At 51.5% G+C, this 71,102-nt stretch overlaps 1 protein-coding gene across 1 annotated transcript; it reads right to left on the bottom strand.

Annotated features, from left to right (window-relative positions):
• Positions 1–16,211: 16,211 nt before the first annotated feature.
• Positions 16,212–60,139, bottom strand: Cd82 (CD82 molecule). The gene is made up of 10 exons (XM_057780866.1): positions 60,018–60,139; positions 39,898–39,973; positions 34,123–34,205; positions 30,557–30,629; positions 26,781–26,905; positions 26,596–26,670; positions 19,035–19,148; positions 17,833–18,027; positions 17,550–17,633; positions 16,212–17,272 (listed from the first exon to the last, which is right to left on the bottom strand). Exons 3-10 carry the CDS (start codon positions 34,183–34,185, stop codon positions 17,195–17,197), a joined length of 807 nt encoding a protein of 268 aa, XP_057636849.1. The 5' UTR covers positions 34,186–34,205; positions 39,898–39,973; positions 60,018–60,139; the 3' UTR covers positions 16,212–17,194.
• Positions 60,140–71,102: the final 10,963 nt, after the last annotated feature.

The following is a 71,102-nucleotide window of genomic DNA, read 5'->3' as shown; positions in this document are numbered from 1 at the left end:
GAAAATGTACGTGGCTTGCAGAGGTGGTAAATGGACTTCCACCATGTTGAACTGTGTAGAGCAAGCAGGCAGGGCCAAACATACTCTAGTAATGCCCCAATTCAAGTTTTTAAGACTCAGTTAGCATTTTAAGAAGTGCTCCTGGACAGTAAAGAATTAGAGATACATAATAGGACAGATTCAGAAACGAAAGACCTCTAAATGAGTCACAGTGTTGGATAAATGTATAGAGACTTGGGAGAGAGAGGGAAAGAATATAGACAGTTATAAAAAGAAGTAAATAGTTCAAAAAAATGAAACAAAGTCTTTAAAGAGACAGAGTACAGACAGTCATAGATTAAAGGAGTAAAGAAAAACAAGCCACATAAAGATGAAATACACACAAAGAGTCTGGATTATGTATATTATTGTGTTTTCTTTGAATTTTTTGACTGCAGAGAGACATTTGATTCTGGGGACCACTAACCAACATATATGTTTTAAAGGTGTTTTGACTTCAAAATATGGGTCTAAGGATATGTTGCTTTGGAAAAGAGGTTCTTCTTTGTTTCCACAGAGGGTGAGAACCTATGGATTAACTCCAGGCTAATGTGGTTTGATGGACCAATACCTCCTGAAAGGTTGCTTTGAACACCACCCCAAAAATTACTTTACCCAACTGCTGACTGAGATGAACCTAGCACACAGGATACACCATGAAAGACCTGATTAATAGCACCCCCAATCAGCAGGAAGTAGTTTAGAGAACTATGCCCACATTCCCAAATATTATTTATAAATGTTTCTTTATATTTAAAGGGGGATATGCTATAGATATTTGTATGAGTATGGATCTTAGTTTATTGATACAAATTTAAGTTCAATTTTGTTATACTGTGTATATATATATGCTCTTGATTAGGATATTGTGTGTGTACAGCTTATTTAAAACTGTAATGTGTAATTATGAAATATAGGTAAATAGAGAGTCATCTACAATAGTCAAGCTTGTAGTCATGTTAGATTTTCTAGATGTCCAGAGATGTATTTCAGATGGAGAGGGATTCTTCAAATCTTTCAAAGACTACAGGATATGGCATTTAAAATATTTTAAGAACTTAAGACTTTTCATGACAGTGAGACACATCAGCTCCTGACAGCACCAATTACTTCAAGAGGATGATGGGCATCAAAGAGGTTCCTTATGGAGTTGGTTAGCCAGTTGTGCAAGAAACTGCTTGCCTGGACTGCTTGATGAACTGGAGACACTCTGCAGCACACAGAAGAAAGCGACTGACAAACTGCCAATATAGGCAGAACTGTCTTTGAAATTTCCTGCTTCATGGAAAAGCCTGCTGTAAACTTTAGGCCTGTGCGCTGAAGATGGATGCCCCAATGTTACAGAAGAACTTTGGATGACTGTCCTGGCAGAAAGATGTCTCTGTCAATTCTAGAGTTTTGGAAGTTGCTTACAATGTACTTCCTGTTTACTTAGGTAATATATCCTTCTGGAGTCTATGATGGAATTGAAGAATTGATAGCTATAGTTTTACTTAGTTATGATAAAAGATAAAGTAGATATAAATATTGTAACTGTAATTTTTGCTTGATACCTATTTTGTGATATGTAATTTTACTATGTTAAAATTAAAACCTTCCTTTTCATTTAAACAGAAAAGGGGAGGTGGTGTGGGATTCCCCTCTGTATGCTATAAATATCATTGGTTAATAAAGGAACTGCTTTAGGCTTATAGCAGAGCTCTAGGAGAAACGAAATTGAACGCTGGGAGAAAGGAGGCAGAGTCGGGGAGAAGTCATGGAGCCACTGCCAGAGATAGACATGCTGAAACTTTGCTGGTAGGCCATGACCTTGTGGCGATACACAGATTAATAGAAATGTGTTAAATTAATATGTAAGAGTTAGCCAACAAGAAGCTAGAGCTAATGGGCCAAGCAGTGATTTAATTAATACAGTTTCTGTGTGATTATTTTGGTACTAAGTGGCAGGGAACTAACTAGTGGCTTCCTTACTATACTGTGCCAAAGCACATGGCCCAGTGGCCGCATCCATGGAAAAGGCACTCGTCACAGGCCTGGCTTGTACTTCCTTCTGTGTGCTCATCCCCCTCTTTCCCATGATGCTGTGCTTAAGGTGGGTGTGCATCCTCATTTCCCTTTAGTGTGGTTTGTCAACTGCCCTTACAAGAAAGGTAGAGCCCTGTGAGACACCCCAAGCCTTCATGTGTATGTGCCCCCACAGACCCCCACCTTGGGGAGCTGGGAGCCCTCATCTTCTAGTTTTGGTCCTCTCACTGAGGACAGAGGGTGTCTATGTCATGCCTTGCTGTGTAGAGCTCCGGTTAGCACACCTGAGAGAAGCGACTGCTGCTAGGGCAGCCTAATGACTGTCCACAGATAGTGGGCAGAGTACAGCAGCAGGGCTCACTCTTGTTCTGGCCTCCTGCTGGAATGGGGCTGACTTCCCGGGCAGCCAGCCCTCTATGTTCTGAATTCTGTTCTCAGACTCCAGGTGCCAGGGGTTCCATTTCCAGACTGATCCTGCATAAACCCCCACTCAGCGATTGTCTTGGTTGAGAGGAAGGAGAAGAGACTATGATGGGAGTTGGGGCAGTAGTTGTTGGCCATACTAAGGGTGCAGGGATGATGTGGGGAGTTTTCATGTGATGTCTTGGGACTCCCCCTCAAGCTATACCCCACAATAGGGGATTGCCTTGATGGTCTCTGGAAGCCAATGCTAACTCAACATAGTAAGCACATTGCTAAATGGTCCCTCCCCTCAGATAAACATGAGAGCAGTGAGAAGGCAGGAGTGAGCATCTTATGGGCAGTAGAGGTCAACAGAGGGTCACTGTGCCAGTGGGAGCAGAGGCTTGGCACCCAGACCAAGGACGGGCCTAGTACTGCTGCCTGTTCTATGAGTTAAGGAGGTAAAGTCACCCATCCCCGGCTACCCAACTGGCATCCTGCTTTGCATTTGGACTGGATGTGATGGTTGGAGCCTAGCAACTCCCCTGAAGGAGGCAGCCAGTGGTCTGCACATGCTGAGCTGGGAGTGGGGACCTTCTGTCAATGTCCCAGAGGAGCTATGCTCCCTCCTCCACATAGGATGTGTCATCCTCACAGGGTCAGCCAAGGGTGAAGGGTAAGCTGTGAGGACGGGTGGGAACAGAGAAGGTGACGTCACCATAGCTCTTAGTAATGCTTTGGCAGAGCCTGGGTTCCCACCTTGGGAGGGGGAGGAAGGAGGAGGGGCAGTTAGTAAGCTGCAGCCGGAAGGCTGCCAAGTCCAAGTCCTCAGACACAGCTGGGCTTTCAGCCAGGCCTACTTCAGACCCTAGGGGCCTCCTGAGTGGAGGAGGGCAGGGGGCTCCAGAGAGGACAGTTCCCCTTGGTGTCCTGGGAGGGGATGCTGGAAAAAGGTGACCAGATCAGACTACATGCAGAGTGATCGCAGACTGCCTGGCTGACAAGGCTGGTGGCCAGCCGTCTCTCAACTAATACCCGACCGACCGTCTGTTGGTTCATTCCCTCAAGGCCTCAAAGACTGTTTAACTGATTTACGTGATTGACACTTGGAGATGCCAGGAAGGATGGGCTGAAATCTTGTTCTGTCTGAGATCTTGGGCTACACCTGACCCTCAAGCCACCTCCCCAAAAAATCCAGGGTCAAGTGGAAGGCAGGAAGATCATATATCTGGCCCCGGTCCAGGTGCCAAAGCCAGTGCCCTAAGGAGTGCACATTCTAGCTGGAAAGACAGACTCACACACCATCGCGGAGTTGGTTTGTGTTAGGGAAACTGGACCCGTGAGCAGCCGGGGAAAGCAAACTGCCTCCCAGTGCCATGTTATGACCCCATCCCAGGGGTTTTCGCCCACACTCAGCAGTCCCAGATGTTTTCTGAGCACCGCAGGGTGACAGAATGTGGCAGTTCTCCATTGTGAGCACAGGCTAGTGACAGAAAGGTCTGACTGGTCCCAGGGAATGGGCATGACACCAGTTTTTGCTGCCCCGGGCTCTTTGGGCATCCACCTGGAAATTTACATGTCTTGGCTACTCTTCCTTAGGTCACCATTTGCAGTTTTGGATGCTTCTGGAATAGCAGGGAAGGTGGAAGCCAGAAGGAAGGTGTCTTCATTAGGGTCTCTATTACTGTGAAGAGACATCTTGACTATGGACACTCTTATAACATAAAACATTTAATTGGGGGCTGGCTTACAGTTTCAGAGGTTCAGTCTATTATCATGGAGGTGGGAAGCATGGAGGAGTCAGGCAGACATGGTACTGAAGAAGGAGCTGAGAGTTCTACAACTGGATCCACAGGCAGCAGGAAGAGAGAGTGAGCCACTGGGCCTGGCTTGAGCTTCTGAAACCTCAAAGTACACCCCAGTTACACTTCTTCCAACAAGGTCACACCTACTAATTGTGCCACTCCCCATGGGCCTATGCGGGCCGTCTTCATTCATGCCACCACTGGGAGGTATAGGAGAAGGCTAACTTGGGTCCGCAGATCCTGGAAATACTGAGCTATCCTTGCCCTTCTGAGGGCCATGTGAGACTCCAGCAGCTTCTCCCCAACCCTTGGACTTTCCATTGCCACCTTGCACACATTCTGTTATAGCACCTCCAGTATACTCCCAGGGGTACGGGAGGAAGGGAGGAGGAACTGAAGGAGGAAGAGGAGAAGGAGGAAGAAGAGGAAAAGGAAGAGAGAAATCTGTGGTTGGGGAAACAACCTGGCAGATATCTTTGGGCCACAGGAAAAGAAAAACACCTGTGTCTTGTACTCTAACAAGTCCCTGGGGTCCTAGTTCATTCTTCCCTTCAGAGCCACTTCCTGTCCCCAACACATGCCATCATCTCCTATGCCCCATGGGGAACACTGATCAAACCCAACAGAGGACCGGGCACTCTTATGACTTCCTCTTCATGAGTCTAGACACTAGCCACTTCCTGGAGCACCCCAGTTTTGCCCACATAGACATCTTTCTGACCATGCTCCCTGTCCTCTTCATACGCTCCCACAGCTCACTACCCAGCCTCTCCGTCCAGACTTCGTTGGGGCTCCTGTTCTATGATTGTCTCTCATCTGCCAGCAGCTATGCTCCTCCTTCAGGGTCACCAAGGAGTCCTAACGACACTCCTTCTGGAACTTGGAAGCACACTCAGACCTTTGCTCTTTCACCCACGACCTTGCTTTCCTTGGTGGTCACCATCCATCCCCTTTATGGTGACTGCTCAGGTTTGGTGGTGAGACATCCGTATGTCCCAGGCAGAAGCACAGCTTGCTGCCCTACTTCATCCATCTCCTCGGCAGCAACTGGGACGTGTGTCCCAGGTCAGCACGTTCTGGACTTGGAAACAAGCTCCCCGCCCTGACTCAAGCCCCTCAGCCATCACGGTGACCCTACAAAGATACTAACTCTGCTCTCACCATGCCCACCCATACCTCGGTGCTCTCGCTCTCTTCCTCTAGCCTCTAGCTTCTATTCCTCCTGCTTTGGGCGCACTTCTAGGACTGGTTCCCAGAATTCTCTTCACCTCCAGGGTCTCCTGATACTGTTCCTTACCGTGGGACCCTTGTCGTTCAGAACCGCTGCGGTCTCCTTCCTGTTTGTTCACCGGTTAGGAGTGAATGGTCCAGCCCAGAGCCCTGAGGCTCTCAGTGAGTCCTCCAGATCTGGAGTGGGGGGCTGGCTATGTGCAGACACACTGGAGTGGGGGGCTGTGCAGATACACTGGAGTGGGGGGCTGGCTATGTGCAGACACACTGGAGTGGGGGGCTGTGCAGATACACTGGAGTGGGGGGCGGTGCAGATACACTAGAGTTGGGGGCTGTGCAGACACACTGGAGTGGGCGACTGGCTGTGTGCAGACACACTTGAGTAGAGGGCTGGCTATGTGCAGACATACTGGAGTGGGGGCTGGCTATGTGCAGACACACTGGAACTCCTCTATTTGTTTAGCATCTACCATGTTTGGGGGACTCTGCCAAGCACTCTTCACACAAAAGAAGAATTGACATTCCTGCACAGATTCGAGAGCCATGTGACACACATGTAAGCCCAGGCTCATGAGCACACACACACATGTACACATTCACGCATGCACGTACACACACACACACACACACTCGAGACTATAGTGTGAACGAAGACTCTGGAGTTTTCCTAGACGCTGCCCTTCCTGCGTGCCAGGTTTACAAAGGTATCTAACCCCCCAACACTCCCCCCATTTTCACACTTCCACACAGGTGGGCCGTCTTCCTTTTTAGGGTCTCAGAGGACCGTCATTGAATTCTATCCCCAAGGCCTGGTCTGTAACTCCATTATGTGACTTAGGCACTATCTTGCTAGTGCTCAGGGGCTGGTAACAGGCGGCCATGGCTCTGCTTTTGTTTTTGTTTTAGTTTTGTTTGTTTATTTTGTTTTTGAGACAGGGTTTCTCTGTAGCTTTGGAGCCTGTCCTGGAACTAGCTCTGTAGACCAGGCTGGCCTTGCACTCACAGAGATCTGATGGCTCTGCTCTAAGTCCTCTATATTTCCTAACCCCTCATTCAGGCAGGAGGGCATGCTGGCACCAAGTCTCAGAAGTAGACAGAACCCAGGGCCTTCTGTGTGCCGGCCACCTGTCCTACCACTGAGCTGCACTTTAGCCTTTTAAACACGTAAAGAGTACAAATAGTTTTTTTTTGTTTTTTTTTATTTTACATCCCAACCAAGGTTTCTTCTTCCTCCCCTCTTCCCAGTCCCCCCACACTTCCTTATCCCCACTGCATCCATTCTTTCTCCCCTCCTTCCAGTCACACACACACACACACACACACACACACACACACTTACTTACCCCCACTGCGTCCATTCTTTCTCCACTGTTTCTCTTCAGAGTCTTACCAAGTTTTTCAGGTGAATCTTGAATTGATAATCCCCCTGCCTTAGCCTCTGAGTAGAGTAGCTGAGATTACAGGTCAGAGCCACCACATCCCATGTCTTAAATCATCTGTGTGTCTATACTGACAGAAGCTTGTTAAAGTCTGAATTCCATGACCCCCTCAGCCGAGGACCCGGCTTGAAGGGTGGCTAGGCCAGGAAGTACAGGACTGCTTCAAAGGAATGCCCTGCTGCCTCAGCTCTTTCTCAAGCACCCTGTTTCACTCCGGAAATGAGAATGGGTGCATTTCTTCTTTCCATCTGTCCGTCCATCCCTCCCTCCTTCCCTCCCTCCTTCCCTCCCTCCCTCTCTCAATGTGTATTAAATGTTTCAGTACATGGCAGTCCCTGTGCTGCGAGCCGGGGGCGGGGCATGACACAAACCAGAAAGCCCTTTTAGCCTCCAGGGAATCTAGATTCCGGCAGAGGGTACAACCTCCAGGGAAAGACTGGTGGCAGGCACGACTGGCTGGCTCTGCTCTGAGCAGCCTGTCTGGGCCTTTCTCACCCAGCAAGTAGCCCTGCAGGGCAGGGCCAGGATTAGGCCCAGTTTTGAGAGGAGACTCCAACAAGAAGAGCAGGCCTTGGACTTGAACCCACAGTCCACTTGGCAGACAGACTGGAGGCCAGGCCAGGCTGCTTGTTCATGTCTAGACAAGGAGCTCCTGAAGACTGATCCTTAGGGAGAGAACCAGGGGAGGCTGTTGTGGAGTGAGGGCCTGATGCCTTAACCCAGGACAGCAGAAGTAAGTAAGGAGATCTGACAAGCAGGCACTGGCTGGCTGGGTGGTGTCTGTCTGTCCATTTACAAAGGTGGCCTGTTAGGGAAGGGAGGCAGGCAGGCATAGGCTTAGATCCTGAAGTGGCTGAGTCCAAAGTCTGCAGCTACTTACTGAGCAGCCAGGGGGCATACGATAGTGTGTGCAGGATCCTAGGCACGTGGTGGTGGCTCAGGTTCAGGAGTTTAAAGATGAGATAGCCAGCTCACATCTCTAACCGCAGCACTTGGAAGGCAGAAGGAAGGTTGCTGCAAATATGGGACCAGCTTAGATGGATAACAAAGTGCCGTGCCCACCTGGGCTACCATCTCAGAAATGAAAGGGGAACTGAAGGTCCGAAGGACAGTGGCTTAGCTAAGGGCTCCCCATGACTTCAGGGCCCAGTGTCCAGGGAAAGCAACAGCATGTGACTGGGACTTGCCTCGAGCTTCCAGCCTCCTCTATGGACCTCTTCTGCTCTGGTATCATGCCCCAGGGTCACAGGGCTAGGCTCTTATTGGCAAAGCAACTGAGTCTGCTGCTGTATCCTGCGGCTCTGCAACTTGTGGAGGTGGAAGTAGGAGGATCACCACCAATGTGAGACCAGCCTGGGTTACAAGGCAAGCTTTAGGACAGCCAGGCTACATAGTGAGACCCTGACTCAACTCTCCTCCTCTACCCAATAAACAAACAAACAAACAAACAAAAGATAAAGACCATTCTAGCAATGAGCTTTTAGCAACTAGGAAGTGGTAAGGAAGCAAAAGGCCCCAACGTCTGGGATGGATGTAACCCACGCTTTTCACAGTGCAGAAGCACATGGCATTAGAGGCCCTGGCTGGTCACAGGAGTGCTGGGAGGGGCGGCTCAGAGTCACTGGGGAGCAGGAGATTGAGAGTATTCCAAATGACATCAGCTTCCGTGTCCAGAATGCATCCACTTCCACACCGCTGCTCCACTCTGACATTAAGGCTTGTCCGGAAGGACACAGACAATGAGTCTGTAAGGATGGGCGCCTTGGCTCCACTCTGCCTCGGACTGTCCCTCAGTCTTGCCCTGGACCACTGCCCCCTGCCTCAAGCCTGCTTTCTTGACATTAACTGAGAGTATCTGCCTGGAAGGATGGGATGAGGTCCTATCGGTCAAGCAAGTTGTCATTGTTATCTGAAGTCGCCATCAAATTGGTTATTAACCAAGGTAGAATAACTGACCTTCGAGTTCCAGGCACTAAAGAACCATTGTCTATGTAGTTCAGCTACAGGCTCTGCTGACTTTCTCTCGTACCTGTGGCTGGCTACAGGTGGTTGTGGGTGAGCAGATACCTGAACCAACTCATGGGTACCCCTGCCTCTCATCTTCCATCACGATGACCTGGGCTTCATATGGCAGTGTCGTGGGGGAAGAGGGGTTCTGTGTGTGTGTGTGTGTGTGCCTCTGCCTCTCTCTCTCTCTGTATGTGTGTGTCTGCCTCTGCCTCTGTGTGTGTGTGTGTCTGCCTCTGCCTCTGTGTGTGTGTGTATGTGTGTGTGTGCTCATGTGTGCTCACAACCACTTGAAACTCTAGCTAAGAGTTGGCACACTGTTTCTTCCTCATATCCTGCTGGCCAAATCAAGTCTCAAGTCCAGCCAAGTCCCAGAGGAGCTGACCACAGGCATCATGCTGACCGAAAATGCAGAACTGGATAAAGTTAACTACTTTTGCCAACAGTTGAACACAGTACAGAGACATGGGGTGAAACAAGGTCTCTGGCCCCCAGGGCAGGAGCCCCTCAGCTACCCCCTTGGCCCCTGCTCTCCATCCCCAGCAGAACCCTTTTAGTGTCTTACTCAATAGGAGATGAAAAGAAGAAAGTATCACAGGACAGACATGAGCATCCCCCAGTGCAGTGATGGGAACCCCATGCTTCATTAGTCAATTCTTTGCTCAAATCCTCAGAAGCAGGATGTCTACACACCTGGATGACCCTCGACCCTAGCTGCTGGCTAAGCCAACCACTAACCCATCCTGGAATAAGCAGTTCCACCCATCTGAGCTGCAGACAGTTCCCTTGACCTCTTGAGAAAGGTCTTCCTGCCAGGTGCACAGATGGGAAGCCCAAATCAGGAGCCAGCTGGGAAATGGGAGCAGTGCTCTGGGGAAAGGAGGGGGAAGTGTCTCATTTGCATCCACATTTTGATTGGTTCCTGTGCTCACCTGACCTGCTTCCCATCTTGATAGAGTGATAGCCTGAGATGTCCCAGGTCATTGGCTGTCAGGTAGCAGCAACTAATCTTCCATTTGTCCTGTGCACTAACTGTGATGGAAAGACAGAGGTTTAATTCCCAATGCTGCCTTCTCTGTCCCTGACACGGGCATTTCCTAGTTTGTGTTTGTATTCATTTTTGGTGTCCCTGGTCCCACGAGACTGTCAGTTCCACAGCTGCATGGACACTGTTCTTCCGGGTGAGCCCTGGTTCCTTCCAGGCTGGACACAAGTAGGCACCTGGCAAAAGTTACTACCTGACCACGGATGGAGAGCAGACCCCTTGAGGGTGCCTCTTCAGAAAACGCCTTTTCTAAATGAGATCTTCAATTCCTGCTGACCTTGAAGCCTAATGAAAAGGACATTGGCCCCGAGTCACAGGCCCCAGGAGTTAGTTCAGCTGTGGCAGTGGGCACACTGCTATCGAATATTGAATTATGGCTCCTCCAGCCCCCACCTTCTGTCCACCCTGCCCACGGGTCTCAGACTTTAGCTGATCTTGCTTCTCCCAGTGTCTTGCAGAAAGGTCTACCCTGCTCCCAGACAGAAGCTGTAAAGGCATCTGAAGTAGCATGGGGAGGACGGCTCTGTTCCATCAGGCTCCTCCGCCTCTTGGACCAGTGGTTACTCTCCTGAAGGTTCTTGGCCCCGTCTTTTCCTCACAGACCTTGTTCAGTCACCAGTCACGGGAAGATCACTCGCAGGAGATGGTGTGTGCTGACTGGGGTTCTTGGGGAGCTGCACCAGGGAGGCCTGGGAAGCATGTGTGAGACCTCCTGTGTCCCCAGGCATGCTTGGTTACACTGGTTTTTTATAAGACCAAAGCAAAATGAAGCTGCTTATCCTGTCAGCCCTGGGAATGTGACTCTTTTGACGCAATTAGCTTGCTTTGGGCAGGGGTCTGGGAGGATAGTGTGAGTAGTGCTCCCCCTCCCTGCATTCTTCCATTTCCTTCCCCAGGATGGCCTGGAGGGTCCCGTGGTGCACTTGGCTTGGCCTGTGCTCACAGTAGTTAGCAGTTGCATGCTGAGGTGTATCTTTTGTTCCTGTGTGTGGGTGTGACTATCACAGGCTTGTGGCATGTGCATATGCTCGTGTCCAGGTATGCGTGTAAGAATCTTTATGTGGGTCAGTTCAGAGCCATGCGGGCTGGGGGCGGGGCTCTGAGCTTCTGTGTTCTTGCATTTTGTGGACTGTTGGGGATGGAGCCCAGTGCCTCACACTTGCTAGACAGTTCTGCCACTTTACAGTCTCAGCCTCATTTACAGAGCTATTGCTTTAATATTTTAATCTTCTGTGTGTCTTGCCTGCATGTATGTCTCTGCATCATATCTGTGCAATGCCACAGAGGTGCCAAGAAGACACTGGATCCCTGGAGAGTAGAATTACACAGTTGTGTGGTATCATGTGGGTGCTGGAGACAAAACCTGGGCCCTCTAGAAGAGCAGCTGGTGCTTTTTTAACATAATATCTTTATTGATTATTTAGGAATTTCGCATCATGCACCCCAATCACACCCACTCCTCAGACCTCCCAGGTCTTCACCCCAACCCTGTGACCTCCCGCTTCAAAAAAGAAGAAAAACAAAAACAAACAAGCAAACAAACAAAAAACCATAAGTCCATTTTGTGCTGCCCATATACTCACTGGAGCACGGTCCAACTCCCAGTGGCCGACCCCTCACCCACCAGAAGACATCAGCATCCTCATCACAATTTTTAAGAGCTCTCTTCAACGGCTTTCTGTCTAGACTGTTGCTCGCTGGGGTGGGGTAGGGGTTGTCACAGAAGCCTTCTATGTCCCTCTTTCTCAACTATCGATGTCACTGCTTCCTTGCCTTTATAGTCATCAGGAGCATGGGTTACAGACGTCCACATGGTCCCTGCTGTCAGCACATGCCGTGGACCTCAGCATGGTCTCCTGCAGCAGCATAGACCACGGACATCAGCCTAGCCCTCTGCTGCAGTTGTAGTAAGACCACAGACCGCAGCACGGACCACAGACACCATCATGGTCACAGGACATGGGCATCATCATGGTTTCATGGACGTCCGAGTGAGCACCCAGTGTTCTTAACCACTGAACCATCTCTCCAGTTACTTCGGTCTTTTGTTTAATTTTTCAACATAAAATTTATTATTAGTGCGTGGGGGCAGGCCTACATACAAGGCAGCGTGAGGAGCTGATTCTTTCTTTCTGCTTTTGTGTGAGTTCCCAGGGGTCAAACAATAGATTGCATCTTTGTTTAGCGATATCTTTTACATGCTGAGCCATCTTGCTAGCTGTGCGGCTATGTTCTTAAGAGACTGCAAATGCCATTAGTGTCCAGTAAGCACTCATGGAATGAATGGATTTACCTTAGTCCGCAGGGAAACACCAAAGAAGAGGCAGACACTCCTCCTAGCCAGGAGATGACTGGTGACTGGGTGACAGGGTCTGTCCCAAACACACCTTCTGTCATCACGCTGTGGAAGTGACTGAAGGACCTCCAAACTGGGGTCAGACTGGGCACTGATGGGGATCTGGGGTGTTCTGTTTTGGCCGGTCCTCTCACTGCAGCCCACAGCTTGGTAGCAAGAGAGGGGGCTGAGACTCCCACTAGCTGGGAAGAGACTGAGCCCTTGGGGGTCTCAAGGGTCTGGCACACAGGCGGGGCATGTGTGCATGCACACACTCTGCCCTGACAATTAGAACAACTGCTCCCCAGCGGTCATGGCAGATGACTAAAATAGCTCTACACTGGTCATTGAAATGCCCCAGCCTTCCTGCTTCCCTCAGCCTCTGCATCTCCTTCCAACCCACACACGAGAGCCAGTCCCAGACTAGGACTCCCCTGCCCACCAGCCAGCATCACTCCTGCCATCGCCCCGGTACTCTGCCACTGCCTTCCCCAGGGGATGGAAGGCACAGTCCTGTCTGACCCAGGCGCTGCTGGGCACTGCCAAGGGACCCTTCCTCTTCCAGCATGCCCATGTGCCAGTCTTCTGCCCAGCATGTCCCTAGCCTGGACCATGACAGGAGAGATGGCAGCCCGGAGGTGGTGCCATTGTCCATGGGAGGCCTAAAAGGATCTCAGGAGCTCAGCAGCCCAGGGAGAGGATTTGGAGAGCCAGCACCCTAAGGATCTGGGATGGGGCACATTAGGGTTTAGGGGGCCAAGACCAGGTCCCCACTGACAGAGCTTAGTAGGCCTGAAAGAAGGAGAAGGAAGAACTGGGGCAGGTAGGGCTGCAATGAGAGGCCACAGTGACCAGATGGCACACAGGAGAGCTTGTGAGCCTGACAACATGGCACAGCCTGGGGTTTTCCCAGGCTCGGTGGGAACCCAGATTTCCTCCCAGTAGGCAGAGCTGTGGGGCTGGGGAGGATGGGCAAACCTGGTACCTGCCTGGGGACTGCTCAATCATTGATGCGCAGCCTCTTCCTAGTTCCAGACTCCCTATGGAGTCATTCCCCGGAGTGCAGACAGCAGAATGTATGGACGACATACCATCCTAGGCATCCGGTCACCAGGCCATCTCCTCGACTTCCTCCTCCTTCCCTGGACAGGGGCAGAGGCCCAGGTGGCCTTTAAAGAAGTGAGACTTCCAGTTCTGACTTTGAAGCCCCTAAGCATGAGGCTTTAGGCAGAGTGGGCAGATCAGAGCTGTTAAACTCAGATGTACCCCCACAGTGTGATCGTGCCATGTTCCTGAGTGTTTTCTGTGTGGAACCTACCATAATCTACGCTTGCTCTCAATACGCTGACAGCTACTACTCCTGTGTGTTTGGGGAGGGGGGTCTCAGCTCCATAGACAGTCTCAGTACCTCACTTAGCTTCCTCTAGTCTCAAGGTCGAGAGGCTGGAAATAAGAGACCCTCCCTTTGTACTGTCTCCAACCCCAGGGGACTAAAGGATCCCTGGCAAAGACCTTGACTGGAACTCTCTGCTCCCCAGAGGCAGACCCCAGGGCAGAAACTCTGCCCACCTGGCAGCCACCCTCCAGCCACTCCCACAACCCTAGCACCCCTGCATTCCACCTTCAGACTGATCAGGTCTGCTCAGTCTGGGATACTGGGGTTGCCGGGTGCCAGGCACCTTGCTGAGGGTCTCACACCACTGTGCTAAATCCAACACTTCAGGAGTCAAAAAGAAGATACCGAGAACCCTGCCCAGGCTCCTGTAGCCTCCCCCCCCACGCCCTACCCCCCCACCCCCCACCCCCCGAGTTCAGTTAGCCACTCTCCTCACAGCAACAGTGGCTCTTCCTCACAGGGAAGGTCCGGCTACCCCAATCTCCCTGCGGCCTAATGATGAGGCCTCTAAATGAGGAAACTCTTTTCAGGTCCCATAGGGACTGAGGCCAGCTTGACCCTCACTTCTCCATATCTGATGCAGGTCCCTGATCAGCTCAGGACTAAACCAATTTAGCTGCAACTGCCATCTTGCTTAGCAAGCGCTCATAGAACAGGCTGTGAGCAGGAGAGAGACCCCAGCAACCTCGTGACTAGCCTTCCCTCACCTGTTGTAAAGAACAATGCTAGGTGTCTTTGCCATAGCTCCACCGTGCAGCAAAGTCATCAAAAGCCACCCTTCCCCCAGCTACGGCAGGACAGTGACTGTTTTCACCTCAGGCTCTTTAGTCTCTGAAAAGCAGGGTTCAGGCACCTGCCATTTCAACACTAACTGCCGGGTAAACTCGGAGACCCCACTGCATCAGCCACTGGTCTTTCCAGGTCACTGTGGGCAAAAAAAGCACAGCTTCTGTGCCTGCTGCTTGTGGGGAGCACACAGCTGGACACACAGCAGGCTCCTTTTAGTTTTTTGGCCCAATGACAGGAAAGCTGTCAAGGGTTTAGGAAAGGCACGGAGCAGCCTTGAGTTATAGAGTGCAGGCAGTCACACCGTCCCCAGCGCTAAGAACGGGGCCAGGCAGCGGTAGCTGTGATGCTGACAGAGCTTCCCCCTTTTGCTTTCCACCAGGAAGCTCAGAAGTAGAACAATCCATGATTTGTCATAACCCCAAGAGCTCAACAGATTGACTGATCATGCTGAGCTGAGGAATCTAAGGCCCCAGTGAGTGACGTAGTCCATTAAGTATGTCCAGAGAGCACCTAGACTGAGGAAACGGATCTGATTGACTGGTGATGTCTGCTGAGGATGTAGAGTGGTCTAGGTATGTTGTATGCATTTGCTACCTATGTATGGGCCACTAGGTTTTTATTTCTCCCCAGTCCACACATCCTAGATTTAAAAAAAAAAAAAAAGATATATTTTACTTGTAACATTTTATGGCCTATTGTTGTTGTTTTGTTTTGTTTATTTGTTTGCTTTTGAGACAGGGTCTCATTATCCTGTCTTGGAACTAGAGATTCTCCTGCCTCTGCCTCCTTAGTGCCACTGTGCTCAGCATTATGTTTTAATTTGTCACTTTGTGGTGCATGAAGGGTATCAATGGGAAAAGCTGAGCCAGCATTATTCAGAAACCCTAGCCCTGGAACATGGTAAGCGCTCACCCAGGTCTCAGAGAGGGCCCCACACTGCCCTGCTAAACCCTGCCTTCAACAACAACAACAACAACAACAACAACAACAACAACAACAACGAGTCCTAGAGGTTGAAGTCCCCAGGGAACTCAGCATCCTGAGACTCTAGCCTGGTATAGAGACCTGGTATAGAGAAAAACTGTGGGTCTGACCGTGAGGATACACAGATGGACTCTGACCGCAGAAAGTCTCTGACCAGGCTCTCCAGCAGAGCCCTGCCCACTCCTTCCTCTTTGGCTCACCAGTGGCTCAGTCTCCCAATCCCAGTTAATCTAAACCAAGTCAACTCAACTCAGGAGTCACTTCCTGGATTGCAAGCATGCAGATTCCTTGTCCCCTCCAGCTCTGCACCTCACAGGAATTTGAGCCCTGGAGTCTGCATTGTCCTAAGTGTTCCCACTGGCTGAGAGAATCCCAGATTTGGGGCAGGCCAGGTGCCAGCAGTTAACAAGAGTCTTTGGGTCCCTGGGCTCTTAAAATGGGACAGCAGCGCCCCCTGGTGGATCCTTCTGTAGCATCTCCCTGCATAGCACCTCTCTAGGAGGACCGGGTCCCTCCCCTGGAGCCTGCCCTTCCGGGTCCTCCCGGGCCCACAGCTGAGTGGAAAAAGTGCCCACTGGCCATCCCTCCCACCTCCCATCTGCTCCTGTGTGTGTGCTTCCTTGTCACGCCATCTGGCTCAGAGTTTTTCCAGGCTGAATATGCCAAGGCTGTGAGGCCCTGGGTCGCACATCCTACTTGCTTTATTGTTATGAAAAGTTTTTATCTGTGAGTCTTAATGGAAACCTGGTGCTCCAGAAAGAGGTCAGCTGTACTGTGGCTTCCTGGCTCTATACAGTCCCACTGCCAAGCACGTGGACCCAGGTCTCTGAGGAGGAAGACCAGTGAAGATGAACACAGGAACCCCATATCATGCTTTTGGGGTCATCCCCATGTCTCCCTCCAGCCACCACCATGTCCTCTCCATCCCCTAATTTAGGATGCCACCGCTTTAGGCTGTATTGTTACAAATCCTCATTTAATAGTTGATTTCAGAGCTGAGCACAAGGAGGCCCCTTCCCAACCCTGCAAGGCAAGCCTCAACCACCCTCAGCCCAGGGGACAGGGAACAGCTGCCGAGAAACACCAGTCCAGCTCCTCTTTTTCTGGTCCACAGAGAACTCAGGTCCTGAGCCAGACCTGAGGTACCCATGTCCCTAAGCAGTTGGGTCCCTTATCAATGAAGAGCTCACTAGAGGCTGCCTGGGGCAGTCCCCCCAGCCCCTGCTGCTGGAGTGGGGGCTGTAAGGTGTGGGGAAGAATTGCCTACTCTCTCTGTCTCCCACAGAAACATGAAAAACCCATAAAGAAATTATCAAGGTAGTGGGGGGAGTCACTAACCTTTCCTGTGGCCTGACCCTTGGACATCCATGGGGGCTACAACCACCCTCCCTGGTATTTAATCCAATATGACTTAAGGATGGGGACCCAGCCATCCTATACAGTAACACTGGGAGTCATTTCAAGCTGTTAAGAGACCCCAGGCAGTAAGAGGAAGAGTCACAGAACATCCGGGACCCCATACTGGAAGCAGAGAGGCAGGGAGTAGGGCCCATGCCCAAGTCCCCGACACAGCCCTTGCTCAGGAGGGGCCAGAGGCCTTAGTGCTGGATGGAGCATAGGCCACAGGGGAAAGAGCCAGTGAGGCCCCATGGGAGGCTGAGGGTGGAGAGACACAGGACAGAGGGAACGCCAACAGCCTCAGTACTTGGGGACCTTGCTGTAGTCTTCGGAATGAATGTGCCGGCACAGACAGATGGACAACAGCAGCCCCAGAAGCTGGAAAGGACAAACGGAAGTCAGCATGGCCAGCCCAGGTTCCAGGACCCTAGCCCCCAGCTCAACACTCCAGTAACAAGCACCTGAGACAGGCAGGCTGCTGAAGGGGGCCCAGAGACGGGCAGTGCCCTGTCTGGTGTCACTCAGCTAGATGGGCTGAGGTCACCACACCTCTAGAAGTCCGGGCACCACTCACCCCCACAGGATATCAGTGCAAGTGGGGGGGAGGCAGATAATGTGAAACAAAGCCCAGGGGAAGGCTTGGGGAGGGACAGACCTCAATGATGGCAACACCGACACACACGCCCAGGAGGATGGCAAGGTTCTCCTGCAGCCACGTCTGCACCTTCTCCATGCACCCCTGTGGGAAGATTGCATGTCAGCCAGCATGTTCCGCAGCAGGAGGCCTTCCAGGGCTCCCTGACTTATGAGCAGACCCCTCATATGCACGTAGATGATGGTGTGAGCAAAGAGGGAGGCGACTGTGGAGGGAAAGAAGCCCGAGTGCCGGCCTGGGCACGGCTAATGTCTGGAGCACCCACAGCCCCACACCGACGCACCTCCTCGTGCACAGGCCAGTCGTCCGGGTTGTTTCTGTCCAGGGTGCTGTTGCTGCAGAACCCCTTCTTCACAATGTGCTGGTTGTCCTCTTCCTGCACTTTCTCACAGGAGCAGGGGTACAGGAGCTCTGTCGAGTTCTGTATTTCCCAGTTTTCTGTCCAGTTGTAGAAGCTGGCCCAGCCACAGCACTCCACCTGTGCAGAGTGGGGACAGGCTGCTCGATCCAGCACTCGATCCACCCATCCCAAGCAGCCCACCTCCAGGGGAGACTCAGACTGGACACCTCTTCATCCCCTGACCCTGGGGAAGTGTAGCCTGTGGGCTGAACTTAGGTGCTATGCATCAGGGGGGACTTCAGGAGGCTTTTGAGAAGTAGCACAAACTACAAATACAGCAGCGAGCCCAACAGGGAGCAGTCAGTAAATGCATATGGAGGAGGTGAGTTCAAGGTCAAGACCAGTCTGCACAAGCTTATGGGGTGTAGGCCTGGCAGGTGGCAAAGGTTGAGCATGGAGTCTGGGGTCGGGTGCTGGGTTCAAACCCCAGTTCTTCCACTTCAAGTTGAGCCGAGGTTTCCACAAATGAAGAATAGGAGCTAAGGTCTGTATGGGGTGAGGCAGGTTATGTGCACAGATGGGTCCAGAGAGCTCAGAGACAGTCAATGCCAGAGCTGCCTCTCAGTGCTCACTCAGGACTAGCAGCTGAGATCTGGCGCTGACTCCCTGACTGTCAGAGAAGAAGGAGACAGGACCGATTCTTCTGTCCTGTCACAAAATGCTCTCGTTCAGAGGGCAGAAGGCCTTTCTGGGATGTAAGCTCAAGCTGCTATCTGTGGGTCCCTTTGGGGATCAAATGGGAGGGACCAGTATCTATTCTGACATCCTTTGGGCCATCTAGTGCACCCAAGCTCAGATCTGTGGTAGCCAGAAGGGGGGGGCCCAAGCATGCACAGAGGAGCTGAATTCTAGGTTGTCTCCCCAGCTGTCAGTTCTGACAGAAAGGCCTCGCTTAGTCTGTGGCACCGGGAAAGGACCACCTTTCCAGGGTCAACAAACAAGAGTCAGCCCGTGAGCCCAGGAGCTGTCTCCAAGGCTGTGCTTGGGGGCCAGGGGCACTTGTGTTCCGTCCCCACACATACTCGCTGTACAGACATCACACTGCAGGTGTGCACCACCCACGTGTCACCACCAGCCCTCCTTACCTGCGCCTGCACATAGTCCCAAGCCTCCTGCAGGCTCTCCTCTCGGCTGCTGCTGGCATTGACCTTGTAGTTCCGAATAATGTCCATCACCATGTTGCCCACCTCCTGTTTCAGCTGTAGAGGGATGTAAGGGTCAGGGGTGGCCTTGAACCTGAGCCTCGCAGCTGCTAACACACACCACCTCCTTCCCCATAGCAATCCCAGGTCACACTCAAGGCTCCAGATCATGTCGACCACCTTCCTGCTAATTCCTAGTGCCTGTTTGGTCAATGCTGACCTTATCTACATGTGGTCTATCCCTTAACCGTTCATCTTTCCTGTCCACACTGAAAAGTCTCCTGTGGCTTCGCACACCTTTCAGGGCACATGCCAATGTCTTCTTAGTGACTTGCAGGGTCCCACACCATTTGCCCAGGTCTTCCCAGTCCTGGTTTCCTCTCTTTCCTGCTGTGCTCCATCAAACAAGGCCTCTTGCTCTTTGTGTGTGCTGTTCCCTCTGCCCAGAATGCTGCTCCCCTGTATATGAACATGGCTAGCTTCCCTGTCAAACTTCATCTCCTCAGAAGGTCTTGGGCCTGCTCTCCGGAATGCAGTGTTTCCTCTGCCCCTCTGTTACCCTCCCCTGCCCTCCTTGTCCTGTACGATTATGTGTCGGCACTACAGGTTCATCTATTCTTTCCTCAACTGTGGGGGCGTGGGCTGGCTAGAGCCCCCAATAGCTGGAGCGAAGTTAGATGTCTTCACAGAGACTGAGCACGAGGCCTATTTCCTAGAGAAAGCAAAAATAAGAGGCTGAGCATGTCCCATTTCTTGCTTTTGTGGAGTGGGCTGCAGTTTCTCCAGAAAGTACTGGTAGTGCCAGGAAGACAGCTGAGGGAGCCCAACCAGAAGCCCTCTTCAGCCTCAGCCATTCAACCTCCTCTAGAGTCAGTAGCACCACACGAGGCTGAGGGCCTCACATCTGTGAGAAGGGCGGGCTTCAGAGCTGCCTGGCCCTTCGTGGTTGTTCTCCCTTCCCTAGGGCTTCACAGCCCATATTCTGACTAGTCCTCGCCCAGCCGAGGAATGCCCTGGTATCTGGTGTGGGGAAGCCCAGGGGTGTGAGGCAGACGAGGGCTTCAGGAGACACCGGCCATGGACTCCCAGCTCCTCACCAACATCCAGCAGTGCATGAGAGACCTTTCGGGTCTCACTTCGCTCTGAGGCTAGCTGCAGTGCAAAAGTTCTGTCCCAGAGAGAAGTGAGATCCGCAAAGGTGGAGACATGGCCTCAAGAAGCACTTGAGCAGTTCCTGCTGGCTTCCCTTACACAGCATGAACAAGCTGGCCACCGTTACCTACTTACCTATGCAGGGCCAAGAAAGATCACACTTGGAAGTGAGGAAGGTCACACTTGCCCCTCTTCCTGATGTCAGCATTTAATATATTCTTCCCCAAAGGGAGCCTTTAGTACTGAACCCAGGATGCCCACCTCCTTCAGCAACACCAGCAATCTGGGCTGCTCGCTACTTCCCTCCTCAACCCAGGGGACCAGTGCAGTGGTCTTGCATCCCTCCCTCGCAGCAAGCTCCTAGCAAAAGCTTCAAAGAGCCTCACAGGCTGGGGATGAGGCTCAGCTGGTACAGAACTTGCCTAGGTCAACCTGGGGTCAGTCTTCACCATTGCATAAACTGGGCATGCTGGCACACATCCGTAATCCCAGCTCTCCAGACTTCAGCAGGCAGGTCAAGGTCAAGGTCATCATGGCTAGGCCACCCTGAGATCAGCCTAGACCACATGAGACCCTGACTCAAAAGACAAACAAGCAAACAAACCACAGAAAGAGAAAGAGAAAGCAGAGATACAGCATCATAGAATTCTACAATTTGCAAATCTTTTCAACCCACAGCTCATCAGTGGCTGACTTACAGAACACAGTTACTGAGCTATTCCCTGACCCTTCCACCAGGCCTGTGGCCCAGGAACCATCCCTGTTCCCTCACCACAGGCCCAGAGAGGTATGTGAACTTAGCCAGGTCACATGATCACAGGCAAGAACTGAAGTTTGGATGTGGGCTTGTTCTCTCCCTGGACCCAGATTTCCAGCCACTCACAATGCTTCCTCAGCATTCAACCACATGCTGGTCAGAAAAACTTTAGCTGCGTCCAGAGACTCTCCTGTGGTTTGGGTGCCCCACAGCTGGGCTGTCTGCCTGCAGGTCTTGAGTCTGGTTGGCCTGACCACCTGGACCTCACTTCTAGCCTCTGGTAAGGAGATAATCCCCAGGCCTTGAAAGCCCGCCTCCCAACCACGTCCGCATCCTCTGCTTGCAGTAGGTCTCCCTTTTATGGCCACAGGGCTCTGTACTTTCCCAGAATGGTTGCGTGATGGCTGGACTTCCCTATCTCCTCCACAACTGTCACAGATAGCCGAAGGTGAGAGAGGCCCTGGGGGACTCCCACCACGTCGGTGATTTCCGTGGAAGTCGCCCAACATCCTGTAGTCCAGGATGTGGCTGACACGGCTGGGTCTGGAGACCTAGGGTGTCACCTGGGGCTGTACAGACATGTGTGGTGTGCACCTCTTGTGCCAGTGGAGTGGATTGAGAGGCTTCCTCAGGGACAAGCCACCTCAGGAGGAGGACCAACAGAGGAGTGAGCCAGTAACAGTGACAGACTGAGTGCTGTCACAGCTTTGGAGCCGAGATTCATGTCCTCTTGGTCAGTCCCTGGGATGGTATAAACCCCCCAGGTGTCACCATCCTCTCCCACTTGTCAAATTGTTCTTCCTGATGAGATCCCAAGACTCCTGGGTCACACAGCCAGCCTGCAGCAGACTCTGTAACCCAGATCTAGGCAGCTCCCATGATCATAGGGGCTTCCACCTGGAAACCCCGCCCATCTCACCCCACTCCCCCCCCACTCCCCACACACCAAGGCTGTGCTGTTATCTTTCAGGGTAGAGTGCTGCCACCATCTGGATGGCGGAGTACCTTCAAGCACAGCACAGCACAGCACCCCACTTAAGATTCCTTCCCGTGCCTTCCTGCCCTCTGCTTAAATGTTTTCTGTCACGGAGAGTGCAGTGCCCTACAAAAGCATGCCACAGGTTGGGATTCTCTCAGCAAGCAGCTCATCATACTTTATGAGTCTCCCACTGTCTCACTGGCATCGGTCCCCTCAAGTTCTAGTTTTAACTGCACAGGACCAAGTAAGTCCTTTCCTGGGCCAACCATCACTGGTGCCCTCTGTCCTTCTCTCCAGGTTCTGTGGGACACTGTAGAGTCTCTTCTAATGTGTCGAAGCAGCCCAGCTTCCCAGGGTCTTACTGAATAAGTTGCCTGGTGTCCCTCTAGGAATGAGGCCAGTCTCTTGGTCCATGAGACAGGATATGTCACCTCTAATGACCACTTGAGTGCAATCCGCAGTCTCTAGGAGCGTGTTATGCCCCCCCCCCCATCACCATAAGCTGACAGAGAACCTGGGTTCCTGTGCAGAGTGAGACTCCAGGGATCAGGGTTCACTTGAGAGACTCCACCCATGTCTCTGTGACCCTGGGCAACCAGCAGCCAGCTGCCTTCTCCCTTCACAGCTGGGAAGAAAAGGTCACCTGTTCTGTGACTGGAACACAGAGAAGGTTTTGTCTTTGTAGACCTGGCCTAACACCTCTGCCACACAGGTGTGAGCACACTCGTGACTTTAGGCTTCTTGGAGCTGGGAGGAGTTCAGCTCACCTAACACCCTCTCTGGAACAATCTGGCCTCACCCTACCCCCACATGAACCTTTTCTCCTACAGTTCCAGCTCCAGGCTCTGCACTCCAACCCAGCCTGGGGTCTTGACACCTCTGTACATGTTAATGGAAAGCTATTGTGTGGCTGTCATTCTGCAGCCAAACCAGCCTGTCGCAGGGAAACATGAAGAATTCCTTTCTTCCCTGGCCTTCTCACTCTCTACTGCCCTAGGGAGGATCAGCAGAATCCCGGACTTAGACATTTCCCAAGGCACACAGCAACCAGCATCAGAACTTTCCAAGAAGCAAGCCCCCTGAATGCCAGCCCCGGGCCCTGCTGGGTGATTACATAGCAGCCAACAGCCAGTGGATGATGACCACACCCTAAGTTTCTGTGACTGCACCCTAAGTCTTGCTCAGCCAGCCTGGCCTACCCTATCGTTGCCCACAGTGGGTGTAGCTGTTATCTTGAGCCCTTACCAGGCCCAGCAGTCTCCACGTCAGTGATGCCATGACACCTGGCCAGCCAAGAACCCTGGGCTGCACACCTTCTACCTTGCCACTGTCCACACAGCACTGGGAGATCTTGAAGCATCCAAATCTTACAGAGGTGCTGGGGAGGCTGGAGGTGTGACTTGGTGGCTAAGTGCTTTGTGCGCATGCACAAAGCCCTGGGTCTCATCCCCACACTGAATAACACTGGGGGAGGGGGGATGAGAGGTGGGAGGGAATGGGGAGGAGCATGTGACTGTACTCCTAGCACTTGGAAGGGCAGAGAGAAGTATCGCAAGTTCAACGCTATCCTTGGAGACAAAGTAGTTCTGAAGCTAGCCTGAAGGATATGAAACCCAGTCTTAGAACAACCAGACAGGGTTGGTGACATGTCACAGCCCAGAAGGATCTGGGACGTTAGCACAATTGAACCCACTGACTTCCCCAGGGACACTAGCTATAGTGCACAGGGGCCTGGTGTCCTGCTCACGAACCACACTGCCACTGAGTGTCTGCAGCTGCTGTCTCAGAGGACATTCCTGACGGAGACACACCCAAGGGAGAGTGCTCCACAGAAGAGGAAGCTGAGGCAGAATGAGGCTGGGGGACTCCCCACCCAGAGTCTCAGAACCAGGTTCTGATGCACCCTTGAGGAAAGGCCAGTCCATCTTCTAGAAGGCTTCTTCCTGTGCTCTGAGAAACGCTGCCCCACCTCCCCAGCTGTGCCATCTTCAGGAATAAACACCACTAAGGGATGTTTAGTCTCCTTCTGAGATTTACAATGTGCCGAGAGTGGAAATTATATTCCTTCCAACTCAGGGGTGCAGGGGCAGAACCTCATCCAGCTCAGGGGATCCCCACTGCGTGCATGAAGGAGTGGGGTGTGGAGCCTGAGGTGGCATAGGAAGAGTTGTGGGGCACACAACATTGGAAAGAGCCAAGGCCCAAGTCTTCAGCCAGCCCTGGGCCAGGACTGGAGGCACCTGGAGGTGGTTCCTGGACTTCTACCACAGAAGCTGGTCAGCAGGCAGAAGGACCCTGGGGAAGTCACTGTGAGGCTGCTAAGTGGGTGACTATGGCCATATTCATCTTGGCTCCTGTGAACCTCTGTAAAACTGAAGCTTGGCCCCTGACATGGGGTTGATGTCCCCTCAGAGGGTGCTGCTGGCATCACCATGAGATGGTGGCTCTCCTAGGGGTGAGGGTGGAGGTGGCTCAGGCTCCCTGCAGAGGCTACCAGCTTCCTACTTAATTGCATTGCAGTGTACCCTGGCTGGGCCCCCAAAAAGCCACACAAGGCAGGAATGAGTACCTGACTCTACACGGAGTTTCCCTTCTCTAACCACAGGCTTCCTGTCTGACATCCAAGCGAGCTACCTTCCATCTAGTAACCCTACCATTTCCTCTTTTGCCTTGGCCACCTGGAGGCCCAGAACTCAGGTTAGCCCTCCGCTGTCCAGATTCAGAAACAGCATCTCTGTTCTTGGCACATGCTCTCTTCTCTCTCATTTTGTTGTTTTGTTTTGTTTTTTTTTGAGACAGGGTTTCTCTGTGTAACAGCCCTAGCTGTCCTGGAACTAGCTCTTGTAGACCAGGCTGGCCTCGAACTCACAGAGATCCACCTGCTTCTGTCTCCTGTGTGCTGGGATTAAAGGTATGTGCCACCACTGCCCGGTTTCTCTCTCATTTTAATTGCCCATGCTGGGAACCCTATATGCAGCTCACCTGGTAAACAGGCTGGGGACAGATTATAAACCAAAGCTAACTGAGATAAGGAACCACTGTGGTGACTATTGTATCAGCATGATCACTGAAACCAGAATGCCTGGATTTCCACCCTGCCTCTGCTGCTCACTAGTTGTGTGACCATGGGTAAGTTGCTAAACCTCTCTGTGCTTCAGCTCCTGTATCTGAAAATGATCCCCTCTCTGATCTTCTGCACACTTTTAAGAAATGACCAAATAACAAACTCGTGTGTGTGTGTGTGTGTGTGTGTGTGTGTGTGTACAGCACCAGTCTCCTTCTCAGTTCTGCAAAGCTGAACGCTGGACCAATGTTCTCAGCTTCCAAGAGGGACCTACAGCCACACAGGAAACCCTCGTCCGGACTGCACGGCAGGGTGAGAGGCAGGTCTCAGGGCTCAGCTGGGCCCCAGTGGGGCCTCTGGAGGGAGTCAGAGAGCCTGGGCCTCCCTGATTTCCTCACTGGTAGGACCCTGCGTCTCACATGACCTGGCTGGTGACTTGTGACAGCATGGGTGTGTAAGAAGGTCAGCATTGAGCTTGGGTTGTGGCCACATAAGTGCTGGGGTCCTGGTGACTAGCCAGTGTTTTCCTCTGCATCCACTTCTCTAGACACGGTGGTGCACGTGTTTAATACCAGCATTCGGGAGACAGAGGCAGATGAATCTCTGAGTTCTGGGTCAGGCTGGTTTGTACAGTAAGGCCCTGTCTCAATAAAAAACATTCGTTTCTCTGTCTGTCAACATGGAAGCTTCTGGATGGTTCTAGCAGGTGCCCAGACCTGAGCACTGGGCAGTCATGATTCCCAACAGCCAGGCTGAAAGCTTCATGCTAAGTTTCCCAGGTGCCTTTGCGACCCAGTGCAGGGAGGCTATCTGAGAAAAGCCATGGCCTTGGCTGGCATTGCCCTCTCTTTTTCCTGTCACAGCAGGGAAAATGCTGTGCCTGGTGCTGTGGCAGCCACCTTGTGACCAGGAGGTTTCATGCTTGAGAACATCCATCCCAGCCAGTCAGTCTCTGAGCTTCTAAATGAGAGTTCTGGAGACATTAGTAGCAAATGTCCTTTGGGCTTAAGCTATAGTAAGTCTGATTTTCCATCCTGAGAGCCAAACATTTCTCTGCTTACGAAGTACTAACATTAACAGATTCCTCCCTGACCTCATCTGCAGCAGACAGATGGAAGTGCTTTAGTGACAAAAAGCTTGCATGTGCGAGCAGCTCCCCCAGCCCCGCCGGGTGCTGGTGGGTTCCTGGGATTGGCACATCACCAGTCCTTGCTGACTGAGGGTAAGGCAGGCATAGAGAGGGAAGTGGCTAGTCTAAGGCAACACAGTAATCTGAGATTCCATCCCAGGCTCTTACCCCAGCCACTGTTCCACATTCAATTATAAGTACGGCCAAGGGGTCTCCTAGGGGCAGAGGCCCTGCTAAGGCCAGCCCTAGAGTTCTGCCTGGCTGCTCTCACAGCCTTGGTCCCCTAGAGGGAGACAGTGTCCTTGTGCAGAGGGCTGTCTATGACCTCCTGGGCTGTGACAACTGAGTGGCTTCCTATCCACCCCATACCCAAGGTCCCTGCCTCAGTGGACCTCACCCACTGGCAGGGGAATGGCTGCTCACCTTGTCAGCATTGAAGTAGAAGAGAACCCCTACAGTCACCTGTGCGATGAGGATCAGTAGAAGGAACACGAAGTACTGGGGACAAAGAGGTACAGAGTTAACTATGGACCCAGGGGCGTCGTCCCATCCCAGGAAGAACTCCCGACCTGGGCATCTGGGCCCCACAGGCTCAGGGGCCTACTCACCAGCCCCAGCAGGCAGCGGACCTCTTTGACAGCACCAATACAGCCCAGGAGCCCCATGAGCATGGTAACGGCGCCCACACCGATGGAGATATAGGCCCCGACCTGCAGCGAGCTGGAAGAAGTTTCTGAAGGAGAAGGGCATCCGCCCAGTCAGCCATGAGGCACAGGGCAAAGGCAGCCCGAGCCCAGGGCTACTGCCTGATTCTCAGGAGCTGGGGTGGGGGCAGCCATGTTCCCACCCTCTCCTAGTCCTGTGTACTCCACTCATCCAACCCAAGGTTACTTTTCCTCCTATTGCTGTCTACACCTCACGCCTGATTTTCCCTGGACCCGGAGGCTCAGAAAGCAGAAAGGGAGAGTTTGGGTTGCATTTCCTGGGAGGCCCCGCGTGGCAAGCTGACATTTGGAGGCAGACAACATGAAGGTCCTGTTGAAGGCCCTGAAGACCTGCAGGTGTCCCTACTGTCAGGACCATGGTGCAGGGAGAGGTTGGTACGGGGTCCAGTATGCTTTTAGGTAGAAAGCCAAAGGAGGTACAGAGGGGAGGGCAGGGAGTTCGGCATATCTACGAAAGCTGGGCCTGTATGGGAAATGGGGACCCACCAGGGAATGACACTGGGGAGCTGGGCAGACCTCATGAGGGAAAGTGGGGCCTTTGGTCAGAGGATAGAGGGGAACTCTGCATTTTGTTTGTTTATTGTTATTGTTTGGATTTTTTTGTTTTGTTTTTGAGATAGAATCTCTACAGCCCTGTCTGTCCTGGAACTCACCATGTAGATCAGGCTGGCCTCCAACTCACAAAGATCAGCCTGCCTCTGCTGAGATTAAAGGGGTGCCACCATGCCTAGCACAACAGGGGAATTCTTTTTTGTTTTGTTTTTCTGTTTGAGACGAGGTCTTGCTACGGCCTAGGCTTAAACCCTTGATTATTCTGCCTCTGAGCACTGGCATGCCTCTGAGACCCAGATTCATACAGGGCCTCGGGGCTGAGATTTGCTGGAGAGAAGGAATCCTTCACATGGTGCCCTAGGGGTGAGGCACAGTCAGGGCCAGTTCAGGCCCTCCAGCAGGAGACATAGACCTACTTTATCATTCTTACTATTTGCTCATCAAGGTGCTGCCTGCAGAGTGGAATAGAGTGGGCACTGTCCTCAGAAGCAGACATAGCTTGGGGTGGGTAGCAGAAGGCCCCATGAACCTAGGTAATGTTCCAGGACACAGGAAAGCCCAGGCCCGCCCTCCTTGCTGCCACGGTCCTGGGGCTGGCTTCTTTGCAGTTCCACTCAGAGCCTCCAAGAAGCTTGGGGACGTCTCCTGGGATGCGTGGGAACTCCTGGAGTAGAGCTCCTCACATTGGCCTCACATTCTTGGGTCACAGAGATGGGGAGAGGCCATCAGCTCCCCAGTCTGGCTTCCAGAAAACAGATTGGTTGGAACAAAAAGTGTGCAAGGCACCAGACCATGCAGAGCAAGGCCCTTGGACTAAAGCCCTGTGCACATGCCAATACTGTCTGGGGAGGTAGACTCAGGAAAGCTGAGGTACAGGGAACCAGCCCTGTGATACCCAAGACCTGTTGTCTCCACTCAGTCTGTCTGACTGAATCTGAGCAGCCTGAGTTGGCAACTGACAAATGCCCTTGCCCTGTGCACAGCGAGAGAATGTGTCTGACTCAGCCATCAGGGACTAGGGAGACAGAGAGCAGGCCATACAAACTGAAAGGGCTGGGCAGCCATTCAGGTGACCAGTCTCTGCCAGCATGCCACGATTGGTGGCAAACCACTTCCTCCTTCCTCCTCTGGGAAATGGGACTTTGGGCAGTGTCTCATGGTCATAGGGATTAAACTGCTTACACAACCACTCAAAGCCGTCCTCAAGGCTCCACATGGAAATGAGGGAGCCTTTCTGCTATGCTTGTTTGAGACAGGGTCTCACATAGCTCAGGATGGCCTCGAACTTTCCCTGTAGCAGATGATAGTCTTCAGCTTCTGATCTTCCTGCCTCCAACCCCCAGGTGTTGAGATAACAGGCGTGTTATCTCCACGCCCCACTTTAGAAATGAGATTCTAAGGTCTATGACCTCACGAGGTCCATTGCTGCCATTCCTGTTTTATAGGTGAGGCAGTGCAGAGGGGCAAAGTAACCTGCCAAGGACCACACAGCAGACCTGTGAGGACTGAACCCCATCCACTGGCCCAGATCCAGGGTTTCCTATTAACCATGGCCACCTGCTTTCTCTCCTGAAGATGCCACCTTGAAGGACACAGCAATTACATGGTGCAAGGGCTGGGGCAGGTTACCCCTCCTCCTGTTCTTAGGATTTTTTTCCTCTGTAAAAGGGGACGGTGTGGGGGGGAATGGAGCCCAGCAGTAGGGACTCACAGCAGGGGGCGGGGGCTAGGTAAAGGACAGCTATGTCATACAGCAAGTTAGGAGCCCTACATCCCCTTTTTGATTCTCCCTCGTAAGCAGGGCCTCTACGAGCCTCTGTTTCCCCAAGTGTCTGGGCTCCTAGATCAGCGTTTCTTTTCTTTGTATTTTGACCTTGATTTTTGTTTTGGTTTTTTGAAATAAGGCTTTTCCCTATAGCCCACATTGATCTAGAGAGCACAACAGTCGCCTGCCCCAGCCTCACAGATCAGCGTGTCTGGGCCTAGCTGCCTTTGAGCCCCTAAAGATTGTAACACAGAACAGCAGTAGGTGGGTGTGTGATGGGTGCAACCTGGGACTGGAATTTACAGAGCTATGGAGAGTTAGAAGCTTGATCACAAAGGGCAGAATGCAGGCAGGAATGAGATGGCCTGCAGACTTTGCACCCTGGCACAATGCCTACTGGGTGTGGGTTAAACACATTAAGCCAGGCTGATTCTAAGGACAGCTTATCCCTGTGGGTGGGCATTGGGGGTGAGGGTGGGCACAGAAACCCCACCCAACCCTAACCGGGACACTGACAGCTCATGACAGGATCACTCCTGCTTTCCACCTCCTGGAGGAAGGCCTGACCCTGGGAACCCTCCTGTCTATGTCCCAGCCAGGTTCTGTCTTGTTTAAATCAAACAGCTGTCAGATTGGCCAAAGTTCAATTCAGCTACTTGGGACAGCTGCTGGAAGTGAAGAGAGCCAGGGCCTGCCACTCACCGGGAAATGGCTGGCACAGAGAGCTCCTGGCAGACTCCACCCCTCCCCACCCGGAACTGGGACAGGCCAACACAGCCAGTCATGAGGGAGGAGACAAGGAGGTCAGGCATTATATCCTCTGAAGAACAGGAGGGACCTTGCATGGAGGCTCACCCCACGCTGGGCTGCATTCAGGATCAGAACTCGGGGTTGGGTCTCACAAATCAGCACCGGGAGTTGTGTGAACTTCAGTGTCCTAACGCCTCTTTTCCTTCATTCATTCGGTGGGAACAGAACAGCACTACTGGGATTAGGACCCTGTGTGCACCCGGCTGCCTGCCACTCCTGGCTCTCCCTGTGGTCCTCTCAGGAGGGGACCAACTGCAGCCCACATTTCACTGTGCAGTCAAACACAGGGACAGAGGATGTGGGAGGCTTTCCTGCTGGTGACGAGAATGAGTCCCTCCACCCCCAGCCCAGTCACCCAGGGATCTGCAGACAATGGGGGCTCTGTCTGTGAGCGGGAATTTGTCCTGGAACCCTGGCAAGGGTCCCCTGTGCAGTAGTCAGTAACAGGAGCTGGCCATGTCCCCAAGGGCAGCTGTGCATGTATGTCCCTCCCTTCAAGGGCAGGCTGTCTGTGCGGTAGGGGGTGTCTTACGCAGGACAGAAATGAAGCTGTTCTTGTCTGCGAGGATCCACACCCCAAAGCCCAGGATCACGGCACCCAGGAGCTGCAAGGAGAGGGGCAGTCAACGGAAGTCCGGAAAGGCAGGTCAGAAAGCTGCCCCTGAGGCCCCAGCAAGGGAGGGAAGGGGAGGAGGATGCACAGGTGTTTCCTCCATCCTGAGATTGTCCAGGGTATCCCTTCTGCCATACACATACAAACACACACACACACACACACACACACACACAGACACTCTCTGCCCCCACTGATGCCCTTCTTCCCAGGAACTGAAGTTTCCAGAAGAAAATGCCACATGCAGTGAAAGTGCCTCCAAGGGAGAAGAACAGCAGCTGTGACCGCTGGAATGTGGCAGGCTGTCTTTGGTCCTCTGAACAGCCATGTCTGGCACGCCTTGTGTGTGATCTCACATCCTTGTGACTTTTATGGAAATCTCTTCGGAACACGTAAACACTAACTTCTACCAACCCGAGCACTAAGAATGGCATCAGGTAGCATCAGAAGCCACAACAGAGATCCTCCCACCCCGGTTTGCTGTCACTCATCTACCAGATGTTTCTACCAATGTCTTTGAAAAGTTCTTGGAGCTCACTTCCGGTCAGCTGGCCCTGCCTACTCCCCAGGCTGCCAATCAGCACCCTCGATGTTCTATTACGGGAGACCTGATACCAAACCTGACTGGATGAAAGGCTGAGCTGGGGCACCATGGCCTTCCTGTGAGTCTGCCTCAGACAACTTAGAGAAGCTGTTTCAGAGCGTAAAGGAAGAAACGGGTTGGAACGAAGCTTGGCCATCTGCCGTAGTCAGCAACTTGACAGTCCAGAATCAACTGAAAGGAAAGCTCCATTGGAGGGTTGGCTAGGTCAAACGGGCCTGTGGGCATGTGTGGGGCTCAGTCATTAACTGATGCGGAGAGCTCTGCCCACTGTGGGCAGCACCATCCTCCAGACAGTGTATGAGAAAGCTCGCTGAGCATGATCTTGTGAGTGAGCAAGCAGGCAGCAAGCAGCACTCTTCTATGGTTTATATTTTAGGGATTTTTGGGGGGCGGGGGGTTCAAGACAGTGTTTCTGCATTTAGTGGTGCTATCTTGGAACTCCCTCTGTAGACCAGGCTGGTCTTGCACTCATAGAGATCCGTCTGCCTCTACCTCCCAAGTGCTGGGATTAAAGGTGCGCACCACCACTGTCTGGCCTGTTTTAGACTCTTGTCTTGAGTGTGTGCTCTGAATTGCCTCAATGATGGTCTGTGGCCTAGAAGTGTAAGGTGGAATAACCCTCTCCATCGACAATGCTTTTGCTCCTACTGTTTATCATAAAGCAAACAAGCACCCCATCCTAATATAGCACGCTCCACATAGTGACCACAGCTGCTAGTCTAGATCGCCAGTCCATAGGGTTGTAAACATTCTAGAAAACTATGAACATATATCAAGTCAGAGTTTGGTTTTTGTATCATTAAATCAAAGAAATAAAAAATATTGAATTCTTTTTTAAAATGAGCTTTAGTTTATGACTTCCTTTGATCTCTTACTAGAAAAACCTCCTGAGGGGTTGGGAAGATAATTCAGTGAGCTTGCTCTGTGAGGACCTGAGTTCAAATCCCCATAAGCACCCACCTAAGTATCTGTGCATGCTGAACATGCTGTGCATGCATGCTGCAACCCAGCTCGAGGAGGCAGCAGTAGGCAGATCGTGATAGCAAGGCAGTCAGAAACTAAGCTTTTGATTCAGTTAGGGACCCTCTGTCCCCAGCGCATGTGACCACAGCATGTCTCGCCTTTCTTGCCTTTGGGCCTGGTCCTTTGTGGTTAGTACCTAGAACTCTACCAACCAAGCAGCAACCCCAACTTCACCCCCATGCTTTAAATCAGCTCTATATGACCTATGACACTTGACACTTGTGGTAAATGCTACACACACAGTGGCCATATTGCAATGTCCAGGACCAGTGAGCGGGAGTGGTCTGCAATGCTCAGTAAGGATATAGCATTTTGGAGATATTTTTGAACTGTCCTGGGTAGAAGTCACAAATTCATAATCTGTGGCCCTGCACTGGAGGAGTGACGGGGAAGGAATGGATAGGCACTGTCCCTCCTCCCTCCCCTGTCCGGCTAGATGAGCACCTAGGCCCATACACAGCCAGTTAGCACCTACCAAGCCAGCTCTCTGGCCTCTGGTCCCATGTGTCAGCCTAGAGCAGCTCAGAGGAGAGACCCAGTTAAGCCATCCAGCCTTCTCTCCTTCTCTACTAGCTCATTGACCTTTTCATTGTATCTCCCAAACTGCATAGAAGACAGAAAGAGAAAAAAAATGTGTGCCCTTCATCCCAGGTCCTGCGCCTCACCAAACACGAACCCTGACTCCTTTCTCCAGTTGCCAAGGCCTGAGATACAGCACTATCATGCTGGCCTTACCCTGTAGTCCCTCTCATCCGGGTCTTGGCCAGTGTCTGTAATGCCACCTGCTTTGTCTGCCTGTGCAGCTGTCCCCTAGATCCCCTGCCAGGCTGGGAAGGGCAGTTCCCATGCTCTGTGTGCCCAGCATAGGTGGTTTCTGTGACTGATGCTCCAATTGCAGGACCTGAGGCCTAGTGGGACCAGCTGGCCTGTTCAGCCTGAGCTAGTGGAACCTATGGTGGAGCATGCCAGGATGGCCCACCTGTGTGTGCATACGTGTATGCATACATGCATGAATGAGTACCAGGGGCACTTCTGTAAGTACCATGTACTGGCATAAAGTTTTGAAGAATGATTCTTTGTGAATATTCCAAAGTTTCCATAATCCTTGTACTTATAATATGAAATTTCCCCTATAAGTAACTCATTCATACTTCAGAGAAACCCCAACACAAGTGGGGTTCTAGACACTATAGAACATAAGACCCAGTTGTGGCAAGTACCTGCTTTATGTAATCTGTGTCTCACAACTATGTAGGGTGAACCAGTGTGGAAAAGCCACAACTGCAGTAACACTCCAGATCTGCGGAAGCCCCTTTAGGATGCTCACACTCCCACCACACACATACACACACAAGCCAACACCCGTGTGAACCCACTCACACACATGCGCACACCACAGGTCTGGCAACACCAAGGCAGGACTGTTGGTACCAGGCCAGAGGAGAAAAGAAACCCAGCTGCAGATGTGCCACAGAGCTCACATCTGGGAGGGCATGTAGTGGGGATTTCATAGGTTAATAGAGGGGTATGTGAAAAGGATGTCTCTGTGGCCTCTGAGAGTTCAAGACAGCTGTTGGGAGCCTGTTCAGCTGGAGGGAAGAACAGCCCAGGATCCCGAGGGGCTTTCTTCTGCCACGCTGCCTTAGAGGAGCGGATGTGTCCACCCCCAGCCGGGCAGAGGGCTCTGGACAGGAACCTTTGCTTTGTCAGGGAACCCACCTGGAGAGGTGACTCTATTTCACCATCACCAATTCTCTTAGGGACAGTGTCCCGGGACCCACAAGCTACATCCCACCTAATACCTGGCCAGAGTCTGGGGCCTTGAGAGGGCTGGGTATCCTGGCAGACACATACTTACAAAGAACAGCAAGTTGAAGAGGAAGAGGAAATACTTGGTGACTTTCATGCAGGCTGTCCCCATCCTGCAGGCTGTGGAGCTCCCTGGAGAGAGAGGGAAGGGGAACAGGTGATGGAGGCAGTCTAGGGACCGGGGGGGGGGGGGGGGACGACACAGCAGGCGGAGAGCCACTGTCATCATCCCTAGACCCAGTCACCTCAGCCCACGCACAAGGTTGCAGCTAGAAGTGTGCCTGCTTTACACGGTGCTGAGAGACAGAGAGGTCGGATGCCTAGCCCAAAGTCACACAGCTGGGGAGTGTGAGTCTTTGGCCCAGGCTCTAGAGCTCACCTGAGGAGACACTAGCAGAAGTGACAAGGCCAAGAAATGAGTAAGCGGCTGCCAGACCCGAGTGAGGCCTGGGCTGGCTCCCCAGTCTGGTGTGCCTTTCCAGGACCAAGGCTGGGGATTCTCGGGTGCTGAGACTGGAAGGGCCTTCGCTTCTCCACAAAGGGAATAAGTATATATCACAAAACATCCAACAAATGCAGAGAAACACAAAGGTCAGCCATGGACTCTCACTCCCTTAGCCCCATAGCAACTGCCATCATCTTAAACAGCTGTTTCTTGTGTGTGCTTTGTAGCAAAACTGTTCATGCCAGGAGGAGGGTTTGCATAATCTCTGCAAAACAGCATTTGCCCAAAACACAAAATCACACAATCTTGTATGTCTCATAGGAATCTATACTATTGATAGTACCTATTCATATTTGGGGGTTATATGTTCCCTCCGAAAATTCATGTATAAGTAGCATTTTCAGACTCTGGGGGAAGAAGGAAGGTTTTAGGCCCAGCCCCAGGAAAATCATTAAAAAATCCCCATAATCCTGCATTGAAACCCCTAGTCCATGAAGCACATGGCTGGTAGTCTGCCCTGGGACGCCCAGGTTGTTTCCTAGTGTTCATGATGGTCCCCTTGAATAACACAAGCCACATTTCCAGTGTGAGGCACCATGTCTCCCCACAGCAAAAACCCCCAACTCCCTGGGAGCTAGAGGATTCAGAAAGGCAGGAAGTTGGCCTCCCTCTCCTCCCCAAGGCCCGATGCAGGGACCACCACCAGGCAGCTGGGCAAGGACAGCTGGACTGGAACAGCTGCACAGGCAGCCTGCCTGTGTCTTACAGTCCTGGGGAGGGGAGCCCAGGGCAGAAGCGAGTGGGGACTGTTCATGTCATCCTTCTCTGAGTCTGCCCACACATGGGTTCCCCCCACTCTTTTCTGAACATGTTCACACCCTATCCCTCATGCTGGATAGAGCCCCACTTCTACCCTCCACACTTCCAGACTGGAGATGGGGCTGGGCTAAGGGAGAGCATGCAGCTGAGGACCCCCGTCAGCCTGTGACAGCTCTGTCATGGGAAGGGTGAGATGCTCCTTTAAAAGAGCAGCTTTAGGTGTGGCTTGAGGCAATACCGTCCAGGGAGTGGGAAAACCAGCCAAGGGAAGTGATATCCCCATCCCAGGTGGCATGCAAATAGCAGAAATTCCTGCTCACAGGGGCTCAAGGACAACATGGGGAGATGAGAGGAAATGGGGGTTCAGTCTACCAAGATGCCAGGCCTAGGTGTGAGAACTGCAGAGGGGCAGGGACTTTCTATTTTGAGGTGCTTCTGGTCTCAGAAGCTCCCACACAGTCTCCCGAAGAGGGAAAACAAACCTTGCATCAAGTTGGAGTGGGAGATGCCTCTGCCCAGGCCCTGCTGGGGAAGGTCTGCCTGAACTCTACAAGGGCAGTTATTGTTTCTCCTCCCCCGTCCCCCGCCTCCCAGAACAGCTTGGACCCCCACAGACATGCCATAAACTCTGGGATAAGCAGTTCCAGAGGAAAGCTGTCTCCCGAGGGAGGACCTGCCCCACCTATCAGGTGACGGCTCTGCTCGGGCCTGTCCGTTTCCTTCCAGCACAGTCCTAGGAGCAGCTGGACCCGGGCAGGCCAGAGACATTCCTCCCTCCGCAGGAAGACTTAATCTAATTGTGTCGGGAAGGCTGAGTGAGCATGGAGAGCTGGTGCCCACTGGCCTGCTTAGGAAGGGGTTGCAACTCTCCCGGCAGGAACCCCTGATGCAGGCCTGTAGTGCGTGCAATTTCAGAGTCTAGATTATATCCTGTATTGCTTGGCTTCCACATTCCTCAGGTAGTTGGGGTCTCCAGAACAGGCGTCCAGGGAGTAAGAGTGAGATCCAAACAGTTGGGCCTGCTAAGGGACAAGGAGTGGCCTCATAAACAACACCTGCTATGGACAGTCATTCTTGTTTCTTATTCCCTTCAATCCTCCCAACAAGCCCCGGGGGACCTGGGTCGGGCAGGCTGTGACTGGCCCAATCAATGCCCAGTACTGAGTGGACGGTCAAGCTCCTCCCACTGTGAAGTGCTCCCAAACCACTAAAGAATTAGTTCTTGGACTCACAGTGATTCACCTGCTTCTACTTCTGGGCATTAAAGGTATGACTCTATATAGCAATTTCCAAGCTAACCAGGACTATATTCTTTCCCAAAACAAGCAAAATAAAAACAAAAACATTACAGAACAAAAAAGTCGCAGTTCTATCTGTAACAGACGTTAAACCAAGACTGGAATTTGTGGGCAGACAGGGTAGGAGGCAGGCAGAGCAGCGACTGCCATGCCAGGGGTTAGCCTGGCTGAGAACTGCGCTCTTAGCCCTCGCTGAACCTCTCAGCATAGTAAGATCTGCAAGGTCCAGGCAGAGCTGGGTCAAAAACACTGGGATTTTTGAGCTCCGTGCAGACTAGTAAGCTGTGAGGCACTGAGAGCCTCCTCCCTCTCTAAACACTCAACCCTTCCCAGTACACCCAGATGAGGTGGCTGGCCTCTACCCTCAGGTGCCGCAGCTGCCACCCACCACCTGGGGCATATTCGCTGGGCCTCTGTTTCAATGACAGAGTCTGGCTCTTCAGAGCTGGTCCAGAACTGACTGGTACCCTACCGGAGATAAATGACCACCCAACTGATGACAGGTGGTGAGGACACAGGGTGACTGCTCAAAGGAGCCCTGGCTGGGAGACCAGGAGGAAGCCTCACTCAGCCTTGGACACATTGGCCACACCCCAGGCCGGAGCCTGTCTGGTATTCCCCTGGTATCCCAGGCCCTGAACATTTGCCTGGCTTCTTGGTTACTCGTCAGATCCCATCACACATTGGTCTAAGTCCATCAGCTCCCTGAAAATAAACTGAGACCCAAAGGAGTGAAGGACCATGGTCAAGGTCTCCGATAGCGGACAGGCAGGGACAGAGCCACTTTGGAGGCAGTGGGTTCCTGTCCTGAAACAAGAGCTAGGCAGTGCCTGACCGGCAGGAAGCTCAGCTAACTGGGACTTGGGAGCCACAGCTGTCAGTGTAAAAGCTGAGAAGCAGCTTTGGAGGAGAGGGTGTTGGGTGGCTCCACGTAACTGTCACAGGTCCAGGACACAGGTCTTTGTGTTATCGGCAACCAGCAGGCAGTAGAGCAAGATCATTCTCCACACTGGGCACAAGACAGACAAGAATCTCCCTAGAACAGACAGGCAGTTCAGTTCTGGCTGGGGACATGCTCAGGTTGCCCTGTGATGGGAAGTGATACCAGCTTCAGAGAGCCCACAATCACTATCATACATAAAGGAGACCCCAAAGTCTTATTATGGGGTCACAGGGCTCACCCTGCCATCATGGACACGCTATAATTCTTGCCCAGTAGGCAGAAATAAGCGCTGGTGAAGGGCAGGGTCTGGCCAGCCCCTGCCTAGGCCCCTACCAACTAGGGTATAAGAACAGACTGAAGATTTTAAAATAGCTAATCAAAAACTAGGGATTGAGCTCAGCTGGTAGAGTGCTTGCTCAGACTCCAGCAACCTAATAAGTCTGAGAGTATCCAGGGCTACAGGAGACCAGGTCTCAACAATTGAAAAGAAAACCAAAACAAACAAACACAAAAACCAAAACATACATTTACAGTGCACAAAAAGGACATGAAATTCAAATTCCTGTGTCCATAATTAAAGCTGTTTCGGCAAGCAGCCATACCCACCAGCCCATGACATTTAATCCCTGGCCCAGACTTGCCAGGAGATCAAACGATATTCACACAAGGGTCTGTGCCCGCACACGGGCCTGTAGGAGGCAGCAAGGGTCATGGACTGGCCTCAGCTGAGATCTTAGATAAAGAGAGCAACAGATGAGGCCAGGGGCTGACTGCTTTTGGGATAGAAGCAAAGTCCCAGGTCAAAAGTTCAGATCCTGGCTCTGCTAGCAAAGTCATAGGAAGAATGTCCTGGGGCGAGGCTACCTTCTGTGTAGCAGGCTTCCCTCTATCCAGTGGGGTCTCCACTATGCAGCTCTCCTCTATGCATAGGGCTCCATTCTGTACAGTGGGCTCCCCTGTATTCAGTGGGGTCTCCTCTGTTCAGGGGCTCCCCATGGTTCTGACTATCAGGAAAAGAGGAAGTTGGGGCCTGGCAGTCCTGGGGTTGGTGCTCAGGACACTAGGGCTGCACCTTGTGGCACCAAGGGACACAACACTTGCAGAAGTCAGGAATGAATGTTCCTTTGCAAATGCTGCTGAGCTAACGGAGCCCGCCCTGGGCTAGGTGTTCTGAACACTTTATAGGTGCCTCCCTGCCAGGGAAAACACAATGGCAAGCACATCTTATGGGAAGCTCTGGAGTGGTTGTGGGGAGCCATGGCAGCCACCCTGTGGCAGGCCAGTTCTCCATTTCTAAGCAAGAATAATTTAAACTGATGGAATGCACAGTTTTGCGCCAAATCAGTTTATACAGCAAAATGAACACAACAGTGTTCCCTTCTGTTGTCTGTGATATCCACTTTAGGCCTGACCTCCTTTGCAACAATCCCATAAACAGCCCCCTTAGCCCACCATCATCCCTTGGCGCAAAGATACATGTTAGTTGGGGGCTTCATTCCTGAGCACTGAATACTAGAGAATCTTTCAGAAGAGGGGTGTAATATCAGACCATCCAGGTTTGAATTCAGCTGTGTGACCCTGGACAAATGGTTTAACCTCTCTGGACTGCATTCTAGTCCTGTGAAACGAGGAAGCTTAAAACCTGTTTTTGTTTGTTTGTTTTTAATCTGTTTCCCAGGTGCTGATATAGGTTAAATGCTTGGCATGTGGTGGACAGTTGCTATAAGTTACTGTCTGTGAGCTGGGAGGTCTTGAGAGGAAGGCCCACTGTTCTTTGAAAGATACCCAATGATGGAACTGGAGGTGAGGTGAGGCTGGATGTGGAGATGACCGGTGGGGTGGCTGTGTGGTGGATGGTGGACTGTGGAGGAGAAGGGTCTGCCCCAAAGCACACATAGCTCCGTGCTCAGCCACCTGAAAAGTATGTGAGATCTACCGTGCCAGAGTTACCCTATGTGTCGTTCATGGGGTACAGTGAAGCCATGCCTGGTGGGCAATCTCAGCCAGTTTTGAGAATGTGCCATGTTGTCAGACCCTCCCACCTTCCCAGGAGCCCCCGGGTGTATTAGTGGGGCCCAGGGAAGCCGGTGTCTCTTTGTACTATGTATGGGAGTGGGGGAGTTGTCACACTCTAGGGCACAGGAATGCTGCCCTCCAGCCTGACCTGAGGGCCCACCCCGTGTTCCTAGCTGTTCCGAGGTGTAGGGACCACAGTGCTTTCTGGTTCTGTGTTGGGATATGCGGGTTCCAGGGTTCCACTGGAGAGACATAGGTGGCATAGGTGGCATAAGTGGCTGCCCGCCCCTGCTTCCTCCTCACCTGTTCAGGGATCCGCTTGGAGCAGAGCAGTAATTTCTGTGGTGGTTTCTCAGATGAGTTCTGGACAATGGACACCCTGTGAAGAGCAAAACCTCTGCTGTTACCAGGACGGAGATCAGGGAGTCGCCGGGTGTTACCCATTCTAATTCCTAGCGTGCCCAGTGGCAAACACCCCCTCATCTAATGGCTCTAAACACTGTGTGTGCCCTCTCAGAATGCACCAATGGGAATCCCAGCTTTCTAAGGTCCCTTTGGGGATCCCACTCCCGGCTCTAAGTGCTGTGGGATTGAGAGAAGAGGAAATGGCCCATCATCAGAACACCTAACAGCTACACAGGTCTCCTTCCACCCTGCAGTACCACTCCCCCAGCCCTCCCGCCTCGGCCAGCCCAGAGCTGAGCTGGGGCCAGTTCCACCCCTGCTCACCAGCTGCTCCTCCACACTGCAGGCATACCATCGCAAAATCCAGATGCTGGGCACGGCCCTCTGGGCCCTGTCTGGTTTTCCCTTCCTTATCCTTGCCACCCTCGCTTTCCTATGCATGCTTGTTGATCACACATTTCTCCACGATTGTCACAGTACTCACAGCTCTGTCTACACCAGGCCCTTGCATGTGGAGTTTCTCTGTTAGAAGCCCTCTTTTCACAATTCCCAATGCAAACTTCTGAGATGCTGCCGCCACGAGTCTCACTTCTAGTGCACAGCATAGCCAGCCTTTAGGCCAGCCTTTACCAATGCCCAGTCGCACACTGCCCAGCTCCTACATCAGAGGCTCTAGAGATGAGATTGTACCCCCAGGTGACTCTATCCCATGCTTTCCTCACTGCGGCTTCCTTCCTCGCCAGATCTCCCTAGAATTCAGGGTCTTTCAGGGGTGTCCTGCACTTATCTCCTGCCCATGACTCTACAAATGCCCAGGATGCAGTGAGTTCCATGCACATGGGCATGAGAATGAGGTAAGAGCTGGGGATCTGGAGAGCTCCGGACAGTCCCTTAGAAACGCAGACCAACTTTGATCCTGCAGAAGCCACCGAACACTGAAAATGACATCACTGACCCCAGCATGAGGCACAAGTTTGAAACGCCAAAAGGATCAGAAATCAAGGCTAGCCTTAAGTTACATAGCAAATTTGAGGTTAGTGCAGGCTAAATGAAATCCTGTCCAAAAGAAGAAGAGAGAAGGAAGAGGAGAAAATGCTGGGTTATTGAAATGGGAGTTAGTTGACTCCTACCAGGATTGGTTGAATCTCCTTTGAGCCTGAAAGCTGGGGAAAGCACAGATTCTCTTCCTAGGAAGATGCATGAAGGAGGCAGAGGCAGGAAGATCTACAAGACTAAGGCAAGCCTGCCCTACACAGTAAATTCTAGACCAGCCAGGAGTACATAGTGAAATCCTGTCTCTAAAAGAAATACACAGGGTCTACACTTAGTGGTTAAAGGTATGCCCTGCTGCTGCAGAGGGCCAGTTTGATCCCTAGCACTTACAAAGGGTGGCTCACAAACAGCCCAGCCCGTAACTCCAGCTCCAGGGGTCTGGCATCTTCTTCTGTTCTCTTCGGACCCTGGCACTCACATGCACATACCCACATGCAGACATATAATGAAATATAAATCTTCACAAGTAAGTAAATAATATTGATGAGACGACTCAGCAGGGCACAGACACTTGCTGTCAAGTGTGGTAGCCTGAGTTAACCTCCAGGACCCACATGCTAGAAGGAAAAAGCAAACTCTAAGAGCTGTCCTCTGAGCTCCATGTGCATGCAGGGGTGCATGCACACGTAATGCAAATAAACAATTGCAAAGACAAACTTTTTTATTAATACAACTCCTTTATTATTTATTCTTTTGGCAAATATCAGATAACATGAGCAAAGCTACCCTGCTCATAATAGTTACATTCTTTGTTTCACTTTTTATAGGCTGTAAACATATGTAAGTGGATAAAACTCTTGGTTGAAGATACATTCCAGAATTTTTTTTTTTTTTTAATTTTCGAGACAGGGTTTCTCTGTGGTTTTGGAGCCTGTCCTGGAACTAGCTCTTGTAGACCAGGCTGGCCTCGAACTCACAGAGATCCGCCTGCCTCTGCCTCCCGAGTGCTGGGATTAAAGGCGTGCGCCACCACCGCTCAGCTACATTCCAGAATTTTGACATACATGTTTCCAATGCGGACTACAGAAAGCTTGTGGCATTCCCACTAGACCAGCAGCAGCAGCAGCAAATGTAATTCACAGTACTGTTTTTACATTAGCATCTGCCAGTCTTAAAAGACTTTTTTTTTCATTTAAAGCTAAAACGGTAGAAATTGGCCATACACTTATATCATAAATATACTGGCCATTTTAAGATAAAACATATACACAAAACCCAGAAATACATAATTAAGTATATTTAAATTCTCATCAAAACAAAAAACCATTAATGAGTTACTTTAGACTATCTTTATTGAAAATGGAAGTTGCAGTAACTAAGTTTCACAATATTTTGCTTTAATTCTCAATGCTGATATTTTAACATGAAGATAACATTGCTTCAAAATAAACTCAAAGCATTCAATTCTCAACTTCATTCTTTTGTAAATTTCAGAGGAAAAACAGCAGATCAGAAGTTACAAAGCAGGCACCCTTTAGAACGCACTGTGCAGGAGGCAGAGGATGTCTTGTCTGCTGGAGTGCCCTGCGGAGCAGCTGCTCTAACACCACACGCCCATTATTCACTCACAGACAGTATTCACGATCAAAAGCCCAAATACAAATGTGATGCTCAATCTTATATTTCTAACTTGGAAAAACAGATGAAACCAAAAAGCTTCATTTTCATAAATTTGTTTTGTTGGTGCAACAAATTGCACCTCGAGCCTCACGCATGATAAGCATGAGCTACGCCCCATGCCGTGGCGCTGTGCTGCAGAACAGCAGCCTCACTTACGGAGGGTCACAGTCACATTCTCCTTCCATTGTCTCTGCCCCAGTTTGTCTTAACAAGAGCTCTGCTGTGCTCGCTTTCCAGGATTCAGAGAAAGCCTTGGCTATAGGTTTTCTTGTTCCATGTTGTATTACTTTTTTTCACTCAAATGTGTGATTATTATATTGTGTGTGTAGATAAAGTTGAAGGCCGCTGTTGAGGAGCCGAGAGCTGAAGTCAGTCCAGAACAGTTCTCTGTGGACTGACTTAGGTAGCTAGGAGTCCAGCTCTCTTCTAACAGTGCTCTTTGTATGAGAGTCGTAAAGACAAACTTTAAGATAGATAAATCAATAATAGATTTCTAATGTGCTCAATGGCATGCTTCCACCCCGTTTCCAAGGATTGCCAGCCCTGGGAAGCCCGTGTGGGACCTGTCTTCCCCATCACCCAACTGCTCCAGAGCTGTGTGTGGCCCCATCTCGGCTGCACACTGGAACTGCCTGGAGCACTAAAGCTTGTGGCACTTGATCCCCACAGCCAGAGATCCTGATCTCTGGGATGGAACATGTTGAGGTGCACTCAAGGGTCCAGGCAAGGCATCTTGCCCCTATGTGGGTCAGGCCTGAGTTTCCTGGTGCCACGGTAGCTGGCCAGGAGCACGTGGCCAGGGTCATGCCATCCTCCCACCCCTCTGCTTTTCCTCACCCTTCCAGAAGTTCATTTCCCTCCAGTCTCTTACCCAGAGCAATGTCATGAGGGCCATCCTGGAGATCACTACCTCTGGAGGGCCCTTACGGAGTGAGAGGCACAGCTCACACACCCAGGCCAGTGCACGACAGAGTCCCATCAATACACCGGCACTCACTGTCAGAGTCAATGGCAATGATAATTGAAGTTGGACAACAGTCATAAACCACTGGAAGCCTGCCTCAGCCTCTGATGGGCACCCACCCTGTAAACTTCTACCCAGTGGCCCTGGCCTGCTCGGAAGCAAGGTGGGGGTGTATCCCCCAAGAATGGAGACCTCTATTATCCCCATGGCAGAGCAGGTCTGGCTGAGGCCCCTGCAGGCTGGGAAGTCTGGCAATCATGCCCAATGAGAGCGGCCTGCTTACACATGGTAGAATGTGGAGGGAGAAAAACTGCCTCACTTCAGGTCCCTGGAGACCACCTGGTCCAGCCTGGTCCCACAGGCTGGTGTCTGGCACAAATCCCCAGCCTCTGGACTTTGTCCTGATCGTTCGTGGGTGGAGGCCGATGATGGTGGTTGTGTCTGTAGGCACCAGTGTGTTTTAATTATCTGTGCAGCCGACTTTGGATTACTGGCTTTTGACCTTTCGTTATCTTAGTTTTCAATCTCTGGTTGTACTTTCAGTTGTTGTTGCTGTGTTAAAATAAAAAAAGGAAAAACAAACAAACAAACTTGTTGCTCTGGCAACAGGAGAAGCATGGGGCCATAAGGCAGTCTGGGAGTTCAGGTTCCCTGGAAGACCTCTTGGGAACCTGCTCTGCTTCCTAGCTGCGGTGTGACCTTGAGAGGAGAGTTCCCAGACCTCACAGCGTTTGTGGGAGCCTGTCCCACTGAATGCTGGGGCATAAGAAGAAGCAGCGGGAGCTTGAACACAAGTGGTGTCTCCCTTAGCATCCCACATGTTTACTCACAGGATTCCAAAGTCCAGTCACCTGACTCCATTAGCCAGACCAACAGGTTCCCACTCTCCGACACCTAAACACTGTGGCTCGGAGATGACAAGCTTTAGCCTGTCATCTGCCACCACAACTTCTCATTGAAGCTCCATAACAAGCTTATAGTTAAAGCACTTCCCCCATTCTGCAGATAGAGAAACTGAGGCTCAGAGGTGCAGTGACTTGCCTAAGGCCACCCAGTAACCAAGGCAACATTCCTTTCTTACCTGATGCTATGTCACAAGTTGATGGAGGCCCCACCCAACCCTTCCTCACCCCTGTCTACCCCCAGACCTCTTTCATTCTGCCCCAGCTCCTGAACGGTGATTCATGGCTTCCAGTCAGGGAAGGAGATCAGATCTTCTATTCTTGGTCAGGATGTCACTTTAATTTGACCACTGAGGCCTACAGAGGTGGCCCTTTTTGCATTTTGCTCTAAAACCTGAAGGAGCCTTGAATGAAGGAGAGGCTACCTTAGAAGGACGCTCCAGAACGGGAAAGCACGACCTGGGGTTCCTGTAGATGGGCCCAGAAAGTCCTTGGAATGGGGTCTAGCAGAAGGCAGAGTGGGGGACAAAGGGAATGTGCTCACTGCCTAATCCACCATATCCAACCCCCAAACCTAAGCAGGCCCACTGGGGCTCAGGAGGGAGCGGGCAGCACTTGCCCTGATCACACAGGGTTAGTGGCCTAGCTCAGGTGGGCCCTCAGGTTTCTAACTCTGCAACCCAAGGCCCTGCATATTTTTGATGGGAAGACACTGTCCCCGAAGTCAGGGACGACCTGGGTAACTAGCTCATGCGACCCTAGAGTCTGAGCAGACGGAAGTGGTGTCCAGCATCTTCAAAGTCAAAGGCTTGGCACTTCACAGTTCTGCCTGCCCTGCCCCATCCAGCTGGCCAGAGCTGATGCACCTGGCTTGATGAAACCCCAGTATAAGGCTCAGAGGTAAAGGGCTCAGGGGTCCAAAGGCCACTGAAGGGAACCCAAAGTGACTTCCATCGTGAGCTACTGCAGCTCACCAAGATCCCGCCACGGGCTAGCCCCAATCAGGACACAGGACACAGATGTGTGGAACCCCTTTTTCTCTCAGGAGTGCACAAGACAATGAGGCATCAAATCACACACTGTGGCAAAGGCACAGCTGTCCTGCTCCCTCCGAGGGACAGCTGGGTCGTGGGAACAGTCGGTCACAGTTCTAAGTGCCTGCAGTTATCCTTGACAGAGAAACCTGTTTCTCCCACCCCCACGCCTGTGACGCAGTAGGCAGACTGTTACTTCAGGAGCCAGTCCAGACACCCTGGGCTAACCACCATGCTCACGGCCAGCAGAAACAGTTTCCCATGATGAGGAACTGAGAGAACCTAAGCAAGCTTATCGCTTCTTCATCGGGGGTTTACAGTCCAGGCACCAGACCTAACCTGGGGCAGACAACGTACACTGGACATTGTGAGGTCTGGGGAAGAGACTCGCTCACTCACTCATACGATGGGCACACTCTAAGCCAGAACCAGAGTTCCTTAAACAGAGCTTGGGTGTGGGCTCCGAGTGGGTGATTAGGGACAAGGAGGGAACTGTAATCAGGGCTCCCACATGCCAGCTCCATTGTACCCTCCCCAGGCTGAGCTCAGGACGGAGGAGAGGTATGGCTTCAAGGCTGCTTTCTGTAGGCAGCCCTTCCAGAGCCCTCCCACACAGCCCTGGCATCTCCACAAGTGTCCAGACAGGTTCACACTCTGCTCACACTCCGCTCCTTCTGCCCCCTCCCAGGCACTCCTCCCTCCCTGCCTCCCTCCCTCCCTCCCTCCCTCCCTCCCTCCCTCCCTCCCTCCCTCCCTCCCTCCCTCCCTCCCTGCCTCCCTCCCTCCCTTCCTTTGTAGATAGGTTCTTATGATCTGAGCCCTACTGTCTTCAAATTCACTCAGCAGCCAGGGATTACTTTGAAATTTGAGCCTCCTGCCTTCATTTCCTGAGTGCTGGGATTTCGGGCATGTGCTACCACACCTGATAAATGTGAAGCTCGGGACTGGACTAAAGCTCCATGCACACTAAGCAGATGCCACCAACTGAGCCACATCCCCAGCCCCTGTGACTTACTTTCCTTGGCCTCTGCTTTCGTCCCTGAAAATGGCCAGACTTCCTACTGCCCGTGGATGCAGGTTTAAGAGGTATTTGGCCTCTTTGGTGGGCGCACAGGGTGAGACCGCGTCACACACCAAGGAACACACACTCCTCCCGGGTGAACACAGAAAGCTGGGGTGGAGGCGGATGTACTCCTCAGACAGGGTCTTGCTGACATCCTGCTCCAAGCAGTGGCCAAGTCTGGGAGAGAGGAGAGGATAGGGCCCTCTCCCCCTCTGTGGCTCCTGTGCCTCTCCCAGAGTCCTCTGAGTCACTCTGCCCTCTCACCTCTGGGCCCACCTCTCTAACCACCGCAGGGCCTGTGACACACAGGGTCAACTTCCCTGGGAATATAGCTCAGATGCCGGCCTCATCACCAGGGTAGGCACCAGGCTCTAAGGAGGGGGTGGCTCAACACATCTAGTTCCACAAGGAGCAGTGGGTTGCACTCTCAGGAGGCCAGGATGAGGGCTGAGCTGCCGCTGACTCCCCAGCAGGCAGGGCCTAAGCACAGCACAGGCACTGGGCTGTCAAGGCAGGGGAGCAAGCACTGAAGAAGCCACTGCATTCTGAGCTTCCCACTGGGACCCCATGGGGTTCTTGGGTTCTGTGGGGCTGCTCAGGAGCCATGACCAGGAGCCGTGTCTAGGGTGGCTGTGTGATTAGCTAGGATGGCTGGCACACAGATGCTCAGAGAAGTATAGAGGATCTTAGGGGGAGCCATGATAGGAAACGAGAAAGGTGAGGGGTAAAAAGAGGCAAAGGCGTGTGAGGAGGGGAGAGGAGGGGAGGGAGACTAAGAGGAAAGAAGACAGACAGATATCCAGGTGACAGGACCTCGGGTACGCTGGTCCCTACAAGTATGCTTGGGGGAGGCGCTCAGAGGGTAAGTATGCAAACCTCAGGTCTTACTGGCCCACCAGAAGTCAGACCCCCAGGCCCCTAGCAACTCCAGATGCTGAGTTTCCACTCACCATCTCTTGCAGCTAGGGCCCTGGACTCCAGTGGGCTGTCTACGGGCCTTGTATCGACTCCTCTGCTCTCCTCCAGGAGCTACCAGCAGCTACCTGCCTCCCCAGTCTGTTCCCCTCAATCCAGGCCATATCCCCTCCAGACTCGTGAGTAGTTCTCTGGGCTAGTCTTTATCTCCAGATGGAGACAAGGGAGCTTGGAACCTAGCCCCTGCCACACCCAAAATAAGGAGAAAAAATGGGGAACAGGAACATTTTGGGCATAGGGAAAGTTAAGACAGTCTTTTACACAGCTAGGCTGACCTCAGACTTAGGGCGGTCCTCATGCCTCTGCCTTCCAGGTGCTGCGATTAGAAACCTCAGCCACTGTGCCTGTCCTGCAGAAGGAACTCAGTGTCAGCCAGCAGCAGGGAAGCCCCAGCAGCAGAGAGTCCGTAGACTCTTCCCTCAGACTCCAGAGAGGAGAAAAGGACAGAAACCAGCTGGACCAGCTCTTCCCTTCATTCCTTACGGTCGCAAGCCTTGGTGTACCAATATGTGATACCCCACCACAGTCCCTAAAGTTGATGGGAATCCTGGCCCTTATCTCCTCTCTTATGTCTTGACACTCCTCTTGCCTTGCAGGACTGCCACTTCCTTTCTTTCTCCTGGCCTCTGGGATGCAGATCCTGAGGGCGGCAGGTCCTGCTGTGAGCCCCTTCGAGGGTGGCCATGTTCCTTCCTGCTGCAGGAGGTAAGGGATCAGGGGCCAGTACGCTGATGATTAGCATAAACAACAAGGCTTCCTGAGAACCCCGCTCCCTGTCTGGAAACTGAGGCCTGGTGGGGGGGGGGGGTATCAGGACTGAGCCTAGCCAACCCTGGGGCTGGAACTGGCAGTGCCCACATCCAGCTACAGTGCCAGCACTCACGTTGTCCTGGCCCTTCACTGGCCCTGGTACCAGAGAAGAACATCCTGCCCTAGAGTAGATGCAGGCTGTGGAGTCACTGGCATTTGAAGAGAGCCTGGACAACCCAGGGGAGGTTAGTACTTTCCCAGAATGCCTGCAAGTCCCTTGTGGGAAAAGCACCCTTTCCTTAAATGATCAGCAATGACTCAAGGTCAAGACCTGAGAGTCACAGGCCTGAAGCTGGCAGTCCCGGAGCACACAGACCCAGATATTCTGAGCCCCAGGCATCTGCCAGGGCCTGGTCCCACATCTGCTCTAACCCTGTGCTCAGGCCTAGCTGGGGAGGCCACTCAGCGAATCAAGTTGGTCAGGCTATTTGTGTCACCAACCACATAAAGCTTGAGGTTGGAAGTTTATGCCCCCATGCCTAACTGGGAGAAGAAACTCAGTGTCAGCCCACAGCAGGGACATCACAGCAACACCAGGTCCCAAGTCTGCAGACTTTCTACTCAGTCTTCAGGGTCCTAGGGAGGAGGAACAGGAACCAGTTGGACCAGTTGCTTGGTCAGAGGACCAAGTTTTCCTCCAGAGAGGATGGTGGCAGGAAGAGAGGAGGAAGGACAAGAGACGGCAGACATTCAGGCAGAGTAGCAGGCCCCAAACCCTGATATGTGCAAATCTGCAAAAAAAAAAAAAAAAAAAAAAAAAAAAACTGTTCCGAAGACATATGGGCTCTAGGAAAAGGAAGGGGCAGAGTGTCTAGGATCTCAGCCCCGTCTCCACGCCCACCTGGGCTCTTACATACCAGGACTGCAGGCTTTCCTCAACATGGGCTCCAGACCTGGTTCTTCATGGGGTCTTGGGTTCCTACACCAGGGCCCACCAGCTCAGTGCAGAGCGCTGGGCTCCCTGGGGCTGAGGAGAGAGGGGCCCAGAACCCTCCCTTCTCAGGAGGCAGTGTGGTGGGGGAAAGTCAGGTACCAAACGGGGTTGACAGCAAAGTTCTCCTGAGCTGTGGGATCTGGGCAGCAGCACCCTGCCACTGTAAGAACACACTAAGAAACACCCCTCCCTGACTGACTCCCAGGGCACTGGAGAGCTGGAGAGAGAGTGTGAGAAACTCTCCATGGCCAACAGCTGTAAAGCCCAAGGCATCATTACGAGGAGCGGGCGCCCCAGGAGGGAGTGTGGGATCTGAACGCCAGCCCCACGCCTTTCAGTTGGCAATATGAACAGGCACTTCCGCTCTCAGCCCTCAGTTTCCTCAGATGTGGGCATTGGTGACCTCCACCTGGGAGGCTGACCTGGTAAAGAGTTCTCTGCAAACAGCCCCAGGCAGGCCTGGCTCACACCAGATTCACAGGAGCTACAAAGCACCCTCCCTCTGCTGCAGAGCCCAGGCTGAGGGAAAGTTCCTGGCTTCCTGGAGCACATACTGGCTGGGGAACAGGAGTCGGTGAACTTAGATCGCCTGTTCCTGAGGAATGGGGGAAGCAGAACAAGGCTCTGTCTTAGGAGGCCCTCGGTTCCCTGTGGATCTCCCTGGGTAGGCACAGTGCTAGAGAAGGTATAGAAGGCATGGCAGCTTCCCTACCCATAGGAAGAAGCCAAGGCAGATGAAGGGTCAAACGTTACTGTAAGCCAGCTTGCCGGAGTCTTGTGCCCTCACACCCAGGCCTCAGGAGCTCAATGCAGAGCCTTGGGTTCTCTGGGGCTGAGGGGACAGGGCATGTGCCAGGGCCCCAGTTCTGCAGTAAATGTGTGGAATTCCCCATTCATACAGCGTCCATATGGGAGAAGGGATGGAGGACGGTCATCAGCCTCACTGGGTGAACCTTTATGGAACAGGACACAAGCCCCACATTCATTCCTCTAAGGGCTGCCCTGCAGGATCTCCTGGGATGGAGGGCGTGTTAGAAACGTGTTGGTCATGTGGTAGAGCAATTGCCTAGCATGTGCAAGCCCCTGGGTTCAATCTTCAGTATGGAAAGGAAGAAAGAAAAGAGAGAAATGCACATACTTGGCCCAGCGAGAAGCTTCAACGGGTGAAGGACTTTGTGGCCAGGCCTGACGACATGAGTTCAGTTCCCAGGAACTCCCAGGTTCCATGTGGTGGAATGGGAGGACAGAGTCCCACAATGCATCCTCTGGCCTCCATGCCTGCATCCTCCCCCAGCCCTCATCCACATACTAAGACAGATGATGCACACTCCCAGGCCATGTCCACCCCAGTGGGACAAAGCTTTCCCAAGCTTCCTACAGACTGGCGTGCACACCAGAGGGTGAGAAGCACAGCACCGGTCACGCCCACCCCCCACTCCTGAGATGCCCCACCAGTGGCTCATCTCCCAGAGCTCTGGTTCCAGAAGGCTACTAGGAAGAACAAGTCACGGCAGGGACAGGCCATTAAATAGTAAAGCGATCCATGACTAGTTAATGATACCGCAGGCTCCAGGGAGGAGGGTCCAAAGTCATACGGAAGAGAGACCTGCCTGCCCCTTGGTTTCCTGCCTCCCAAACACAGCAAGCTCCTGTGCCCATACTGCCTTTCCTGTGACCACCTGGCCCAAAAGCTGCCTTGAGGAATTTACTACTCGCTCGGGGGACCAGAAGGCCTGAGCACAAAATACAGCAGGGGCAAGGTGACCACTTCAGTCACATGGGTCATTATGAAATATTCAAATGGGACAGGCAGATGCTCAGCACGGGGGATGCACCTCCTCTTCCCGGAGCTAGGAGTGGGGCCGTGGGGAGTCATGTGGCAAACTCCTCCCTATGCCACAGTAAACCCAGGCTCAGGCTCACAGGAAGCCACTCTGATGGCACAACCCCAGTCTGAGGGTGTGAACACTGCATTTATGGTTTTTTTTAAAAGCCCAAACACCAAATTGTTCACAGTGGTTATCTCTGAGTAACTGTTTCCTTTAAGCATATGGTTCTGTGCACTGTAAGTTTTTCCACAAAATCTCTCTTCGATGATTAGAAAGTTTTTCATTTTTGTTTTCCATTTGGTTCATATGGAAAGAAAGAGTCTTTGGTCACTGTTGTTCTGGGACATATATGTGTGCATGTTGTGCCTGTGTGTATGTGTGTTCACATGTATATAGGCACACACATGGAGGCCTGAAGTTAAAGTCTGTTGTCTTCCTGGGATTCCTCTCCACTTTATTTACTGAGATGGTTTCTCACTGAAACTGGAGCTTCCCAATTCTAGCTAGTCTACCCAGACAGCTTACCCCAGAAATCCCTGTCTCTGTTTCTAGGGCTGAGGGTAGAGGCAGCTGCCGCATCTGCTGAGATTTCATATGGGTTCTTAGAGTCCTCACACTTACAGGGACCACGCTTTAGCCATTGAGCTACCGCCTCAGCCCATGAGGTTGCTTTGTTTTGATTTTTAAGTCTATGCAAAACCACCACTCCTTTTGAATGTTGAACTATTGTTTGGGTCCCCTCAACTCTAAAGCAGCAACACCCAAGTCTAGGCTGGGCTTCTTCAATCTGAACACTAGCAGAACCATAGAGGTCCAAGTCCCCAGCTGATCCTTGGCATTTCAAGCTCCCTCACCCCAGTGCAGGGCTGCCTGGCTCAGCTCTCGTTTGCCATTGCCATCACATTCACCAGCTTCTGGCTTTATGAGAGTGGGCTCTTTCTGCCAGTAGGCATTAGTTTAACCTACCTGCAAACAAAGGTGAGGAAGTGCTACAGGCAGTCTGGGTGTGGCGGCACACGCCTTTAACCCCAGAACTTGGGAGGCAGAGGCAGGCAGGTCTCTGTTGATTTGAGGCCAATCTGATTTACATAGTTCCATGACAGCCGGAGCTATGTAAAGAGACCCTGTCTCAACCAACCAAACAACCAAACAACCAAACAACCAACCAATCAATCAGTCTGGCTAACTCTGGAGTGCCACTGTCTGAAGAATGCAATGAAGGTGTATGGCCCTCCCAACAGCTCTCTGCTTACAATGTATATGTGTGCCCTGAGAACACGATCCCACGCTATACCGTCTCCTGGCAAAGGACAGGCCTGCTGCTCTACTCTACAGATGATGGGGTAGCAGTTAAACTAGGCCTGGGGTCTTTTGGACAGACTAGAGTAGAACACACATCCTCTTGCCCTAGCCCCCCCTCCACAGGCCAGAGGTCAGAGAGGCAGATGTCCTACATGACAGAACATGAACTGAGGCCTAGACACACACACACACACACACGCACGCGCACACACACACAGGCCAGAGGTCAGAGAGGCAGATATCCTACATGACAGAACATAAACTGAGGCCTAGACACCCACACACTCATTATATAACTTCAAAGACATCAATCCTCTCCAATGAGTCCACCGAGTTCTATGTCCTCTATAAATGGTGATGCCTTGTCCAGCCCCCTGCAGCAGCACACTAATAACCCAGCTCCTGAGACAGAGTCGGAGATTGTTTTCTCCCTACAGATGTGCAACTACTAACTGCTGTTATTGGCAACAAGTGGTGAACGTACCGAGTGCTGACCACATTTGAAGTGTATGAATGTGTGTGGGAACACACATTCCTCTCTCTGCTTGTTCCACCATGGAGGAGCCTCTATCGAGTATACACTTCCAGCCTTGTGCTCAGCCCTGCCCTTCTTCAGTCCCTGCCCCAGATCCAAGGGTAGCTTATCTGATGGACTCTCTGGGAGACACACTAGGCTTGCTAGGCCAGGCTCCCCTGGTGCAGAGCCAGGTTGTCTGTAGAAAGCTGCCATCCTGGTGTTATCTGCTCTTGCCACCTGGTCCTACAACAGGGCAGGCTCCTGACAAATGCCATCTGCATCCAAACACGTGACTCTCTGGTTCCAGAATAGACAGTGTGCAAGCCCCAGGTCCAGATCTAAAGCCATATCCTACCATAGACTTTCACATATGTTAAGCTCACTTAGCCCTCATTCGACGCCCTGGCTCAGAGAGGCAATTAAGCAAGCTGTCCTTGTCGACTGCTGGTGACAAGCTCTGTGAAAAGCACCTAGCTTTCGGTTGGGTCACACCTCTGCTACCTGTGATATTCTCACCCATATCTGGTGTTGGTTGCCCAATCAGGCTGTGGTCCAGGCACTCCCTGGGAGTCGCCTGAGTCTTAACAAGCTGATATGTTCTTCAAACCAACACTCCACCCCTCCTCTAAAAAACAGGATTAACAACCAAAAACTCAATGTGACTTCAAGCTTACACAATCCATTTTCTTCATTTTGTTGTGTGTTCATTTTTTAAAACTGAATATCAAAATAAGTTGAGCTTCTGACATGAGGTTTAGAAAATAAGAAAATTTTAAAAAGCAATAAATGTTTCCAATATGCATATTTGGATATGGTAATGTGCATATATATTTACTTGGGGTGTTTAGTTATTTATTATATGTATGAGTTTTTGCCTATATGTACATAAATACACTGTGTGTTTATGAGGCATCCACGAGGCCAGAAGAGGAAGTCAGATCTCCTTGGAACTGGAGCTGCAGACAGGTGAGAGTCACCATGTGGGCGCTAAGAACTGAACCCAGGTCCTTTGCAAGAGCAGTAAAGTGCTCTTAACTCCTGAGGCAGCTCTCCAGCCCTATTTGGTGGTTTTCCTTTCATTGTTGTTACATTTATTTATTTGTTCATTCATTCATTCAGTGTGTGCGTGTGTATGTGTGTGTGTGCAAGTGTATGTGTGTGTGTAGGCACAAAAGTGGAGGTCAAAGGACAACTTTTGGGAGTCAGTTCTCTCCTTCCACCATATGTGGCTTGGGAGCAAACTTGCAGGCTGAGTCACCTCTCCATCCTGCTGTGCACATTTAAACAGGTGTTTATCTGCACTGGGGCCTTGGTGAGGAGTCATGGGGGAGCAGCCCCTACCACTGTGTGCCTACAGAGCCTCCTGGCAGTGACTGAGCTCTGACAATCTCCACCTTCCTCCTGGGCGGCTTAATGCAGGCGTCAGGCCAGCACCCAGATGCCCTCTCCCTGGGAAAAGCTCTGCTCTGCCCACAGTGGCCTCACATGTGCCTGGATGACAAGAGCCCCACAGAGCAGCTGCAGGGTGACAGCTAACAGTCTGGGAAGGGCTGCAGCTTGTCTGAGGTTTCACAACAAGTCCTAAGGACAAGCTGGAGTATGAAGCCAACGGCCTGGTCTTTAGATTCAAGGCTGCCTTGAGGCTCTGGTCTGCCAGGGACTGGAGCAATGGCCATAGCAGCAGGTATGGAGACAGCGCCTAGCAGGAGCCAGCACTGTTAGAAATCTTTCATGAGCATTAGCTCTTATGTCTTTGTCAAATACACAGCGAAGTGAGCACCACTGTCCCTTGGTGCCTGCAAAGGACACCAAATCTGGGCATGGCCAGAGTCCTTTGTGAACAGTAGTGCAGTGTGGATAGCCAGAGCCCATCCAGTGTGCCTTGAGCTATCACTACTGTCACTCTGCATCACTAGGAACTAATGACAACTCCACAAAGCCTGCCCACAAGACAGTTTCCCCCAAACACACCAGGTCTACAGCTAGGCAGAAGTGAAAGCCCTACCTGAGGGATGGTTAATTCTAGCTGCCAAAGTGACAAGATCACCTAGGAGACCAGACTCTGGGCTTGCCTGTGAGGGATTATCTAAATTGGGTTAATTGAGGTGGGAAGAAACACCCTGATTAGGCAGCACCAACCCACAGCCTGGCGTTTCAGACTGCAGGCAAAGGAGGAAGCCAGCTACTTTCTGACGGCAGATATAATGTGACCAGTCGCATAAGCCCCTGCTCCTATAGTGTCCCTTCAAACTGTGAGCAAAATACACCCGACCCCACCCCGCTTTAAGTTGCTGTTTATCCAGAATTCTGTCATAGCAACAAGAAAACAATGACAGCACAATGGGCAACCTGTGGCTGTCACCTGCACAGGTACTGACACTGACTGGTACTAGGGGTGCAGATGCATGCCCAAGGTTATACCCAACTAGTGAACAACACAGCAGACGCAGACATCCTGGGGATGTCTCCAGCCCCCAGCACTCTGTCCAGTGTTGTGTCAGCCCTAAGCATAGGCCCAGACGCTGAGCTAGCACACATGGGACTCCTAGCTTATCAAGGAGAGCTGGGTTGTGGCCCAAAAGGCACAGACACTGTAGCACAGGTCAAGAAAGCCAAGCACTTTTCAAACTGCCCAGGTGGTCTGTGGATGATGCCTGGCCTGGGCATCCTGGAGCTTCCTCAGCCCAAGTCCACATGCAATAGCTCTGTCCACTGTCAGCTGCTGCCAGGGAGGTGCCTTTGGCCGAGTAAGGGTTCACTAAGGGCTGCAGAGGTCCCTCACTAGGCTAAAACTGAGGAAGCTGGCTTTTCCCCTCTGTAGAGTAAAGGCCCAGGCTTCACAGGGAAGCGGAAGCCCTGTCGGCAGCCCACCCCCCTTCCTGGTGCAGTTTCAAGGTCCTGCTTCCTGAAAGTGTGACCCCAAAGGAGTCACCAAGGATCTCACATGGAGCTAAGCCCTACTGAAGTTCCCCAAAGACAACCCTCTTATCAGCCATTTCCTGACTGTTCACTGTGGGCCAAGGTACATAAATGGGCGGGGTAGTCCCTGCCCAGGAGGTTGTCTATATGAGTCCCTGTCTGTATGCCTCAAAACAGTCAGAGGAAGAACCTAGGACCACCCGACACTTAAAAATGACTAGTGTCTTGGGACACCCCATGAATGCATATTGGAGAGGCATAGAAGGCCGAGGAGGAAGGCATACCCAGAAATGTCCCTGGTGGAGCTGGAATGAGCTAACCAGATGCAGACCCTAACTACAGCTCTCAGCCATTCAGCATCTGCCCTGTGCTTTTTCCCATACAAGTGTTTGTGAGGTCCTCACACCACCCCACGAAGCCATAAGCACCACTATCATCACTTTCCTGGTTCAGAAATTGAGGTTCAGAAACAGTTTCAGAGCTGGGACGTGGAGCCCAAGGGTGTAGTGCTGAACCACATGACATGATATGTGCTCGGCTCGATCAGGCAGAATGGGGAGTACAGACCAGGAGGCAGGACGAGCCTGGCGGAGGGCACTGCTCAGCACACTGGACTGAGCTTGGGCCTTGTATGTGTGTGCTGCCTGAAAACCAAGTAATGGCTGGCTGGCAGCAGGGCCCGGAAGAGATGCCCAGGGGGGACTTCTCTACGTTCCCATGTGGACAAGCACGAGAGCTAGCCCCGGTTTGCCTCTGCTCTTTTCAGCTGCTTCTGCGCATCAGCCTACGTGTGTCAGCTGCTAACAGGAAGCTCACTGTGGTGCTGGGGAGTCCCAGGAATGAGTCAGGAGTAAGTCAACTGGACAGACCCCAGCTGGACCCTGAGGGCACTGGCTTCAGGGAGGCTCCTCTCAGCAGGACAGCATCAGCAGCTGAGGGGAGGGGAAGGACATATCTAGACCACTGGGCCCTGTTTACCTCTGGGCTTCCCCTTCAGGCTTCTCAGACTCATGCTGGCCCTTTCCTGCGATTAAGCAGGTCACCTCCCAAACCCCATCCTGTTCTACAGAGGGGTCCAGGCCAAGCAGCCTGGGTTCTCCACATCTACACCCCTTCCGCCAGCTGCCTCTTGCAGAGCCAAATCCTGGCTGTTTGTTGCTACTGATTATATCATGGCTACAACCCAGCTTCCCACAGGGCAAAGGAAGTGGGCATAATGGTTTAGAGAAGAGGCTAAGGCTAAGGTCTCGATGCAGGAGAGCCTGCAGGCTCCGGACATTTTAAATCCAAAGCAGTGATCAGGACCTAGGCCGCTGGGTTAGGCGGCAGTGTCTTGGGACACCCCCTTCCCCAGTGAATGAGGATCAGACCCTACTTGGCCCTCAGATGAAAGAATTGGGTCCCCAAGGTGGAGGGAGTTGCCAGTCAGTGTGAACTTCCTCTTCTAAACTAAGGGGATGCCCCTTCATGTCAAACTTTAGCCCCAGGGAACCAAAAGCCATTCCTTGTGGGAAACTTGTGCCCAAATGGCTGACCTCTCAGCCTACCTTCTCAGGGCTGAACAGGGAATCCTGGGTACTTTTCCTACCCACTCTGATCAGATGCCCACTGCTGGTTGGCACAGGCTCCCCAACTCAGCCCAGACCTCACTTCTTCACTCAATAGCCTTCATCTTCCTGTGACTGCCACTCAGTGTAACCACCTTCATGAGCCCCAGCTGGGCCCCATGGCAGGGCAGGGCAGGGCTGTACCCCCTCACCCTGCTGCATCACCCTTGACTGTCTGTCTGTCTTTTCTAGCCTGTAGCCTCCTTCCACCTAAAGTCCCTAGCCTTGTTAGGTCATCTGCCCCTGTATGTCTGGCGCACGCGGTGTCAAGCTTTACATCCCTCCCCTGCTCTCTCGAACCTTCGGTAGCTCGTCTCACTCTGTGATACAAGCCCAAGCTTTCCTTATTCGCATTCAGAGCCTTCTGGGGTTCATCCCCCACTATCTCTGCATTGCCCACCCTAAAAGCCCAGCTGCAGCTAGACCAGTGTTTCTTGGCCAGTGTTTCATTTGGGCGTCAAATGACCCTTTCACAGGGTCACCTAAGGCCATTGGAAAACACAATTTATTTACACTACAACTCATAACAGTAGCAAAATGACACATATGAAGTGGCAATGAAAGCCATGTCATGGGTGGGGGTCACCACAACATGAGGAGCTGTATTAAAGGGTTGCAGTGTTAAGAGGGTGAGAATCACTGAGCTGGACCAGCTCAACAGGCTGGCCTTGCCTTTGAGCATCTTCCTCTGCCGGACACACTCTGCCCAAACTTCCCAGCCCTGAAGGCCCCAAAGGCCCTTCTCATACTTTCTTTGACTGTCTTGTGTCTCATTCCCTGATCCAAGTTCCTTCCCAGATGCCGAGAAACCCAAGGTGAGGGCCCAGTGTTGTGCTATTGCTTGGCATTCAGGCACTGGATGGGAGTGGTGGTGGGAGGGGTCTCTTTCCACCAGTGTGGCTCCTCCTCACGGTGGCAAATGCTCATCTAGTGCCACTGAAATGCTGACCCTCAAGGAGCAGGGAGTGTGTAGGTCCAAGCTTAATCAGGACCGAGGAGATCAGGCAGAAAGCCCTGCCCATGTCTCATCCCCATCCCTAACACTGGCTCTGGCTCTCCAGAGTCTCCTCACGGATTATAACACACACACACACACACACACACACACACACACACACACACACGTATAGCACCTTCCATGCCTTCTGAGCCCATTCTACTCCCACAGACCATTTGCTCATCCTACCCCAAACTGAGCCTCCAGCCAGTAGAGCTTCACAGCCCCCTGGGACTTGCCCTGGACTGATACTGGCTGTGAGAGAGGCTCTCCAGGCAGGGAATGGATGAGAGTCTCAGAGCAGTTCAGGATGAGGGCAATGCCAGCCAGGTCCCTTCGAGAACGCACATCTACATCCTCAGCTCTGTTGGGTATGCAGTATGGACTCTTTTGGGGGTCTTTAAATTCAACACTCATCAACCCCATACAATGAAATGAACTCAGGCACTCTAGTGCAGGTACAACAGAACAAGGTGATAGTGGCCGGTGTCTGTTTCTGGCTCTGGTGAGGTCAAGGAGGAGACAATGGCAGCTACCCATCAGCCCTTCAAAACAAGCTGAACCCCCAGAATAAGTAGGTTTATTTCCCAGAAGGAAGGCAATATATCACCTGCCCACTGACATCACAGGAGCCTCTCAGTGAGGTTTCTGGGGCCCCAGTGTCTTGTCAGGCATTGTGCACACAGTTTCATTTAGTTCTTTGCTACTACTGTTAGGTCGTTTCCCCAAAGTCCCAGATGAGGAAACTAAAGTTTGAAAGGGGAGTGGAATCCAAGTTGGCTGAGTCCCAAATCCTTGACACAGCCAGGACCCAGAGACCCCCACCACTATCAGGAGTGGAGCGGCTTCAGAACAGGTACCTAATCCTGGGCACAGCAGGGAGCTCCAGGGCCTGGCTAGATTCTGAGCAGGTTTTATAGGGTTTCTCCTTTTACTTTCCATTCACCCCAAAAGTGCTAGTCCTCCACCAGCTCACTTGGAAAAGTCTGGCCGTTTCCACTGCGAGTCCGGCTCAGTGGAGCGCTCAGAAGTTCGAAGGAAGGAAAGAATGTTAATTACTCTACTTTGGAGTCCCATCGTGGGACTCAGTAACTCAAGGTGACATATCAAGTCATTTTTCTCAGTGGCATTTTGCAGCTGAGGTCTAGCTACGAAATCTGAATGCGGGTGGCCTCCCGCACTGCCATGCCTGTCACCTGCTAGCCCTTACCTTCCCGGGTTTTGGTGAGAAAGGGCACTCCGGGAGCACCGGGCTCACTTCAATCAACTTCCTCCTTCTGGAACCCGAGTAGCTCAGGATTGGGGGCAGGGACCGGCCTAGGGCCACAGGGCTGGTGTGTGGCGCAGCTAGAACTAGGGATTTCAGGACTCGGAGACGAAAGATCTTTCTCAGCCACTAACTGCTCTGGTCTGTTACCTGTTTGCCAAGCCGGCCGCGAAGGCTGCAGAAGTTTGCTTCCAGTTGTCCCGCCCCACTCCAGGCCCCTCTTACCTGCTGTCTCGGTTCTGGCTATACGCTTTAAGTCCGCCTTCTTGAACTGGCGCCCCAGTCCGCGTCTGACTGCGCAGCTTGGTTCAATCCTTCCACTCTTCCCCGCCACCCCCTCCCGGAGTCAGTCATCAAGCTCAACGGCCTTGTCAGGCCACGCCACGCCCCCGACACCACGCCCTCGACACGCCCCCTATACTGCTCCTTTAGGGGCCTGCGGGAGGTAGCACCAAGCTCCGCCTATCACGGCCTCCTGGTCCAATCAAACGGTCACACCCCGGGGCTGCCCTTTGCCAACCCTCAGCTCCGCCTCCAGCCCTGCAGTCTGTCTGTAAGCAGCGCTCTTTCCTGTCCACTAATAGCCTAGAGGTGAGGCTATGCGCGCGGTTTGCTCCGCCTGCTTTGGGCCTCCAGAGGATGAAGCCTGCCCTGGAACCCAAGTCTCTGCATTGTTTTCTGTGCCCTTCCAGCCTCTAACAGCCCTGCCTAATGGTCCTTTCCCCTGCAGTCTCCCTCATCCTTCCCAGGTTCCTCCTAAGCTGCAGGCGGTCCTCCCAATACTTCGCTCAATCCCTTTCTCCAGGGGTTTACCCCCGGGCCTCCAACTGGGAGGCCACGCCCCATCTCTGCCCCTCCCCAAAGGTTCTCTGCTTCGCCCTGATCTCGTTCCCCACGGCAACCCCTGCTCAGGGCTGCAAGCCTGGGGGGGGGGGGAGCGCACGCTGGCATTCTAGGACCTGGCTTATCCTGGCACAACCCGGGAATGGCGTGGGAGCGTTCACGTTCCAAGACTAGCACTCCATGTGGAGACTGCCAGGACCCAAGCACTTTTTGAAAATACTAACAGCTACCAATGGTTGAACCCTTGCTGTGAAAGCCGTGGTCTTTGAGTTCTACTGATGGACTATTTTCCTTCAGCCCATTTTACAGATGAACAACCCAAGATTTAGAAAGATGAAGCCATGGGCTAGAGTCTAACAGCGTAATCACCCTAGCTTGCTTGGATTTTGGCCCTTGAAGAAGTGGCCCAGGCCAGCCCAGGTTGATGAGGGAGTAGCAGGAGAGGGTTGAAGGCCTGAGTCCTCCATGGCTGTCTTCTCCCTTTAGAAAGTGGGCTGCCAAAGATCTCCAGAAGTCTGCACACCCTACCTTGCATGTCCAGACTGTGGACGAGCCTCAGGCAGGTTGCCCAGAACCCTTAACCTGTGCGCTGGCAAAACTTGCAGCAGCAGGTATTTGCATCTCAGAGCAGCCGCTGTGGAGGGAGGGTATGAAGGCTCCTGCTTGGCAGGAACCCAGCGCATAGGGAACGCTGGATGCCCAGGGGTTGGCAAAAGCTCTGTCTTCACCCCCAGAAGTGCCACCACTGCCTGGGAACTTGTTAGGAGCGTGTTTGGAGTTTGAGACATCCCAGAACAGAGTGAGAAACTGCAGTGGTTTGTTTTTACAAGGTTTCCAGATCATTCTGAGTTAGCTTTGAGTTTGAGAGCTACTACTTGGAATAAACACTTAGGGTCTAAGACTCACAGGACCGAGGTAGACCTGGCAGCTGTGTAACCCAGGGCAAAATAAAGTACTTAGAATTTGCCTGTAAGAATTAGAGACTAACATGCCAGGTGGTGGTGGTGCACACCTTTAATCCCAGCACTTGGGAGGCAGAGTCCGGACTAACAGCCAGGTATGATGGCTCACACCTATCCCAGTACTCAGGGGGTAGAGTCAGGAGGATCAGGAGTTTGGGGCCAACCTTGGCCACACAGCAAGTTTGAGGTACTACATGGGCTGCATGAAATCTTGTCTGGAAACAAAAAAGAAACAAAAGATAAGTAACAAAATTATTAATGCTAATTCTGAGAGTAGCCCATTGGAAATAAAATTTTATTTATTTTTGACTTGGTTTTTTGAGACAAGGTCTTGTGCAGCTCAGGCTGTCCTCAAATTCTGCTCCTCCTCCAGCTTCCTGAGTGCTGTGCATATGAGACACTGCTCCTGACTTGGAGATGAGGAGAGATGGCGTTCACTGAGATGACTGAGGTTTCTGTCCGGTCCAGTCCCACAGCCGTTCAGTCCCAAAGAAACACACAGAGGTCTACATTAATCATAAACTGGTTGGCCTATTACTTCAGTCTTCTTATAACTCTTATAACTTATATTAGCCCATAATTCTTGTCTGTGTTAGCCATGTGGCTTAGTACAGCAAGGCATTCTCATCTTTCTTCCTCTGCATCTGGGTGACGACTGCAGACCGACTCTTCCCTCTTCCTAGAATTCTCCTATTCTCATTGTCCTGCCTCTACTTTCTGCCTGGCTACTGGCCAATCAGCATTTTATTAAACAAGTACAAGAAACAAATCTTTACAGGGTAAAACCATTGTCAGAAACCTCTGTCAACAAATGTCACCCAACGTGAGGCAACTGCATCTACATAAAACCTGAGAGAGTTTAGGAAGGAATTCTAGACACAAAAAGAACAGAGTTAAGCATGGCCTCATGGTAGCATTTTCTTGGGTGTGCTCTGTTTGCTAGAGGCAAGCACATCTCATTTAAGAGAGATTTCCTGGCTCAGCTTTAGCTGCAAAAACCTTGCAGCTCTTTTAAGAGGTCCCGCCATGAAACACTTAATTGGTGTTGATGAATAGCCAACCTCATGCTTTTTGGTGGTGGCAGGGACCTTGAAACTTCATAAAGTTGTGACAATAAACATGGTCCCAGCCAGTACCTCTGCCATGAGTGTAGACTCTCAGAAAGCTAAGGAATAGGGTGTATCCAGTCATCAAAGCCACAGCTTTAATCCTAGCCATGTTGCCTAGCAAATTAAAAACTCATGTGGTCAGAAAAAGAGAGATATACAGCAAAGAGAGACTCAAAGATGAAGAAAGCCTCTAAATGGTTTACAGTGTGTTTTAAGATATGTGTAGGCTTGGGAGAGAAAAGAAAAAAGACAAAGTCCTTAAAATAAAAAAGAAAGAAAGTGTAGTCAGCTGTGGTGGCACACACTTTTAATCCTAACACTTGGGAGGCAGAGGCAGGAGGATCTCTGTGAGTTCAAGGTGTGGTGGTGCACACCTTTGATCCCAGAACTTGGGAGGCAGAGGCAGGCAGATCTCTGTGAGTTAAATGACAGCCTGATCTACAGAGTGAGTTCCAGGAAGCCAAAGATACACAGATAAACCCTGTCTCAAAAAAACAAAAATTAAAAAGACAAAGAAAAATAAGAGAGTTTAAAATAAAGCCACATAAAGATGGAAAATACACAGAGAGTCTGGATACTGTATGTTATTGTGTTGTCTGTGAATTGTTTGAATGCTGAAGAAGGAGCAACAACTGCTAAAAGACATTTGATTATAAATGCTGCTGGATTAATCTGAGATAGGTATTTTGAAAATGCCTTGACTTAAAAATTGGAGTCAAAAGATATGCTACTTTGGAGAAGAGGTTTTGTTTTTGTTTCCACAGGAAATGAGAGGCTGTGGATTCATTCTGGGCTAAGAAAAATCAAGTTTGATCAAGGAAACCCCAAAATCTCCAGTAGAAGATGGCCAGATGATCCAGCATTTCAGAGGACCTCTGTTGGAGTTTCCTCTGAGTTCTACATCCAGAACAGTCAAGACTGCTAGCTGAGATGATCAAGCCTCACAGGACTTTCTAGTCAGTACTTGACTGTAATTAAAAATTTTCTTTAGGTCCCTATAAGATTATCAGTGCCCCAAATCAGCAGGAAGCAGCCTGGAACACTATGCTCACATCCCCCAAAAATGCATTATGGGTGTTTTTCTTTGTTTAGAGTGTTGGTTACGAGTCATGTGGATAATGGTAAGGAAGAAAGCTAAACAAGGAAGATTTGATTCAGAGTTCTTGTTTTGAAAAAAGGGAGGGGGAAGTGCTGCCAGACAATGGTTTTACCCTGTAAAGATTTGGGTTTTGTTCTTGTTTAATAAAATGATGATTGGCCACTAGTCAGGCAGGAAGTATAGGTAAGGCAACTAGGCAGGAAGTAGAGGAGGGGCAATGAGAATAGGAGAATTCTGGGAAGAGGAAAGTCAGTCTGCAGCCGTCACCCAGACGCAGAGGAAGCAAGATGAGAATGCCTCGCTGATGAAAGGTACCAAGCCACATGGCTAACACAGACAAGAATTATGGGCTAATATAAGTTATAAGAGTTGCAAGAAGCCTGAGGTAATAGGCCAACCAGTTCATGATTAATGTAGACCTCTGTGTGCTTCTTTGGGGCTGAACAGTAGCAGGACTGAGTGGGAAAGAAATCTCATGCCAACACCGAGAGTTCAGCCTGGTGTGTGGACTAGCCAGGTCTGGGGGTATAAGCTGAAGTCCCAGCACTTAAGAGGCAAAGGCAGGAGCATTATGAGTTCAGAGTCATCTAGGCTGTCTCCAAAATGGGTAATTAATTAATTAAAGAATTTATATACCTGAGTTTAGGAAACAGGCTGGAGAGATGACTCAAGGGTTATGAGTGCTTGATGATCTTCCAGAGAACCAGAGTCTGGTTTCAGCACTTCAGTTGGGAAGACCACAGCAGCATGTAACTACAACTCCTACCCACCTAAACCTTCTTTCTGCTTCTGAGGCCACCTCTTTGCATGTGCAGCATGTATACACACACACACACACACACACACCATCTAAATTAATAAATAAACACACATAAATAAAAATAATCTCAGGGACCATGAAATGTCCTTTCCCAAGACAACAGCCATTTATTCCACAAGATGCCAAGATCTTATCAAGTTCCCAAACACTGTGGATGCTACCAGTGCAGAGACACAATGAGAGACTAGGTGTGTTACTGTATCCTGGGCTGGGTGCTAAATCTTGACCCTGTCCAACTTTTGCCAAATGACCATAAAACACCATTCCCTCCCATCCTGCTTTGGTTCTGCCTTGATCTCCATGATAGGATGTTTGTGATGGTGATTCACAGACTGCTGCTGTGTGACAAAACTTTTACTGGGGTGACCAACACACACATCAACTCACTGCAAGCAGGGAGCCCACAACAGACCAAAGTGTGAATGCCACCAAAGTCCAACTTGGTGAAGCAATGAGTTTTATTGGGGTTATTTACTGGAATATGGGTGAGGGGGTTACTTACAGGAGCAGAAATGACTCATAGACAGCTGCGTTACCACAGCCTACCCCAGCATGAGTGAATTTAACTGGGGCTGGCTTACAGTTTCAGAGAGTTAGTCCATTATCAACACAGCCCATAATATGAAGGCACCCAGCGGACATGATGTTGGAGAAGTAGCTTGGAGTTCTCACATCTGTATCCATGCCCATAAGTGTGTGGGCACCCAAGGAGGCTTGAAGAGAGGGTCTTATCTCTTGAAATGCAGTTTTAGACAGTTGTGAACCATTAGATTGTGGGAACTGAACCCAGGTCATCTACAAGAGCAAATACAAGCTTTTAACTCACAAGTCATCTCTGCAGCCACTGGGAGTTTATTTGTAACAGATATTCCTGTGGTCTTTTACTAGGCATTTTTTCTGTTATGAACAATGCACCAAAGTGAATTTAAGAATATCTGTGAGACAGAGATTTCAAATATCCAGCCTTTATGTAATTACTGCAAAGCAGCCTGCCATTTTTGCAGTAGATGGTGGAGACCATTATCCACAGCCCTCATGCTCCTGTGTGAGGACCACTGCATAGCAAAGCCAACATACAGGAGACCCGTGCTGTGTGCCTTTTGGTAGGGAGACAAAACGAATGTCACTTCAGTTCAGGCATCCACAATGCCAGACCAAAGGAGCAGATCTAGCAGTCTGTGGATCTGCTTGTTCTTCCCGGCCACCTGGCTATCTAAACCCCGAAATAACCACATGGAAATTGTATTAATTAAATCACTGCTTCGCCCATTATCTCTAACCTCTTATTGGCTAATTCTCACATCTTGATTTAACCCATTTCCATTAATCTGTATATCGTCAAGTGGCAGTGGCTTACCAGGAAAGATTCAGCATGTCTGTCTCTGGCAGCTCCATGGCGTCTCTCTCTTACTCTGCCTCTCTTCCTCCCAGCATTCAGCTCTGTCTTCCCAGCCTAACTAAGTTCTGCCCTATCAAGTAGGTCAAGGCAGTTTCTTTATTCGTTAACCAATGAAAGCAACACAAAAACAGAAGGACCTCCTACACCATATCTGGGTGAACCAATGGGTCTCTTGGAGTTACTCCAGGGAGCACAAGTGACCCCAGGCAGCTACAGCATCACCCAAAAGTCCTTCAAAGCAGGAGTGACATCTCATGAAGGCTGCATCCCTGGAGGTCCCAACAGGCTGACTGCTCCACCCAAGAGTCTCTCCTCTCCCTAACAAGGTTACTGTGTAACTGTGGGGAGGGGCCTTGAGAATTCTGGACATTGTGAGGCCCACAAGCCTTGTACACTTTCTTAGCTTTCTGAATCTTCTGAGCCTCCTTCCCTTTGAGACGGAATGTTTCAGTTCAGAGGAAACGGCTATACAAACTCCCCTCAGTGATTTCATGTCCAGATCACCGTCCACCAGAGGTGGGTGGGAAAGTACTGGGGAAGGAGAAACAGGAAGAACAGCCCTCACACTAATGGGGGTGGAGTACACAATAGCAGGTCAAACAAAGCACTCTCCAGCCAGGGTTGATCATGGCACACAATCCCAGCACTCTGGAGGAGACAGGGCATCTTGGTCTACATAGGGAGTTTCAGGCTGTCAACAAAATAAAAATCTCTAGTAGTCCCCCCCCCCAAAGCCTGTGGTGGGGACATAGACTTCTGTTGTCAGCATTAAAAACTTGGAAATTGCCAGAAGGTGGTGGTGCATGCCTTTAATCCCAGTAGTTAGGAGGCAGAAGTGGGTGGATCTCTGTAAGTTCAAGGCCAGCCTGGTCTACAGAGCGAGTTCCAGGACAGGCCCAGAGGTACATAGAGAAACCCTATCTTGAAAAACCAAAAACCAACCAACCAACCAAACAAACAAACAAACAAACAAACAAACAAAAACCCAAACTTGAAAATTTCACATTAACATTTAACTATGTATCTTTTGGTGATGGGGAAAAAGGGCCAAGTATCTTGATGTGAGTTAGAACTGAGCAGTTGCTGGACAGACCTGGGCTGCAGTTGGTAGACATGGGCTGCAGCTAGACAGACCTGGGCTGCAGCTGGACAGACCTGGTCTGCAGCTGGACAAACCTGGTCTGCAGCTGGACAGACCTGGTCTGCAGCTGGACAGACCTGGGCTGCAGTTGGTAGACCTGGGCTGCAGTTGATAGACATGGGCTGAAATTGGTAGACATGGGCTGCAGCTGGACAGACCTGGGCTGAAGTTGGTAGACATGGGCTGCAGCTGGACAGACCTGGTCTGCAGCTGGACAGACCTGGGCTGCAGTTGGTAGACCTGGGCTGCAGTTGATAGACATGGGCTGAAATTGGTAGACATGGGCTGCAGCTGGACAGACCTGGGCTGAAGTTGGTAGACATGGGCTGCAGCTGAACAGACCTGGGCTGCAGTTGGTAGAGCTGGGCTGCAGCTGGACAGACCTGGGCTGCAGTTGGTAGATCTGGGCTGCAGCTGGACAGACCTGGGCTGCAGTTGGTAGTCATGGGCTGCAGCTGGACAGACCTGGGCTGCAGCTGGACAGACCTGGGTTGCAGCTGGACAGACCTGGGCTGCAGTTGGTAGACCTGGGCTGCAGTTGGTAGACCTGGGCTGCAGTTGGTAGACCTGGGCTGCAGCTGGACAGACCTGGGCTGTAGTTCCTCACTCCAGTTGCAACATCCATCCTGCAGGTGGCCACACCCCAGGAGCCTGATGCTCCCCATCTACTTGTCTTCTTTCTGTCACCTGCCAGGTTCCTTTGGGGACATGAGTTCCTATGGAAATCCATGAATGCTGGTTGGCCTTCCTATTGCTTCATTCATCCTTCTGGTGTGAGATGGCTCTAGCCCAGGCTCTGTTTTCTTATCACATGATCTTGAGCATTGGCCCCCTGAGGCTCTCTCTGTGCTAGTTTCCCCACCTGTGAGCTGTAGCATTTTACCTGAACCTTTACTCCTTGCTTTAAAACTGAAGTAATATATTGCCCCCTGGTGTCCATAGTTGTCAGTGCAGCCAATCAAATGCCCTGGAGAGAAATCAAAGATGAAAGGTGTTGGGGGAGTGGGGGAGAAGAGAAGTGAAAAGATAAGAGTTTGTGTTTCTATGTGTATTGACACCTCCCTGAACCAGTCAGGGTCTCAGGTTAGTCCCTAAGCCAGGGGATCAGGCCCCACACAAGGATTCAACATCAGGCACTGTCCCAGTGTCAAGCTTAGGGGCTTGTATTCACAAGCCAGTGTGGCTGGTGCTGGGGACCTAGTGCCTGGTGCAGACTCTTCACAGAGCTACAGACTAATTCACAGCTCTGCAAGCACACAAGCTTCTGGGGGCGAGGAGCTGGCCTGGGTCAGAGAGGTACATCAAGCTTAGGATGCAGGGTGATATCCTACCCACACAACAGTGCTGGCCTGATGTGACCCTGTTGCTGTCCCCCTCTCTGGCTGCAGCCTGGGGAGGGAAGTTTGTAAATGTGGGGAACTGCTGTGGTGATTGCCTGGCCCAGCAGTAGGGTCTGGGAAGCCCTTGGAGAGTCACTTGATTCCCAGCATTCATTTCTAGATCCCAACCTGGAGTAGAGTCTGCAGGGTGCAGCAAGGCTTCTGCTCCCAGACAGGCATCCGGGGAGCCTGGAACTCATGGTTATTCTGCCACTGTCTTCCACATGCCGTGACAGGATGACAGACTTAAGTTTCCATGGCCATCTCTATCCGTACTTAATTAAGGACTTTGCTTTACGGAGGAGAAAACAGAAGTTAGAGGAAATAATCCAGTCTTGACAAGGTCAAGCAGCTTGGCTCCAGGGCCTGTCTGCTATGCCTGGTCAATTGGTCACTGCCTACTGAGCCTGGTGTCTGACAGTTCCTGGGTCCCTAGAGAGGAGATGTATGCAGAACCAGTTAGCCACAGACTCCCCAAGCTGTTGGTAAAATAAATCATTTTCTCTTTAGGGAGAAATTCATCTCAGGTATTTTGTTAGAGAAAGAGAGAGAAAAAGCTGACTAACATGGGGGGCCTGACTCCAGCCCTCAAAAAGCCAAATCAAAACCTTTGTCTTGTACTCCATGTACATTGATCTATTTCTGCCCCAAGTCCTCCCTCTTTGAGTCCCAGTCTTCTTGTGAAGCAGGGAGAACAAACTCAGCATCACAGAGGAATAGGCAGGTGAGTGAGGCACAGCCAAGGCTTCGGGCTTTAGAAGCAGGATGAAGTTCAAAAGGAGAGACCTAATGAGAGCGATGGCGAGGGTGGTGGGGGCTACGATGATGGCCGTGATGGAGGTGGGCATTTCTGCTGGTGATGGTGGGGATTATGCTGCCTGTGGGAGAAGACAATGATGGTGGCTAGTGATGCCCACAGTGGTAGAGGTGATGGCAATGGCAAAGATGATGGTGCACAGTGGTGATGGTGGTGACCACTGTGTTGATGGTGGTGACCACTGTGTTGATGGTGGTGACCACTGTGTTGATGATGGTGACCACTGTGTTGATGGTGATGAAACACTGTGTTGATGGTGGTAGTGACCACTGTGTTGATGATGGTGACCACTGTTGATGGTGGTGACCACTGTGTTGATGGTGGTGGTGACCACTGTGTTGATGGTAATGACCACTGTGTTGATGATGGTGACCACTGTGTTGATGGTGGTGACCACTGTGTTGATAGTGATGACCACTATGTTGATGGTGATGGCGACCACTGTGTTGATGGTGGTGACCACTGTGTTGATGATGGTGACCACTGTGTTGATGGTGATGACCACTGTGTTGATGGTGATGACCACTGTGTTGATGATGGTGACCACTGTGTTGATGGTGATGACCACTGTGTTGATGGTGATGACCACTGTGTTGATGATGGTGACCACTGTGTTGGTAGTTAAGACTACTGAGTTGATGGTGGTGGTGACCACTGTTGATGATGGTGGTGACCACTGTGTTGTTGTTGGTGACCACTGTGTTGATGGTTGTGACCACTGTGTTGATGGTGGTGACCACTGTTGATGGTGGTGGTGACCACTGTGTTGATAGTGATGACCACTAAGTTGATGGTGGTGGTGACCACTGTGTTGATGGTGGTGACCACTGTGTTGATGGTGGTGACCACTGTTGATGGTGGTGGTGACCACTGTGTTGATGGTGATGACCACTATGTTGATGGTGGTGACCACTGTGTTGATGGTGATATGACAGGGTGGTTAAATGCTGGTGTGATTATGAGGTACTAAGGTCCTCCCCAGTAAAGAGTGTGATGATGATTTACAGTGTTGATGGAAATAACGGGGATGGAGATGATAGTGCTAACATCGACGATGGTGATGAGGATGTTTATTAACATCCTATTGAACAGGGGTGGAGATATCAGAGATGGGGCAGTGACAGAGATGGTGGTGGTGGTGGAGATGGCAGTAGTGATGACAGAGATGGTGGCCGTAATGTGATGGAGGAAGTGATAAAGACATACTGGTGAGAGCAATATGGCAGAGGTGGGGATGGTCGTGATGACAGAGATGGTGATGACAATGGGGACAATATGATAATTGGGGATTGAAGTGAAAGATATGCTGGTAGTGACGGAAGATTGTTGGCTGAGGTTTCTGTCCCACCAGGTCCCACAGCCATTCAGTCCCACAGAAACACACAGAGGTCACATTAATGATAAACTGGATGGCCTATTATTTCAGGCTTCTCATAATTCTTATAACTTATATTAGCCCATAATTCTTATCTGTGTTAGCCATGTGGCTTAGTACCTTTCATCAGTGAGGCGTTCTCATCTTGCTTCTTCTGCATCTGGGTGATGACTGCAGACTGACTCTTTCCTCTTCCCAGAATTCTCCTATTCTCATTGCCCCCCTCTACTTCCTGCCTGGCTACTGGCAATCAGCATTTTATTAGAATAATACAAGCAACAGGATAAAAGACGATTGTCCCACAGCACTGAAGATGATAATGGCGGGGTGACGATGGTGGGGAAGATGGTGGTGATGGATATGATG

This window comes from Chionomys nivalis, chromosome 9 (assembly GCF_950005125.1).
Source record: "Chionomys nivalis chromosome 9, mChiNiv1.1, whole genome shotgun sequence".
In the NCBI taxonomy this organism is placed as follows: domain Eukaryota; kingdom Metazoa; phylum Chordata; class Mammalia; order Rodentia; family Cricetidae; genus Chionomys; species Chionomys nivalis.
The sequence above is the reverse complement of the archived record's forward strand: the minus strand, read 5'-3'. Positions and strand labels throughout refer to the sequence as shown.

Bases quoted from the DNA above. Each gene is read 5' to 3' on its own strand.
- Cd82 (XM_057780866.1), bottom strand. From the start codon at position 34,185: ATGGGGACAGCCTGCATGAAAGTCACCAAGTATTTCCTCTTCCTCTTC. The intron at 30,630-34,122 runs GTAAGTATGTGT...CTCTCCTTGCAG, and splicing joins TCTTCAACTTGCTGTTCTTT to CTCCTGGGTGCCGTGATCCT. The intron at 19,149-26,595 runs GTGAGCAGCCAT...ATCCCTCTACAG, and splicing joins TCTACTTCAATGCTGACAAG to CTGAAACAGGAGGTGGGCAA.